The 71,773-nt window shown below is 46.6% G+C and overlaps 3 protein-coding genes across 9 annotated transcripts; all 3 read right to left on the minus strand.

Annotated features, from left to right (window-relative positions):
• Nucleotides 1–5,953: 5,953 nt before the first annotated feature.
• Nucleotides 5,954–8,915, minus strand: LOC127318725 (uncharacterized). The gene is made up of 2 exons (XM_051349204.2): nt 7,862–8,915; nt 5,954–6,432 (listed from the first exon to the last, which is right to left on the minus strand). Exons 1-2 carry the CDS (start codon nt 8,328–8,330, stop codon nt 6,386–6,388), a joined length of 516 nt encoding a protein of 171 aa, XP_051205164.1. The 5' UTR covers nt 8,331–8,915; the 3' UTR covers nt 5,954–6,385.
• A 962-nt stretch (nt 8,916–9,877) lies between these two features.
• On the minus strand, nt 9,878–14,422 carry LOC127318634 (uncharacterized). 2 transcript variants are annotated; one of them, XM_051349118.2, is made up of 7 exons: nt 14,098–14,418; nt 13,874–14,007; nt 13,146–13,356; nt 12,424–12,555; nt 11,182–11,823; nt 10,538–10,714; nt 9,878–10,455 (listed from the first exon to the last, which is right to left on the minus strand). In XM_051349118.2, exons 1-7 carry the CDS (start codon nt 14,233–14,235, stop codon nt 10,282–10,284), a joined length of 1,608 nt encoding a protein of 535 aa, XP_051205078.1. In that variant the 5' UTR covers nt 14,236–14,418; the 3' UTR covers nt 9,878–10,281. The 2 variants fall into 2 exon arrangements, with proteins under 2 accessions (XP_051205078.1, XP_051205079.1); XM_051349119.1 differs by lacking the exon at nt 12,424–12,555 and having other exon boundaries at nt 14,098–14,422.
• A 31,756-nt stretch (nt 14,423–46,178) lies between these two features.
• Nucleotides 46,179–51,549, minus strand: LOC127318726 (beta-glucosidase 31). Of its 6 annotated transcripts, none has more exons than XM_071823024.1 (13): nt 51,226–51,549; nt 51,056–51,119; nt 50,906–50,964; nt 50,753–50,828; nt 50,610–50,681; nt 50,438–50,525; nt 50,094–50,358; nt 49,896–50,011; nt 49,557–49,780; nt 49,318–49,343; nt 47,091–47,217; nt 46,904–47,006; nt 46,179–46,810 (listed from the first exon to the last, which is right to left on the minus strand). In XM_071823024.1, exons 1-13 carry the CDS (start codon nt 51,367–51,369, stop codon nt 46,594–46,596), a joined length of 1,581 nt encoding a protein of 526 aa, XP_071679125.1. In that variant the 5' UTR covers nt 51,370–51,549; the 3' UTR covers nt 46,179–46,593. The 6 variants fall into 6 exon arrangements, with proteins under 6 accessions (XP_071679125.1, XP_051205165.1, XP_071679127.1 ...); XM_051349205.2 differs by having other exon boundaries at nt 50,753–50,824; nt 50,902–50,964; XM_071823026.1 differs by having other exon boundaries at nt 51,219–51,549.
• Between the last annotated feature and the right edge of the window lie 20,224 nt (nt 51,550–71,773).

Raw genomic sequence — 71,773 nt, forward strand, 5'->3', positions numbered from 1 at the left:
AACAAGTAGCAATTTCAGAACATACACATATAACACTTCATAGCTCACATCATAGTACGTAGATTCAAACAACAAGTAGCATTACAGACATGGTTCGAAATGACATAGGGTTCACAACTCGATACTTATGAAGATAGAGTCCACAACAACACGTAGCACATCCTAGTATCGTCCTCAACGTGCCGTCCTCACGGGTTGCTTCCGGACGGCCATCCTTTTCGTCCGCTGTCGTGGCTCTTGTTGCTGCTGCTCCTCCTGCTCCTCCTGCTCCTCCTCCTCTGAAGATAACGGCTCGTCGTTCCTCATCCTCGACAAAGATGATCTCCGCGGTGGCCCCTCGTCCTCGTCAATGACAACCTTCTTTCCTCGGTTGACATAATCTTCCGGAGTGTACCGGTTTGGAGCCTTGCCCCTTGGCTTCAACTGGTAAGCTGACCGTGGGGCTTGCTTCTTGCCGCGACTAATGCTTTGACTCAAAATTTCGCCGTCGTCGGGAATCTTCACAAACATGAGCACATGAGATTACAAAAGTTGAAATTAGTAAGAACATGTTTGACAGCAACAAAATAGTCCATACCTCCCGCTCTTCAGAAGAGGAGGATGTAGGAATTTCGCCTTCGCGGCAACCTAGCAAGTTGGCTAACCGCCGCATCTTTCGTGCAGTGTTCTGCGTCATGGAACTCATGGTTACAAAGCCACCAGAACATAATAGCGTACATTCAAAGTTGGTGATCATACCTTAATGAAATGCCGCTCCCAGTCCTGCGGCAAGCTTCGTCCAACTGCGTACATAAGACATTTGGTTAGTACTTTGTCTAGCACACTACTATAGGAAAATAGTACATAGAACAAATCATCACCTGCCGGTAGAGGTAGGCAAGTGCCGCTGTTCCCCAACTCCACCGGTGCTCCAACACCGTAAGCGCCTTCAGCCAACACCAATGGGCCAGCTTCCCCCCACTGTCAGGAAAGAGAGTCCTCAAAATCATGTACCATAAGTACACGTGGGTGTACGTCCTGATAGTGTTCTCGTTGGCCCCGTCCGGGCATTGTCGAAAGTTAGTCCTGATCCAAGAGAAAGACGCGCCGGCGGGAGCTCTCTCCTTTGGATTTGCTGGCGCCGGAGGAGCCATGCCAATAAGCGCCTGCATCTGCTGGCGCCACCCATCAGAAGCTGTGTTCATACACAGTGGCTCGCCCTGAATAGGAAGTCCAAGTATCATGGAAACATCCTGGAGAGTAGGGGTCATCTCGCCGGCTCTCAGGTGGAAGGTGTGCGTCTCCGGCCTCCACCGGTCGACAAGGGCGGTGAGTGCCGCGGCGTTCATGTTCGGCCCCCCACGGCTTACAAGAGATATGAACGGGAGAAGACCGGTAGGCTGGATGTGCTCCGTATACCTCTCGTCATACGGTATATCCACTGTGCCATGGTAACGAATCTTCAAAGGGTGAAGATCCGTTGTCCTCTCTGTCATATGCAAAGCCCGGTGATCCCTGTCATACTCTTGATCTAGGAGCCACACCATCCTACATGTTTACACAAATACACCATATTATGAGCCATTCCTAACAAATATGAGCAACACATACATGAGAATATATCCAAATAAGCCATCACACATACATCATATACATTCATATCTAGGCATTCCTAACAAATATGAGTTATTGCATCACAAATATGAGCCATTCCTAACAAATATGAGTTATTGCATCACAAATACTAGGCATACATAACACATTTGAATGCATTTGCTAGGCAAATATTAGACATTTGAACACATACATACATAGGGTTTGAACACATATATGTAAAATTTCATATCTAGGGTTCAAACAAATCTTTGGTTCAAACACATAGACTACAATGTAGATTCCACCAACATTAATTTCCATATCAATGGTTCATATCCAAATCCACCAACATAAATTTCCATGTCTAGGGTTCATATCCAAATCTACCAAATCCACCAACACTAGTGGATGAATCGGAGGGAATCGAAGGGGAATACCTTGAGGAATGGATGAGGAAGGAGTTGGCCGGATAGATCTGACGAATCCTTGGTGGATTTGGTGGGGGGGCGAAGGGGAGGCGGGCGGCGGCGGCGGTTTCCTGTGAGCAGAGAAGAAAGAAGAGAGAAGAAGAGGTGTGGTCAGGATGGGGCGGGCGCGGGCGCCACACTTAAGTGGATGTGTGGCGCCCTTCCGAGCGGCGCCACAGGTAGTGTGGCGCCGATGGGAGGGGCGCCACACATACTGCCACGTCGGATCGGCGCACCAGCTCAGCGTCGAGGGCGCCACGTCGGCTGGGAGAGTGGCGCCGGCAGGAGGGGCGCCACACTGGCATGTGTGGCGCCGATGGGAGGGGCGCCACACAAAAGGGTTAGATGGGTGAAATAGTTTCGCCGAAGGGTCAGTCTGTGCTTTTCTTTCACTTTTGGGTTATTTTTGTGCAAATCGCCATAGATTGACACGAATATATGCAGGAGAATCACAATGACGCCAACGCAAACGATGACATCAAAGTTCTGAAGAAAGTCGAAAAGACTACTTGTAGATCCAATCGTTATCATGTCAGCAACAATCATCTCATGTTGTCCACGACTCATCCTTTTTAGGAGCCAGTTTTTTCTTTGGCTCTTACCAAATAATAAGAGAATGACCATAGATAATTCAAAAACATATAATGCTGAGGATTTGAGGAACGTGTTTGATGTCATGAACTTGCAGCGACTGCAATATAAAATGGCCGAATATTGCTTTCTCTGTGTAGTATGCAGATAACTAGTTCAGGGTATCTAGACAGTGCCTACCAACTTTGCAATAAGATGTTTATGGTATTCAATCAGGGGCGGAGCTCTATAAATTGAACCTGATGCAGTGATGCGTGTGCATTAGGGTCAAAGAATTTCTCATCCCTCTAGCTGCGCCCGCCCGTGTCTTCAATGCTGCATTTGTATTGTCCTGTGGGGATAGAGTGCATCGTCTGCTGTCCCATGTGGATCCATATGAAACTATTGTAGCTATTGTCACCTCAAGGAGGAACTTCAAGGTAGACCTGGGGATGTTCTTCAGAGCATCTCCAACCGCGTCCCCAAACTCCTCCAAAGATATTTGGTACGTGCCGGATATTTTTTTTCGTTCCTAGTTGCCTGCTCCAAAGACCCTTTCCGCTCAGCATCCCAATACGGTGTCCGACATCCCGAGCCCGTCCCTGGTCCACAGGGGACGCTCCGGATGCGCCGGACACAGCGAGAAGCGAGACGAGGAGTGGCAGGCCCGACGCGTCAGCGATACACGAACGACGCTCAACTTGTCGCCTACCTAGCGACGGTGCAGTTGCCGGGAAGGGGAACCGTCGCAGTGGCAACCGCGTCGATCGACGCGCGAACCGCCGGAATGGAGCGCGAACTCCGCGTAAGAGCAACCGCAGCTCTCTTCGATATATGCGCCGTCATTCATCCGCGCTCAATAAGACCCCTACGTATGCGCATTTCGATCTACAACCGGCAGGTGCCATTCATCTCTCCTCTCCTCTCTCACCATGAACAACTTTGCCATCAGACACCGACATCGAGGGGAAGCCGCCGGGATGGCGCCATTGGTGGGACAGAGTTGCAACACCTAGCAGCTCTAGTTCCACGCCGACGGACAGCTAGGAGGAGGATTGGGAGGCCGACGATGGCCATGAGGAGGAGGGGAAGGCCATCGACGGTGATGGCCATGAGAAGGAGGAGGAGGAGGAAGAGGCTGAGGAGGCGGCGGCGGCAAAGAAGGGGGCAACGGCCCGGGCGAAGGCGCAGCTGACGAGCACAGCCGACGACGAATACAACAAGGACTACTCGTCGGAGGGGGACACAAGTTCCTCCGACACGTCGAACAACACCGGCTCTTCGGAAGAGGTGACGAGCAAAAAGCGCCTCCGTGAGGACGACGAGGCGGGGCCATCAAAGAAGAAGTAGTTCTAAAAATTAGTTCATATTTTTCGAAGTTTCTATATGTAATTTATTTATGTTGCACTACTTTGAAAATTAGTTCATATTTTCTAAGTCTTTGATCGTAGCTACAAATTTATTCTCTCTATTGAAATAAAAGTGCAAAAAAAAATAATGCATTATTTTAAGTGTTTAGGGGACACGGCTGGGGAACACCCCAACGCGGCACGAAGAAAAAACATCTCCCAAACGGTTGATCTAACACCGTTTGGGGACGCGGCTGGAGATGCTCTCAGGTGCCACAACCGGCTTTGAAGGCCTGAAAGTCTATGGAAAACGAACTGAAGATATGGGTAGCAACGAATGAACTCGGCGACATTTGATCCCGCATCAAGTCGGCGTTTCATTGGTCCAGCAAGATGGCTGGGGGGGGGTCCATTGCTGAAGCTTTCCGTATAGTACAATCTGAAAAATAGAACAGAATACAACGTGTGAGGGGCCCTGAGTGGAGGGAATTAATTGCTTCTTGCCGGTCGATCGGATCAGGGAACTTGCTCTGTTCTTGGGCCGGCTCCGCACTGCGCGTCAACGCCTGTCATGTCGCCAGCCGCCGTCCGTGCATAGCAGCATGGCAACGCCCGCACCCGCACGCGCATGCCGCCTGCGCATAGCAGCACGGCGACGCCCGCGCATGCCGCTCCCGCCCGCAAGCACACACATGTCGCCGCCGGCGCCTGTTCTCCTCGGCGTTGCCTAGCTAGCCACGCTTGCCACCCGCGTCCACACGCGCATGCCGCCGCCTGTGCCTGCCACACGCGCCTGTCCTCCCCGAGGTCCTCCAGCTGCAGGGACGCCACAACGGCGTGCTCTAGTATGCAGCTGGACGACAGTCGTACCGCACAACGTCGCTACCGCCAGCGAGCTCGTTGTGTCGTCCAGATCAGCTGAGTGGCAGACTTGAGGTGTCGACTATCATCCACAGCGCGGCGGCTGAGAACGGCCGATGGCAGGCTCGTGTCGCAGGCAGAAGAAACACCGACGAAGCACAACAGGAGCAAGAGCGTCGACGGCGGTGGAAGCGCCGAAGGCGGCAGCAGAGGGCACCGATGATGCCTGTCATATCTGGCTTGTCAGATCTACGCGGCGCATAGACACGATGGCGACTGCTGGAACGGCACCTGGGGCAGAGGGAACAGGGGCACACGCCGCACAATTCCATTGCGCCGTCGCCGGGGTCGGAGGAAGAGCAGTTGGAGTAGGGTAGAGCGCGCATGGTGCCGTGGGTGGCAACTTGCGTGGTGCCGACGGCGTGGCACATCAGCTGCCAGATCTAGCACATCGTGCTAATCGTCGTCCCGCGGGGCTCTCCTCAGTCTACGCGCCGTCGCTGGTCGCCATCTCTGCGCGTTTTCTCGTCGCCGCCTGCACTGTGGTTGTCCAATCCGCGAGGCTCACCTAGCGTAGCACACTCGAGATGCTCGAGCTCAGCACCTATGCCGTCCACGGTGTTGTCCGAGCTCTGCTGCAGTGCGGCAAACTCACAACTCTGATGGAGCACAGAGCAACCTCGCCGGGATGCCATGTGGAGAAAATGAGAGGGGAGAGAGACCAGAAACCGCCGTCGAAGGAGAGCGGCCGCCGCCATCGCTTGTGTTGCTCTTGCCGCCGCCGTAGGCTGCTTGTTCGCATAAAAAAAATGGCGCTCTAATTCATGGTCCCGCAGTGATGTATTTCTAGTCGTATTTTCCATCGGTCACAAAACGACAACTGCTATTGTGGTCCAATCGTGAAAAGCTAAAGCCAATAGAAGTGTGCCATCTGCCCGGTTCATGTGCCGCTGAGTTCAACTGAGAGTTTTCCTAGCAACGAACATCCACAAAGACATTAGTGCAGCAAGCTGAAGAGGTTCTTCTTTTCCAGAGATTGGCATTTATACATCGGCGGCAAATAATAGCGAAAGCACTTCATAGTGTTGGACTGGCCTTCACAAACAGGCAATGGTTTATATACAGAAGAAATGCAGAAACTCAAAAGAGCCCATTTTTTATATTCATAATTATATACAGAAGAATCACGATACAAACGCCACAACGGCACACCAACGTTATTTATGTAAGTAGTTTCGAAGTTCAGAATCAAGTGGAACTAAGAGTACTCTAGAAATTTGTAGATCCAATTGTTATAAGAAAGCATATGTAATAACTTTTCAGCAACACGCATCTCATGTTGTTCATGACTCTTCTCAGAATAGCACCATAGCCTTGAAACCTCGGGAAGTAAACACCCTATGCATTGCTGCTTTTAACAATACCCATCTTGCTCTTCTCCTCTTCTCTTTTTTGTTATTTTGGGTTTATCTCTTCCTTCATCGATATATATACACAAATGGTGAATACGGTAGACCAGGGGACCAATACTATATACAGCGAAACCAGCAAAGAACGAAGACATCAATTCTGAAGGGAAGAAAGCCATTCATCTACAAAATTATTGCCACCTGCCAGTCAAAAACAAGAAAGAAACTCATCAGTGATATAAACAGTAATCGTGTCTGATATCATGCAAGTATTGAACAAAACAGTAGAGAGGATTAAAAGACATAACTATATATTTGGGAGGCAACATCACTTCTCGCGAACAACTTGATTTACATGAACAAAATTAGTTACAGAACAACTGCATTGCAATAAAAGAACCAGGCAGGAAACCTTTACACAATTCATTTCGAGCAGGCAGCCATGGTTACCCATATTCATGATCACACAAAATGCCACCAAGTCTGTGATACTAGGTTAAAGATTGAGAGAGAATACATAATTGCCAAACAGATAAAGAAAGTAGCATCAAAGGATATTATCAAGTCTGACTATTTACTTGCTCAAGGAAATGACCTGCCAAACCGATAAGCCCTTGAGGTAATCTTGAGTGCTGATTAGGTAGCATCTTTGCAAAAAAGGAACTTTGCCATCTTATAGAATATTAGTCACAGTTGTTTCTTTCCTAACTACTAGTACTATCATTATATGGATACATAACTGAATGAAGAATGAAGTCAGAGCATATAGCAGAAACATTTATTGCCCAAGCATGTGATGTTCATCTTTAGCTCCCACGATAGGTGCAGGAACGGGGTAAATGCTAACGCACTAATTAGCCATAACTAAGACCTATGGTAGGACCACGCCCATACATATAGAAATTAGGTAGACGGTATCCAGAACAACGGCCAAGGAAATCATGAACTGCTACATGTCTCAGAGCAGATAATTCTACGGCGGCATATGTTAAACAAGAACAGACAAAACTGGAGATTCATGCATGAACAAATAAAGGGTTTCAAAGATATTAAACAGAGTCGACAACCGATTAATCACACCAATATGGCAAATAGTTGGTGTGTGCTGCAGAAAGAGAGATACTACAAAAACAATATACCGAGATTAGGTACTTTCAGGCAAATGCCACCATCATTCACATGTAACAGAGAGCACAAGTAGGTCCTACTGTAGGATAACGACTACACAGTGGTTTCATAAAAACAGAGGCTCTGCCCATGGCTCTCGACAGGAGACACCTATGGCAATTATCTAGTTGATGATGTTCCTGCAAACATCCATGGTTACAACTTCACAGCCCTAGTGATTCATTTCCTTCTTTAGTAATGCAAGTGTTCCATCGAATAGTTCAATGTAACCAGATTAAAGTTGTTATATATTGCCATGATCGAATGGAAACAAATTTTTTTTGCTGCAAAGCATAAAAACACAATTCGAGGTCTGGATTCTGGATTTTGGACTTGAGTATATGCTAACAGTTCAATTACACAGGTTAAATGTCTTGCCTAATTTGTGATACTACAAAGTAGTAGAAGCATTTAGAGCAAGAAGAGAAACATATAGTAGCACTACAGGGTAGAGAACGCTCACCTGTCTGATTGCCGCGGGCAAGACCACCGTGACCAGGAAAACGGCCGTCGGACCGCCCAGGCTGCTCGACGCGGCCGCGGCGATAGCAGGGCACGAGGACGGCGAAGCTGCCCTCAGAGTCCCCGTCGCTCTGCATGTCGGGCGCCTGCGGCTCGAGCCAGCCGATGGACCACTCGGAGCCGTCGGAGTCGGAGTCCGACAAGTAGCCGCCGCCGCCGTCGGAGGGCACGATGACCATGTCGTGCTCCCTGTCGATCCCGGACTCCCCGCGGCCGGGCCGGCGTGTCCTGCCCTTCCGCGGGCGCGCGCCCCCGGCGGAGCTCGGGAGCCTGGCGGCGTCGGGCTCCCGGTACCCGGACGGAGAGTCCGGGAACAGCCCGGTGGCCGGGACCGTGCTCCCCGCCGGCAGCTCGCGGGTCCTGCTCCCCGGCCATATCCAGTTGGAGAAGCGGCTCAGCGACATCGCCATTGCCGGAAAAGAATGTAAAGAATTCGTTTTACGATCCGGGTAAAAATTGGGCGGAAGAAGATCCGATAATATATTCTCCGCCGGAAATTAGTAAGGGATAGGGCTTGATCAAGGGGGGCAAAAATTGCTCGGAAAACCGGTTGCTTGTTTCTTCTGTAAAAAGGTGTAGGGAAGGGGAAAGCAACGAAAAATTAGAGTTGCTCACAAGAAACCCAACCACTTGTTGCTGGAACTCCCCACTCCACGCACACTGGAACACGAAATTGGTGAGCCAATCAATTGGCCATGAGAGGACCTAGAACAGAACCGGCAAGAAACACCCCCAAATTTCTTGTTTCTGCAAAAAAGGAAGCTCGAGGAGGACGGGTACGATTTGTGAAGGATTATAAACAAGGAGAAGAAGGTACAGAGACGATTATCAAGTCTATAGAACTAAGTAGATTTGTTAGTGCGAGAATCTGGAGAGAAGTCCGGGCTCCGGATCCGGATCTTGGGTGGGTGGGGAGGAGGAAAAGGATCGGAAGAAATAGAGTCGGGATCCAGTCCAGGGCCGGGACGGGACGAGGGAAGCGTGAGGCTAGGAGAAGAAACCACCGGCCGTGTTGCGGTTATGGACGGCCGAGATGGTGCGCGGTGGCCCAATCGGCTGGGAGGAACGGATCCTTGCACGACTGGATCATCGGCCGCTGTCCGACGTGGCACGTGTCGGGTCCTTGCAACCCAAGTTTTCGTTTTCGGGTGTCGTCGCTGTCCATGTTGCTCGTGGTCCATTGGATGTGTACATTGTGTGCAAATTTTACGTGGTCGGTTTATGTGGAGTTTTTTTTTTATATGGTGTTTTTATTTTTAGTGGAGTTTGTATATGAAATGTTGAGCTTATCTATCTGACTGATTGCACAGCTCTGGTAGGCCGTTGTCGTTTCACAAATATAGCTACTTGTCCTCAGAATTTTGTGCACGTGCATACAATATATACTACTCCCTCCGTTCACAAATATAAGATGTTTTAGCTTTTATATATTTTATTTATTTAGTGTGTACCTAGTCTATTTTTAATGTGCAGATTCACTCACTATGGTGTGTATCTTGTTCACTTTGAAGTTTCTAAAATATTTTTTATTTCTGAACGGAGGGAGGGAGTACTGTATAACAGCTTGTAAAAGCATGTATGTAAGTGTAAGTATTGTAGGAGTACCGCATATTGTTGTTTACAAAGGTTTTCGAAGAGATACTGTTGCTTCACTAAGAATAATATTTTTCAAGAATGTTTATGCAAGAATCTTATGGAATAGAGAGCAACCAGTCTGTAAGAGCAATGAGTACCACATATTGTTGTTTACAAAGGTTTTCTAAGAGACACTGTTGCTTCATTGTAACTATCTACTTTTCCAAAATTGACATATTAAAGCATGATGAAACATGATTTTCTCCAGATAATTAAAAAGCATGTGTAACAACCTTTTCCAAGAATGCTTGAGTAAGAATCTTATGGAAGAAGAAAGAGCAACCAGCAGTACATGGTAGAATAAGCATACAAGGACCGGGTGTAAAAATCTTGTCAGCAAGGTGACCATAGAAACACTGGTTCTTATATAACAATAACGGGCAAATGCTGGTTTAGATAGCCTTTCCACGCACTAATGGCGTGCACACGGATGACATGACTGGGTCTATAATGTATCGTCTCCATTACACAACGAAGTGTAACAGTTAACCTTACAAGCATATAAGCACAGTACTAAAATAGCTTTGGGCACGCTGCCTGTACCATTTATTCACAGTTCTCACTTTTTTTTCCACTTCTCAGTGTCACCAGAAAATAATGCCGGAAGCAAGTTCACTATCAACTCGGGCAACATATCCCTTCGAATGAGGCTACCCCAATAATATCCGGCAGCACACTGATACCAAGAACCAAGCGTTCAAGACGACCGAATTTCCAGATCTCCAACTAGCGATAGCGCTGGTACATCCTCCGCAGATCTCGGCAATGTATGCACGTCCACGGAAACAGTGGAGGATCAAGGCAGTAGCTGTGCACCCACTGTGCCCGGCAGACCTGGCAGCTCTGTAGAAGGTCTTCGGGCTCACGGCTGTGGCACTGGAAGCAGGCCCCTTCGGTAGACTGCACATCGGGTTTGACAGGTGAGCAGTGGAAAACACAAGTACGTCAAGCAGTAGCGATGCATAGTGGAATAAGAGCTCACCGATGGTCCAGGAAGGTCGTAGCCTTCATCTGCAAATATGAAAATGCCAGTTGAAGCTCCGCAAGGAACGGTCTGCGAGTATATCTTCTGATCTGACGTGCCAGCCTCGTCCACCTTGCTGATCCAGGAGAAAATGGCTTTGCAAAGAGGGCATGTTGAGACCTTTCCCCTAGAGGACTGAAACAGAAGATGCAAGTGTGTAAGCAGCAGTTTCTGCAACAACTAATTTCCGATTGAAATTAGTGAACGGACAAAGAAAATAGCCAGCTACAAGCATAGGTCTTTGCTGACATTGACCAATTGGTTTTGCTCAAGAAATGCTGAGAGTTTAATATCCAGAACTACAGATGTCCGCTCAAACATACAAAAAAAATGAACATCTAAATCCCACTACTCAATGATATGGTAACCGTATGTTCAATTTCTGATCTAATAAATTGGTAGTAACATTTATTTGAATCAGGATGAAGTGCTATACTGCTGTCCTGAATACACAGTGCCATACAAAGCACTAAGAACATACCTAGTGGGTTGTACAGTAGAGCAACAGATATATCTCGAAATATTTGTGTGCAACAGATCACAATACAGGCACATTTAAAAAAAATGAATTGAACTAAACAATTTATGTTGAAGCGACATACCAGACAATCTGCCCATCCTTGGATGCATGAAAAACAGAACCGATGTCCACATGGTAAGATGCCCCTTGTGGAAGAAAAATCGGTCCAGCAAATGACACATGAAAGTTCTGCCTGTCTTTGCGCCCTGGATGGTTCTTCCATAGCAAGCTTCTCACCATCTCCCTTCTCATCATCAGCTGCGATGTCAAGGTTACTTTGCTCCTGAGTACAGAATGATGGTTCATCTACAGACAAATCACCAGGTTGCAAGCCTCCTGCTCTCTCACCCAATCCAATATTTCCTTGTTCTTCACTCTTTGCTGAATCGTAATCATGCATACTAGTTTCAGAATACCCATAAATACTTTCCAAGGTAGATTGCCGATATGATGATGAAGCATTCGTGCTCCTTATTTTTCTCCGAGCTTCTGTACTCAGAGTATCTAACGTTTGTGGTTTCTCAAAGCTGTCTGTCAAACTATCATCATCAGATAGTTCCATCAGATAGCGTGCATGCTTGCTTCGTGATTCCTTTCCCAAAGGATCGTTTGTTTTGCCCATCCGGCTAGCAGCCTCATTATGTAGGAGACGTGACACATTTCCCTTCTGCTTTGATGTGCTCCGAGATGAAGAATACCTTGATGCAGGAAGCCCTTCGCTTATCTGTATTTTCATAAGATATATGTGTAAGTCGACAGCTGAGACTGAAACGGTCACCACAAGGGACAGCAAAACAAATTGGAATAGAAGGTCATCCACTAGTTTCTAATATCTACTCAGGGGCGGAGCAACATTCAAGGAGCGGTGTAAATTGACACCGGGTAGCTCCAAAAAATACTTAAGGAGATGGTGCTTGTGCTAAGCTAGTGACACCATCGGTTTAACATATACTCCAGATGCACATGTAGTACATGACCCTGGCAGCTCATTTCCCTAGCTCTGCCCCTGTATCTACTCATCAAAGATCACGCCAGGACTTTCTCGTCTTGGGAGTGTAAATGTAACTCATACAAATTCGAGGTCATCTGGATAACAATAACGCTTTACTCAGGTGCTTTTCCAGTGTCAAGAATTGACAGGTCCTTATGTAGACAGGACTGGGATTCAGGTCTTAGCTTTATAACAAAATATTGATAGGTTCATAAACAGAATGAAGACCTAACTTTAGGACAGCGCAAAATGAAATCAAAAGTTCATCAGGCTAAAACGAGACAAATTAATTTATTTCACAACAGTTCTAATAGAGTATGAGTTGCATACTACCATAAAACCTGGAGCTTTGTCTCGGTGATGTAGAATATCTTTATCAGTCGACTTGTCACGTTTTAAACGTTTTTTTCCTCCTTTAACATCTCGTGAACGGATGTTCTTAGAATTCCCGGGAACGACAAAATTCTGAATAAGGCAACCAAGCTCCATCAGGAAATTTACAGTATAAACATGTAATGTCAGTGCGGGAGCTCTCAGCACTGGGTACGTCCTTTTTAAACATGTAATGTCAGTGTTGACAAAGTATCCCATTTTTCTACTTTAGGAACTCAATAAACAGCTTAGATGAAACGATACAGAAACCACTAAGTACTAGAACTTGCGTATTTCACATGCAGATACAAGGTCAGGTTCTAATTATATTTACGAAAATTTCACATCACATTCAGGCCCTAACTTACTTGCAGGGTGGACTTTTACGAAAACGTTAGAAGCAATCACTTAATTACTAATTCATTTCGTTATTTCTAGTTATAGAAAGTAAGTACAATATCTTAGTGTATTGAACATGCCTGCCAAATGATCTGTCATCACAAGGACAACCTTTACCTAGCAACCAGGTCAAGTTTCAGCAATACTTAGAGAATATGGATACTAAACAGTGATGTATTTGTTATCTGAGCTGTGTAAAAAAGAATCAAATGGGTGAAATGTAAAACCTAAATACTAAATGGAGAATCGAGGGATTGAACTCGCAAACCGAATCAGGCTCTTACTTCTTTTAATAGGGATGAATCCAACCATCCCTGAAGCTCAAAATCAGAATCTGAATCATCAATCTTGACCACATCCCTGGCATCGGAAGTACTGCAGAAATCAGTAGGTAACTCTTTCAAACATCGATCCTCCATGGATGCATTTATCTTGGACCGCTTGCCTGACACTGGCAGAGCAGGAAGCTCTGGGACTGACCCTGCTTCTTCACCACTGAAAATCAAGCACAACAAGATTTTCTGAGAATGACATAGTAAATAGTTCAATGTTAAGAAATAGCTTGATGCTACTCCCTCCGTTCCTTTTTAATTGACTCGAATTTAGTACAAACTTGTACTAAATTCGAGTCAATTAAAAAGGAACGGAGGGAGTACTTTACAAGGCTTCAGTTAACGAATGCATTAAGAATTGTAAGTATCTATGTCAAAGACACTGCTGTAGATGACCATTACGCTGTTACTTGGTTAAATCATACTTATGTGAACTTGGAAACAAAGCCAGCAGGAATAGGAATGTCTAGAGCAATGTGCATCATTTTGTCACAGCAAAGTTGCTGCTACAAACTTACACATGGAAATCAGAAAAAAGCTCCCTCTGGATATAATTCTTTAGTCCCATTTTTCATATTTCCCTGTAAAATTTCTTAACTGGTTCATTCGTTCACACAACAGATGTAATTACCGGCTACATGTACAATTGCATCACAACAACAGTCGAAGAAATTGGTTACCTTTCAAACATGTAGGGACCCTCAGGGAGGCGCCTCCCCTCCTTGAGGCAGTCCTGGAACCACCGGTGGCTCACGACGATTGTCTGAAGCCTCTTCGCGATGTCATACTTCTTCCCCTCAAGCCTCCAACAAACCTAACCCAGGAAGGATCCGTCAGATTTAAACAACGCAAATCAACGGGGTAGAATGGAAATTGGGAACAAACACGCTGCGGACAGCATTACCAGGTGGGTGATTGATCTGCTCATGGCGCCGACGTAGCTCGCGCCGGTCTCCGAGATGAGCTTGACGAGCCTGTGCCGCTCGTCGCCGTGGTAGCCGCTGACCGTCGCGACCACCTTGTCCATCCCCTCCACCGGCATGGATCTGCCGCGGGATTGGGAGGAACGAAGCTCCGAAGACGACGTGGGCGCAGCGAAGAGATCGGCGGCGAGATTCGGCGGCGGGGCGGGGGAAGCGAGGAGAGGACGAGAAGATTCCGGAGGCGTCCGAAATTTTGGGGGAATTTTGGGTTTCCCTCCTTTTCTCCCGGGGTTCTACAATTTTGAACTTTCGGGATCCGCGTTGGCTCGATAATTTTTTCCCCACGACTAGGTAATAATAAATCAAATTCTCCTAAGCACCATTTTTTATTATTTCTACAAAGCATGGGCTTAATTAGGCATCTCTACAATAAAAATAAGTGGCTCTTGGGTGTATGCTCCCTTTTTTAAACGCCTCTTTAACACATTTTAAAATATTAAAAAAATTCAAACGAAAAATTGGTGTGCATCTCCACATGTTGCATGCGCATAAAGTCTTTACATGAAAAAATTATCTTGCCGTTTGGGCTGTCCAAAAAGAGAAAAACTAGAGATAAAATTAAGTCTTTTCTGAGTCATGTTTTGTCTTACATTGAATAGGATTTTTTTTCGTGAAATTATACGAACGCACATACTTTGTCGAGATGTATATGCAAAATAAAATTGTTGTAATTTCATGACAATTGAAAGTATATTTTTTGGATGGTGGAGCATATACACTCCGGAACCGAATCAAATTTGCGAGGCATTCGTTCTTTAAAAGCTTATTTGCTTTTTAATTATCTCTCTAAACATCTTCCATTGTACATTGTCTTAGGGGAGCCTGTTTTTTGGACGTGCATGTGCGTTGAGATCTTCGGTATCGGGTGGCATTCCTTGTCGTATGCCCATTTTATAAAGCATGGTCTGCAGCGCTAGGCCCCACAACTTCACATTATTCATTGCGCTGGCTCGCAAACTACCTTTGCCCTGACTAGTTAATGCAACAGCTACACAGTTAGGTGACCTGGTACATGATGTCTTGGACGTCGGGTTCTTTTTCTGTTGCTCACCCATCCCTAGATCTCGCAATTTCATCATCTTCATGGATTCTTCGTCCTCTTTTCAAACTCTAAACGGTACATGTAAGTTCATTCCTCCATAATATGCCCTAACTGTGGCCATGATTTTGTGACATCCATTGCTCGTCGGGCAGATACTGAGTTGTTGACTGTAGAAGTGTGTCACTGACTCACTACACTGACCTCCCTCGAATGTCCTACCCCCCTAACCCCCCCTGTGCCCGTGAATCATTGATGACCCACAAGTATAGGGGATCGCAACAGTCTGCGAGGGAAGTAAAACCCAAATTTATTGATTTGACACAAGGGGAGATACCTAAACAACGGAGTTGTCAATTCAGCTGCACTGGAAAAGCACTAGTAACAGGGGTGATGTGAAAGCAGCAGTAATATGAGAGCAATAGCAATAGTAACACAGCAGCGGTAGCAGTAACACAAAGGAGATGGCACATGAAAATATTCCAGTGCGTAGTTGATTGTAGAGCAATGATGATGACAGAAGGATCGGGGTTCCCAGCTATCTGCACTAGTGGTAACTCTCCAATTAACATGTGTTGGGTGAACCAATTACAGCTGGACAATTGATAATTGTGAGGGCATGACAATGCATGCTATGATAAGATAACGGTTATTGTAATATTTAATTGGGAATTACAACATAATACATAGACCGTAATCCAACTGCGTCTATGACTAATAATCACCTTCAGATTATCATATGAACCCCTTCCAGTATTAAGTTGCAAGCAACAGATTATCGCATTAAGCAATATGTGTAAGGTATAGAATTATCCTTAGACAAAACATTGTTGTTTTCTCCCTAGTAACAACAGCACATCTACAATCTTAGAAGTTATTCACACTCTTCCGGAAAACTAGAGGCATGAACCCACTATCGAGCATAAATAGTCCCTCTTGGAGATACATGCAACTACTTTATCAGGGTAACTATAAGTACCAGAGAGCATGCAAGATTCTTAAATAACAGTAGTATGATAATATGATGAACAATATGATCACAATTCCACAATTTATCGTATCCCAACAAACAGAACACCGATTGACATGGGTATGTCTAGCAGGCATGCCGAATAAAGTACCCTAGTTATATAAAGAGGGCATGAAGCCCACGGACCCAAAGTTTTGGAGGCCCAGAAGCCCAGAGATCTTCGGATAAGCAAAGTAGAGTTGTAGTAGGAATCTTATATCAACATAGGAAAGTCCCAATGCGCCTCGGATAGTTTGTAACTTGTACGACACGAAAATCCTCGGCTCCACCTCCTATATAAAGGGGAGCCGAGGGAGAAACGAGGGATCGAAATCTTGGCCACCAAAACCACCGTAATCTTGAGTCGAGCACCTTTGTCGGCTGAACCTTCGAAATCTACTTGCCCTCTACTTCTTACGAAACCCTAAGTCTACAATCTGTAGGCATTGACGAGTTAATCCCTCGTCACCGATTGCACCATATGGATCTCAATCATGTAAGGTAGATCATGAGATCATTGTATTGAAGTACATGGGAGAGAGTACCAACTAGCTACAACCGAGAGCTCGTAGTCCAAGGGGGGACTACTCACGAACCATCATGGAGTCGAAGTGGAGGTGGTGGAGTCGATGGAGATGGCTCCGGGGGTCAATCCCCATCCCGGCAGGGTGCCGGAACAGGAACTTCTGGCCCCCGAAACTTGTCTGGACGATGGCGATGGTGACGGAGCTTTTCATGGACAGAGGCTGGTTTATTTAGGGTTTTTGTGGTGACCCTGCATACCACTGCATGTTGTAGTATGCCAGTCGTTGATATAACATTCACGAAGTACCAATCCGCAAATATTACATCCCTCAGAGTAGTACAACAGAACATAGCAGGTCCATAACTCATTCATTTATTATTACAAGCAACATGTACATATCATCTCGGAGTTCCTCTTGGGTCCTAAGAGGAATCCTCCTGGGTTCGAGGCGAACCCGACTCAACTTACAATATAAGAGTCTTACTAGGTTATACATTTATTCTCCTCGAGCAGTTAAGTACTAAGAGTTCGTACTGCTTGGATACTACTACTACTCGATAGGTCTATGCTTGCTCTCCTCCGGAACCCTCTGATACGTCTCCGACGTATCGATAATTTCTTATGTTCCATGCCACATTATTGATGTTATCTACATGTTTTATGCACACTTTATGTCATATTCGTGCATTTTCTGGAACTAACCTATTAACAAGATGCCGAAGTGCCGATTCTGTTTCTGCTGTTTTTGGTTTCAGAAATCCTAGTAACGAAATATTCTCGGAATTGGACGAAATCAACGCCCAGGGTCCTATTTCGCCACGAAGCTTCCAGAAGACCGAAGAGGAGACGAAGTGGGGCCACGAGGTGGCCACACCCTAGGGCGGCGCGGCCCCCCCCTTGGCCGCGCGGCCCTGTGGTGTGGGCCCCTCGTGCCGCCTCTTGACCTGCCCTTCCGCCTACTTAAAGCCTCCGTCGCGAAACCCCCAGTACCGAGAGCCACGATACGGAAAACCTTACTGAGACGCCGCCGCCGCCAATCCCATCTCGGAGGATTCAGGAGATCGCCTCCGGCACCCTGCCGGAGAGGGGATTCATCTCCCGGAGGACTCTACGCCGCCATGGTCGCCTCCGGAGTGATGTGTGAGTAGTCTACCCCTGGACTATGGGTCCATAGCAGTAGCTAGATGGTTGTCTTCTCCCCATTGTGCTTCATTGTCGGGTCTTGTGAGCTGCCTAACATGATCAAGATCATCTATCTGTAATTCTATATGTTGCGTTTGTTGGGATCCGATGAATAGAGAATACTTGTTATGTTGATTATCAAAGTTATGTCTATGTGTTGTTGTTATCACCAGAATTTGACCGAGTCAGAGGTGGGCCGCGATCAAGATGGACTTAAAGAAATATACATGGAAGAATTACGTGAATCGGCCTGTTATGCTGAGTTTGGGCTAGTTTGCCCTTGTATCTGTAATATATTAGGATACGTGTCGATTAGTTAGAGTTTTGCCCGTGCACGGTTAGGTGCACGCCTAAATTAGAAAGTCCCCTGGACTATAAATATGTATCTAGGGTTTATGGAATAAACAACAACCAACATTCAACCAAACAAATCAATCTCGGCGCATCGCCAACTCCTTCGTCTCGAGGGTTTCTACCGGTAAGCGACATGCTGCCTAGATCGCATCTTGCGATCTAGGCAGCACAAGCTCCACGTTGTTCATGCGTTGCTCGTACTGAAGCCTTGTTGAGGGCGAGCAACGTAGTTAACATAGATGTGTTAGGGTTAGCATAGTTCTTCGCGTAACATGCTATCGTAGTGCAACCCTTGCATGTCTAGCCGCCCTCACACCTATATTCGGTGTGGGGCGGCACCGCTTGATCATTATTTAGTAGATCTGATCCGTTACGATTGCTCCTTGTTCTACAAGGATTAGTTTAATATCTGCAATAGTTAGGCCTTACAAAGGGGGGGGGAGGATCCAGCGGCACGTAGGGTGTCGTTCGCTAGTCCTAAACAGGATGTTCCGGGGATCAACTTCGTGTTGGTTTTTAGGCCTTGTTTAGGATCGGCTTACGATCACCGTGCGTGGCCGCGAGGCCCAACCTGGAGTAGGATGATCCGATTATGCGGTGAAAACCCTAAATCGTCGTAGATCTCATTAGCTTTATCTTGATCAAGCAGGACCACCATATATTCGTGCACCCCGTACGAATCATGGGTGGATCGGCTCCTTGAGCCGATTCACAGGATAACCTGAGAGCCGATCGAGGCTCGTATTTAATGTTTACGTGTATGCCATGCAGGAAACTAAGCGAGGCATCTCCATCACCTTCCTGACCAGGTATAGGTCAGGTGGCACGCCCTTGCAATCAGCATTGGACGTGTGACCAGAAGGCTTTGCGGGCCGTCGCTCGGAGGGACCTCAGCCAGCCGCAGCTCTAGGTTGTTCCCGACTCTACCGTGTTGACCGTCGCTGCCCGCCGGTGGGTTTTGACAGTCAACACATTCTGGCACGCCCGGTGGGACGAGCTTCTACATCAACCACATCGCCATCTACATCTGAGATGGCGGACGGCACGCCAGTCACCTACGAGGAGCTGCCCGACGAGCTCAAGAAGAGGTATGACGAGATCAAAGTCACCCTCGAAGCCGACCTCATCGGCTCTTTTCAGAGAACCCGTTCACATGGCATCAGATGGAAGGGGTTCTCACCGCAAGGTGCACTCGATGGGAAAGACCTCTCTGCCCCGTCGGAGGAACGCACCAGGTCCCTGCGGCAGGAGATCAACTACTTGGTGGCTCACTCGCTACACCGTCACTCTGAGAACCTGGTCAACACGTTGGAGCGTGTCGCTCTTCGCGTGATCCAGGAGATCATGAGGCACCAGTACTCGCTGTCAGGACCAGCTCTCGGGACGCATCAAGGAGAGTTGCCACTCCAGTCCCGTCCACCGCTGCCATATGCGATGGCAGCACCAGAAGTGCCGGCTACACCGGCATTCGTCGTCTACAAGATTGGTGGTGACCCTAGTGACTACCAGTTCTTGCCTGAGGCGCCTAAGGAGATCCCTCACGGGTACACGTGCACGTATGTGCCAGATTGTGGCAACTGGGCACTCACAAACCAGGCCACAACATCAGGGACTTCGGGAAAACAGGAGGGACGTCGGCGACGAGCTTGAGAAGCGCACGTGGCTAACTAAGTACGCCACCCCGACGAACCTCCGAGCTCAGCTCCTGCAGTTGGCTCGGAAGCTGGAAAAGCAAACGTGGCTGGCTAAGTACGCCACCCCGGCGAATCTTCAGAGTTCAACTCCTGCAGCCAGACACAGCGGATCAGATCGGTACCATGCGAGAGACCAGTTCGGCATGGTGCCGAAAAGGAGGGCAATCGGCTATTCCAAGCCGTACCCCGACGACTACGAGATGATCCCGCTACCACCCAAATATCGGCTCCCTGATTTCTCCAAATTCAGTGGATCAGATGGTTCCAGCTCCATCGAGCACGTGGGCCGATATTTGGCGCAACTAGGACCGGCTTCAGTGTCGGATCAACTACGCGTGAGGCTCTTCTCACAGTCCCTCACGGGATCGGCTTTCGGATGGTACACCTCTTTGCCACCAGACTCCATCCGGACTTGAAAGCAGTTGGAAGAGCAGTTCCATATGCAGTACCATTCAGAGGCTTCCGAGTCTGGCATTGCCGATCTAGCACAACTACGTCGAAGCGCGGAGAAAGCGTGACAGAATACATCCGCGCTTCAGGAATCTTAGGAACCGATGTTATTCGGTTCGTATAACTGAAAAAGAAGCAATCGAGTTGGCGTAGCAGGCCTTGCAACACAGCTCAAGGACATGGCCTCCCAAGCAGATTATCCCTCATCGGCGCACATGGTTCAGAAACTATCGGCATATGAACAGCGCCACTCGGACCTGTACCAAGACAAGTTCAAGCGTGCGATAGTCCCGGTCGATGCGAGAGGAAGACGAAGTTCCTGCGGGAGACCAAGAGGTAGCAGTGGCTGAATGGACTCGGGGAGGAACCCCCGTGTCCTGCAAATGGGTAAAGCCACCAGGCCCACCCAGGGGATTTGATTTTGACGTGACCAAGACTGAGCAAATCTTCGACCTCCTGCTCAAGGAGAAACAGTTGACGATTCCTGAAGGTCTCAAATTCCCCAGGGTGCAAGAGCTGAACGGAAAGCCATACTGCAAATGGCACAACTCGCTCTCCCATGCCACCAACGACTGCAGGGTATGGCGTCAGCACATCCAAGCGGCGATAGAAAAAGGGCGTCTAATTTTCAACCAATACGCCATGAAGGTCGACACCCAGCCCTTCCCCGCCGTTAACATGGTGGAGTGCACCTACTCTGAAGGTTGCCAGCCAGGATCCTCGTTCAGCATCAACATGGTAGGACCTGGGAACTACTTTGGCAAAGATGGAGACGAGGGCAGCTGCTCTCGTAGCAAGGACACAGAGGAGGCCGCTCCACGCGATCGGCTCCGTCATGATGGCAAGCGCTACGTCACAGAGGGAGAAGTGAAGAACATGAGATATCAGCGACCCCTCTCTGATCACTTCCTCAACAAGTATGTGAGTCAGTATGACCAACGCCGACGATCCACCGATGATGATGAGAGAGATCGTCTGGCTAGAGAAGCCAGAAGACATCGTCGGCATGATCGCGATGAGGAGGAGCACGAGCGCCGTGCCACAGAAAAATCAAGGGAGCAAGACGACAACGATAGGCACTGGGACTGCCCTTTCTTCAGACACTGCTGGGATTCAGGAATGAGCCGATTGCCCACAATCGGCAATTGCCCAGAATGCAACCAGAAGAAGAAGGAGGCAGCCAACGTGTCTGTGTTCAAGCGCCTAGGGCCTCTCCCGCCACAAAGCAAACGCGCTGAGTCACCTCGTTGGGCAGATCTCGAGGATTCAGAAGACGAGGGAGAAGAAGAAGACAGGTACCACCGGCCAAGGTGGTGCCCTGACGGACTCAGCCGTTCCCAAAAGCGCAGGGTTCAGCGGTTGCGCGGCCTGGAGGAAGCCGAAAGGTTGTACTTGCATACGTTAAGGAAGGCACGACCTGATCTGGCTGCGAAAGTTCAGCGAACCCTGGACGAAGAGGGTCGTCCACGGAAAATGGAGTGGCGCCCCAAACAAAGGAAAGCCGATGATGAAACATCGGCTGGCACAAACATGGTATTCATCCTCCCTTCGGAGTTCAGTGCGCCAGGGTTTGACGAAGCATCTGTGGCACAACTTGACTGCGGCCCATGGCCGGTTATCTTTGAGAAGCCACGAGAAAGAAGCTACCGGCATCTGAAGGCCCTGTACCTGCGAGGATATATCGATGGGAGGCCTGTAAACAAGATGCTGGTAGATACCGGAGCGGCAGTCAACATCATGCCGTACTCTATGCTACGTCGGCTGGGACGCTCTAGCTCAGATCTAATCAAGACCAACGTGACATTGAGCGATTTCAACGGCCAAGCGTCTAACGCACAAGGTGTTCTGAACGTGGATCTGACCGTAGGAAGGAAAACTATCCCTACAACGTTCTTCATCGTCGATAGCACGAGCACTTATGCTGTTCTGCTAGGAAGAGATTGGATCCACGCCAACTGCTGCATTCCCTCCACGATGCACCAATGCATAATACAGTGGGATGGAGATGAGGTAGAAGTCGTCCAGGCCGATGATTCAGCCGAAATTTCAACGGCTGGCATGAACGCATGGGAAGCAGCAGGCCAAGAACCCCTCTCAGGTATCAATTTGGACGACTGCGAGCGCATCGACGTGACGAAGGGAAGGGTTAAGCTGGTTTTATCCACTGGCCTGACCATGTAGCTGAGGCAAAGCAATGAGCAAACGGGGCGAGGATGATCCTTGTGATCGGCCCCAAAAAAAATTATGAAGGAGCATTACAGAACCTTCAGTCAACACTTCAATAGATATGGAGGCCGATTCCAGCGATCGGCCAAAATTATCCTCACCACATGTTCTGCTTGTGTTCGTCCTTGATCCTATCAGGAGCCGACGTGCGAATTACAGAGCCGATATCTGCCATTCCCTAACAGATTCGGCTCGGGGGGCACCTAAACACGATGAACATGGGAACAGGTGCAGGAGGACATGTGTGCAGCGAAATATTGGGGCCGATAGGAGAAAATCGGCCAGTAAAAAAAAATTTTGGACAGCCTATGCGAGGTTTACCGAGTCTCCACCAAATCCAGGCCAACTGTGGTGCCTTCTGCTTCCTCGCGGGAGTAAAACAATGGGAATTTCTTCAGCTGCTTCGGGCCGATCCGGGTTCCTGAACCTTCTTGGCGAGGATTTCCAATCTTTGGTGCTAGTTCAGCCGTATTGACAGAAGGGGTTGTCGGCTTTCTAAGGAGGAAAGGTGATCGGCTTTGGTGCGTCCTCTCTGACATTCTCGCCCCAAGTAAGGCTCGGGGGGCAGCAGGCCTGGTGGATATTCTGTTTAGGAGCCGATTGGGGTACCATCGGCTGGTCTTTCGTCGCCACCTTCTTCACAAATGATGAGTATTAAAGAAGACCATTAGGTTTGGTTGGAAGAATTCAAAGGCTTCCCTGAAGATTCTACATTATCCACCAGATTTCAAAATCATCAGTTGAAGGACGGAAGGGTAAATTTTAAAGGACCGATGCGTTGCTATCGGCTCATTACGCATTGGCAAAAAGGGGACAAATCGGCAAAGGTCAGTATGAGAGGGAATCGGCTAAATTGAGCTCAAAGGAAATCGGCAAGATCAAATTGGGGAAAGTTCTTCATTGATAGGCGAGATTTCTTACATAAAGAGCTGATTGCTCTCAAAAGGAAGTACTAGGGGATACATTGCCCCATCTACTACTACTGGCCCTATTCTAGAGGTCCTATCTACGGGCCGTCACTGCCCTCGTCATCGCCGTCGTCGCCGCTGTCGGCGCTGCTTCCGGCGGGCTCGTCGTCGCTCCAATGGCCGCCGACCGGGCCCTCATTGTCCTCGTCCTCTTCATCAGCGTCATCGTCGCTGTCGAAGTCGCTGAGGTTGCCCGACCAGGGGCAGAACCGCTTGGCCGGCGGCTCGTCAGAGGAGGTGTCATCCTCCTCCTCTTCCGGCTCCTCCTCCTCCTCGGAAGAGGTGAAGTCGCAGGAGAAGCGATCGTCATCGCTCTCCTCCTCCTCCTCCGTTTCCCCGTTGGCGAGGAAGCGGAGGTCGCTTTCCCCGTCGGTCAAGGACTTATCGTCCTCAGACCAGACGGAGAAGTCGTGGCTGGACTCCTCCCCAGCTTCAATGGTGCGGCGGGTGTTCGCCGCGTGGACTTCCTCCTGGGTCGGCTCCGGCGTCGGCTCACGGGAAGGGAAGGACTGGCTGGAAAGATCCGATGGAGCAGAGGAGGAAGAAGACATGGTGGCGCAGGAGGGCTTTTGGAGTGCTAATGCGAAGGAGATGCAGAGGAGAACTGTTCATAGCGGTTAAATAAAAGGGGATATAGTGGAAATTCAATGCCACAGCAGTTTCCGAGGAAGTGGTGCCTAAAGAGAAAAAAAAACTGCCAGGTCACGCGGAGAAGTTGAGAAGGCAAGGCATCATGATGAAGGATACTGCAACGGTTCTGCCACGACATGACCCGACGAAGGAAAGCAGAGTGATTTTGGAATTACCAATTCCAAAACCAGGGGGGCATGTGTTATCACCAGAATTTGACCGAGTCAGAGGTGGGCCGCGATCAAGATGGACTTAAAGAAATATACATGGAAGAATTACGTGAATCGGCCTGTTATGCTGAGTTTGGGCTAGTTTGCCCTTGTATCTGTAATATATTAGGATACGTGTCGATTAGTTAGAGTTTTGCCCGTGCACGGTTAGGTGCACGCCTAAATTAGAAAGTCCCCTGGACTATAAATATGTATCTAGGGTTTATGGAATAAACAACAACCAACGTTCAACCAAACAAATCAATCTCGGCGCATCGCCAACTCCTTCGTCTCGAGGGTTTCTACCGGTAAGCGACATGCTGCCTAGATCGCATCTTGCGATCTAGGCAAAGACAAGCTCCACGTTGTTCATGCGTTGCTCGTACTCCAGCCTTGTTGATGGCGAGCAACGTAGTTATCATAGATGTGTTAGGGTTAGCATAGTTCTTCGCGTAACATGCTATCGTAGTGCAACCCTTGCATGTCTAGCCGCCCTCACACCTATCTTAGGTGTGGGGGCGGCACCCCGCTTGATCATTATTTAGTAGATCTGATCCGTTACGATTGCTCCTTGTTCTACAAGGATTAGTTTAATATCTGCAATAGTTAGGCCTTACAAAGGGGGGGAGGATCCAGCGGCACGTAGGGTGTCGTTCGCTAGTCCTAAACAGGATGTTCCGGGGATCAACTTCGTGTTGGTTTTTAGGCCTTGTTTAGGATCGGCTTACGATCACCGTGCGTGGCCGCGAGGCCCAACCTGGAGTAGGATGATCCGATTATGCGGTGAAAACCCTAAATCGTCGTAGATCTCATTAGCTTTATCTTGATCAAGCAGGACCACCATATATTCGTGCACCCCGTACGAATCATGGGTGGATCGGCTCCTTGAGCCGATTCACAGGATAACCTGAGAGCCGATCGAGGCTCGTATTTAATGTTTACGTGTATGCCATGCAGGAAACTAAGCGAGGCATCTCCATCACCTTCCTGACCAGGTATAGGTCAGGTGGCACGCCCTTGCAATCAGCATCGGACGTGTGACCAGAAGGCTTTGCGGGCCGTCGCTCGGAGGGACCTCAGCCAGCCGCAGCTCTAGGTTGTTCCCGGCTCTACCGTGTTGACCGTCGCTGCCCGCCGGTGGGTTTTGACAGTCAACAGTTGTTTATGATCTTGCATGCTCTCCGTTACTAGTAGATGCTCTGGCCAAGTAGATGCTTGTAACTCCAAGAGGGAGTATTTATGCTCGATAGTGGGTTCATGTCTCCGTGAATCTGGGGGAGTGACAGAAACCACTAAGATTATGGATGTGCTGTTGCCACTAGGGATAAAACATTGGTGCTATGTTCAAGGATGTAGTTACTGATTACATTATGCGCAATACTTAATGCAATTGTCTGTTGTTAGCAACTTAATACTGGAGGGGGTTCGGATGATAACCTGAAGGTGGACTTTTTAGGCATAGATGCATGCTGGATGGCGGTCTATGTACTTTGTCGTAATGCCCAATTAAATCTCACTATACTCATCATAATATGTATGTGCATGGTCATGCCCTCTTTATTTGTCAATTGCCCAACTGTAATTTGTTCACCCAACATGCTATTTATCTTATGGGGGAGACACCTCTAGTGAACTGTGGACCCCGATCCAATTCTCTATACTGAAATACAATCTACTGCAATACTTGTTCTACTGTTTTCTGCAAACAATCATCTTCCACACAATACGGTTAATCCTTTGTTACAGCAAGCCGGTGAGATTGACAACCTCACTGTTTCGTTGGGGCAAAGTACTTTGGTTGTGTTGTGCAGGTTCCACGTTGGCGCCGGAATCTCTGGTGTTGCGCCGCACTACATCCCGCCGCCATCAACCTTCAACGTGCTTCTTGACTCCTACTGGTTCGATTAAACCTTGGTTTCTTACTGAGGGAAACTTGCCGCTGTGCGCATCACACCTTCCTCTTGGGGTTCCCAACGGACGTGTCAACCACACGCATCAAGCAAATTTCTGGCGCCGTTGCCGGGGAGATCAAGACACGCTGCAAGGGGAGTCTCCACTTCCCAATCTCTTTACTTTGTTTTTATCTTGCTTAGTTTTATTTACTATTTTGTTTGCTGCATTATATCAAAACACACAAAAAATTAGTTGCTAGTTTTACTTTATTTACTGTCTTGCACTCTATATCAAAAACACAAAAAATTAGTTACTTGTTTTACTTTATAATATCATGCATGTTTTTATTTCACTAGTTAAGCATAATGGAAAACAACAAAAATATGAGAGATCTTTATGAACTTTATCTTGAATTAGGACATGATGTGTTTGAAGAGAGAATTAAAAAACCCATGGAACTTTATATGCATGCTAATGGGAATGTTATTACTATGGATGCTTTGAACACCATTGTTGCTAATGCTATGGAAAATTCTAAGCTTGGGGAAGCTTGCTCTGATGAGCATGATCTTTTTAGTCCCCCAAGCATTGAGGAGAAAATTTTCTTTCATGATTACAATATGCCTCCTATATATGATGATAGCCACTTTGTTGAATTTGCTCCCACTACAACTAATAAAATTGATTATGCTTACGTGGAGAGTAATAATTTTATGCATGAGACTTATGATAAGAATGCTTTATGTGATAGTTACATTGTTGAGTTTGCTCATGATGCTACTGAAAATTATTATGAGAGAGGAAAATATGGTTGTACAAATTTTCATGTTACTAAAACACCTCTCTATGTGCTGAAATTTTTGAAGCTACACTTGTTTTATCTTCCTATGCTTGTTACTTTGCTCTTCATGAACTTGTTTATTTACAAGATTCCTATGCATAGGAAGCATTTTAGACTTAAATGTGTTTTGAATTTGCCTCTTGATGCTCTCTTTTGTTTCAAATACTATTTCTTGCGAGTGCATCATTAAAACTGCTGAACCCATCTTAATGGCTATAAAGAAAGAACTTCTTGGGAGATAACCCAAGTGTTATTTTGCTACAGTACTTTGTTTTATTTTGTGTTTTGGAAGTTGTTTACTACTGTAGCAACCTCTCCTTATCTTAGTTTAGTGTTTTATTGTGCCAAGTAAAGTTGTTGATAGTAAAGTTCATACTAGATTTGGATTACTGCGCAGAAACAGATTTCTTTGCTGTCACGAATCTGGGCTGTTTTCTCTGTAGGTAACTCAGAAAATTATGCCAATTTACGTGAGTGATCCTCAGATATGTACGCAACTTTCATTCAATTTGAGCATTTTCATTTGAGCAAGTCTGGTGCCTCGATAAAATTCGTCAATACGAACTGTTCTGTTTTGACGGGGAAGACTTAGGTAGGATCAGATCTTAGATAGGATCTATGAGATTATTTTTTTGCAAAGACAAAACATGTTCAAAAATTCTGAAAAAAATTGAGAACACACATCTATGTTATATATGCAATGCCAAAAATTTGCAACTTCAAATTCGATATACACTCAGAGAGACAAAAAAAGATAAATCTGGGTGTGAATAGTGTGAAATACTATTCAACCAGATCTGACACTATTCACAACAGAATTTGTCTTTTTTGTTTCTCCAAGTGTAGATTAGATTTTGAGCTGAAATTTCTTGGAGTTGTAGATACAACCTATATGCATGTTGCTAATTATTTTCAGATTTTTTCGCATAGCCAAAGTATGATTTCTCTAAGTTGATCCTACGATCCTACCTAATGGGGAGATCCTATATAAGTCTCTCCCCTGTTTTGACAGATTCTGCCTTTTATTTCGCATTGCCTCTTTTGCTATGTTGGATGAATTTCTTTGATCCATGAATGTCCAGTAGCTTTATGCAATGTCCAGAAGTGTTAAGAATGATTGTGTCACCTCTGAACATGTGAATTTTTGATTGTGCACTAACCCTCTAATGAGTTTGCTTGAAGTTTGGTGTGAAGGAAGTTTTCAAGGGTCAAGAGAGGAGTATGATATACTATGATCAAGAGGAGTGAAAGATCTAAGCTTGGGGATGCCCCGGTGGTTCACCCCTGCATATTTTAAGAAGACTCAAGCGTCTAAGCTTGGGGATGCCCAAGGCATCCCCTTCTTCATCGACAACATCATCAGGTTCCTCGCCTGAAACTATATTTTTATTCAGTCACATCTTATGTGCTTTGCTTGGAGCGTCGATTTGTTTTTATTTTTGTTTTTGTTTGAATAAAATGGATCCTAGCATTCATTGTGTGGGAGAGAGACATGCTCCGCTGTTGCATATGGACAAATATGTCCTTAGGCTTTACTCATAGTATTCATGGCGAAGGTTGAATCTTCTTCGTTAAATTGTTATATGGTTGGAATCGGGAAATGCTACATGTAGTAATTCTAAAATGTCTTGAATAATTTGATACTTGGAAATTGTTGTGCTCATGTTTAAGCTCTTGCATCATATACTTTGCACCCAATAATGAAGAAATACATAGAGCTTGCTAAAATTTGGTTTGCATAATTGGTCTCTCTAAAGTCTAGATAATTTCTAGTATTGAGTTTTGAACAACAAGGAAGATGGTGTAGAGTCTTATAATGTTTACAATATGTCTTTTATGTGAGTTTTGCTGCACCGGTTCATCCTTGTGTTTGTTTCAAATAACCTTGCTAGCCTAAACCTTGTATCGAGAGGGAATACTTCTCATGCATCCAAAATCCTTGAGCCAACCACTATGCCATTTGTGTCTACCATACCTACCTACTACATGGTATTTCTCCGCCATTCCAAAGTAAATTGCTTGAGTGCTACCTTTAAAATTCCATCATTCACCTTTGCAATATATAGCTCATGGGACAAATAGCTTAAAAACTATTGTGGTATTGAATATGTACTTATGCAGTTTATCTCTTATTAAGTTGCTTGTTGTGCGATAACCATGTTCACTGGGGACGCCATCAACAACTCTTTGTTGAATTTCATGTGAGTTGCTATGCATGTTCGTCTTGTCTGAAGTAAGAGAGATCTACCACCTTATGGTTAAGCATGCATATTGTTAGAGAAGAACATTGGGCCGCTAACTAAAGCCATGATCCATGGTGGAAGTTTCAGTTTTGGACATATATCCTCAATCTCATATGAGAAAATTATTAATTGTTGTTACATGCTTATGCATAAAAGAGGAGTCCATTATCTATTGTCTATGTTGTCCCGGTATGGATGTCTAAGTTGAGAATAATCAATAGCGAGAAATCCAATGCGAGCTTTCTCCTTAGACCTTTGTACAGGCGGCATAGAGGTACCCCTTTGTGACACTTGGTTAAAACATGTGCATTGTGATGATCCGGTAGTCCAAGCTAATTAGGACAAGGTGCGGGCACTATTAGTATACTATGCATGAGGCTTGCAACTTGTAAGATATAATTTACATGATACATATGCTTTATTACTACCGTTGACAAAATTGTTTCATGTTTTCAAAATCAAAGCTCTAGCACAAATATAGCAATCGATGCTTTTCCTCTATGGAGGACCATTCTTTTACTTTCATTGTTGAGTCAGTTCACCTATTTCTCTCCACCTCAAGAAGCAAACACTTGTGTGAACTGTGCATTGATTCCTACATATTTGCATATTGCACTTGTTATATTACTCTATGTTGATAATATCCATGAGATATACATGTTACAAGTTGAAAGCAACCGCTGAAACTTAATCTTCCTTTGTGTTGCTTCAATACCTTTACTTTGAATTATTGCTTTATGAGTTAACTCTTATGCAAGACTTATTGATGCTTGTCTTGAAGTACTATTCATGAAAAGTCTTTGCTTTATGATTCACTTGTTTACTCATGTCATATACATTGTTTTGATCGCTGCATTCACTACATATGCTTTACAAATAGTATGATCAAGGTTATGATGGCATGTCACTCCAGAAATTATCTGTGTTATCGTTTTACCTGCTCGGGACGAGCAGAACTAAGCTTGGGGATGCTGATACGTCTCCGACGTATCGATAATTTCTTATGTTCCATGCCACATTATTGATGTTATCTACATGTTTTATGCACACTTTATGTCATATTCGTGCATTTTCTGGAACTAACCTATTAACAAGATGCCGAAGTGCCGATTCTTTGTTTTACTGTTTTTGGTTTCAGAAATCCTAGTAACGAAATATTCTCGGAATTGGACGAAATCAACGCCCAGGGTCCTATTTCGCCATGAAGCTTCCAGAAGACCGAAGAGGAGACGAAGTGGGGCCACGAGGTGGCCACACCCTAGGGCGGCGCGGCCCCCCCCTTGGCCGCGCGGCCCTGTGGTGTGGGCCCCTCGTGCCGCCTCTTGACCTGCCCTTCCGCCTACTTAAAGCTTCCGTCGCGAAACCCCGCATGCGAGAGCCACGATACGGAAAACCTTGCGAGACGCCGCCGCCGCCAATCCCATCTCGGGGGGATTCAGAGATCGCCTCCTGCACCCTGCCGGAGAGGGGATTCATCTCCCGGAGGACTCTACGCCGCCATGGTCGCCTCCGGAGTGATGTGTGAGTAGTCTACCCCTGGACTATGGGTCCATAGCAGTAGCTAGATGGTTGTCGTCTCCCCATTGTGCTTCATTGTCGGATCTTGTGAGCTGCCTAACATGATCAAGATCATCTATCTGTAATTCTATATGTTGCGTTTGTTGGGATCCGATGAATAGAGAATACTTGTTATGTTGATTATCAAAGTTATGTCTATGTGTTGTTTATGATCTTGCATGCTCTCCATTACTAGTAGATGCTCTGGCCAAGTAGATGCTTGTAACTCCAAGAGGGAGTATTTATGCTCGATAGTGGGTTCATGTCTCCGTGAATCTGGGGGAGTGACAGAAACCACTAAGATTATGGATGTGCTGTTGCCACTAGGGATAAAACATTGGTGCTATGTTCAAGGATGTAGTTACTGATTACATTACGCGCAATACTTAATGCAATTGTCTGTTGTTAGCAACTTAATACTGGAAGGGGTTCGGATGATAACCTGAAGGTGGACTTTTTAGGCATAGATGCATGCTGGATGGCGGTCTATGTACTTTGTCGTAATGCCCAATTAAATCTCACTATACTCATCATAATATGTATGTGCATGGTCATGCCCTCTTTATTTGTCAATTGCCCAACTGTAATTTGTTCACCCAACATGCTATTTATCTTATGGGAGAGACACCTCTAGTGAACTGTGGACCCCGGTCCAATTCTCTATACTGAAATACAATCTACTGCAATACTTGTTCTACTGTTTTCTGCAAACAATCATCTTCCACACAATACGGTTAATCCTTTGTTACAGCAAGCCGGTGAGATTGACAACCTCACTGTTTCGTTGGGGCAAAGTACTTTGGTTGTGTTGTGCAGGTTCCACGTTGGCGCCGGAATCTCTGGTGTTGCGCTGCACTACATCCCGCCGCCATCAACCTTCAACGTGCTTCTTGACTCCTACTGGTTCGATTAAACCTTGGTTTCTTACTGAGGGAAACTTGCCGCTGTGCGCATCACACCTTCCTCTTGGGGTTCCCAACGGACGTGTCAACCACACGCATCACCCTCCCTGGTTCCGTAGACGATGAGGTAGTCTACTCCTTCGATACCTCCGGAGAGGTCTGGTTCTTCATAGCAGATGTCCTCTGCTCCTTCTGGGTCGTCGTTGCCCTCCTCAAGTCGATTCAGACAATCTAAGCAGGGGATTTAAGAGTGGTATAAGTATGAGCGTACTCAACAAGTTCATTATAGAAAAGAGGTGTTTAATGCACTATCTACAATATCAGACCAGAAAGTCTAATACCAATGCAAGTTTTGATAAACATTTCTTCAAGAGGTTGCTTTTATTCAGAAGAACTATGTCCGTCAGCCTTCACCGGTTTACTAGAACTTCATGGAGTTCCTTTCCGGCAGCGTTCGCAGTTCCAAATCCCGGAACAGGGAGTGACATGTCACGATTCATTACACTCTGCAGAGGTGTGTTGCTTTACCCATAAGAGATCTCAACCTTGGTGCCAATCGGGCAGCTTTCCCGTCCACACTTCCTTCGGTGTGAGGCCCGGTATAAGGTCTAGCCAATCATGTTCCTCCACTACCTCGAACACCCACCCTTTGTTGCAATCTCCGACCCTGGGTCCTCGCCGGTGCTCTTATACCAATTAAGGATGGCCCCCGACCACGACGTCAATTCAGGGCTCTACCATAAATTCCTTCGCCGGCAGTTGCAACCCATCATAGACCACATTACCGTGGGGACTTCAACGGGATTCCCCACCCTGCAGCTTGTCTCTCGAGATCAAGTGCCTACAGTAATGCGCATCCGTTGATGAACGAGAGGTGGAAACAGTTTTGACTACTCTGTCCCACTCCAGATCTTATGGTTAACACGGTTATTACGGCACAAGAATCACTGGACGACATTTGTTGTTTAATCCTACATGGATATAAACCCTTGCAATGGAACCTCCACCATATCAACACAATCCATGGTTCCATTGCCCACCACATAGTCATATTCATAGTTATGAAAATAGTGGTTTTGCTTTTTATGCAATAGTGATAAACATAGTACTTTGCAAGTAATTTGGTAAAAATACTCGAATGACATGAGCAAGTGATGAACTTGCCTGAACACTGCAAAGTGTTGCAGTTGGATGGTGTGGACTGACCCTTGTCCTCTGTTGCTAAAAAATAGCATCATTGTCCGATAAGGGCAATGGTTAAATAAGCAATTATGCATGATTCAGCTTTTAGGGTTTGTTTCCCCCCTTCCGGTGTCTTATCATTTTATGTGAGAGGTTAATACTAAGAACAATTTAGGGATACTTTGTTTAGGGTAAAATACAACCTTGAAATGTTGTCAAGGTGTTTTTAAAGTCCAAAAGAATTTATGGACTTATTTTCATTTATGAAAAATATAGTGTGTGATTTATTATATTAATCATCAAATTAAGACTTAATCTTATTTGTCTCCAAAAATTCCTTTTCATATTTTATTATGATAGAGAATTTTATACTGAGCAGTTTTCATATTTTTATTTATTTTTTCAGAGCTATATTCTATTTTATAAAATTCTTAGAAATACTCACTTAAATGGGTATTTTGGAAATGTCCAAAATACCCCTCGAGCCCACCTGTCAGGCGGCCGAGCTGGTTAGGTTGGACCAGCCCACTGGCCTCGGTCCAACCGACCCAGTCGCAACGTCTCCTCGCCGCTGCCTAACCCTAATCCCCTTCGGGCTCCCGCGACCAAAATCGCCTCCGCCGTCGCCGCTTTAATCCGGCCGTCTCCGGCCATCGCCGGCGACGAGATGGTGCGGATCTGGACCGCCTTTCGACGGTGGACATGGTGGCCCGCGTCGATCTGACGCTCGCGTCCTCGTTCGCTCGCCATCGACCCTCCAGTGCGCCAGGCTTTCGGCGTTCGCCGCCGCCGTGCGTTGAAGATGCCGTGGACCTTCCTCCTGGCGCTCCCCTGGGCGCGTGGTGCTGCGCTGGGGTGCTGTGGTGGTCGTCGTGGCTTGGATTGGCCAGGCCTGGTGCCGCCGTGTGCCCTGGCGTGCGCCGCCATGGCCGCCATGGCCGTGTCGACCATCTCCTCCCCGGTATGTGCTCCTCCTTCTCCTCTACTACTTGTTCTACCTCTTCTCCTTCCTCTGGATGCCCTGGCATCCAACTTATTGTGCTGCTGCTGCTACATCTATGTGCTCTGCTGCTGTGCTTGCTGTGGATGCGCGTATGCTGCTGTGCTCTCTGCTGTTGCCATGGATTCTAGCTGCTGTTGATGTGTGACTAGCTTGGCCTTGCTACTGCCATGATTCTATGCAATTATCCTAAGCTATGTGTTGGCTTATGCTTGCATTTCCTATTTGAAACTCTCCCTGTGCCTCTGTGCTTGTTACTACTCTTGCTAGATCATCAAGTGTATTCAATTACTTGCCCTGGCTTGATTACTGTGTGTAATCCTTGCAATTAGCAAGAGCCAGTGCTCCTGGTGTGCTATCTCTTGTGCTTATATTCATGGACATGCTCAATTGAGCATAGCTGTTGACTAGACAGCTCCATCCCTTGATGGAGTGCTTCTGGATACAATTGTAATGCTTCTATTTAATTATCTGTGATGCAATTGTTCAGGTTATGTGGCTATTTAATTCATGTTGTTACTGTGTTGGTGCTAGGCTGAGCTGTAACATGCTCTGTCATGCTTTTAGCAAGCTCCTAATGATCAGATGATCATCAGTTGATTGTACAGCTGCTGTTTGGTGTCTGTGCCTCACTGCTGCTCAATCTGTGATGTGTGTGTGTCACACAGGCTTGTGCTGGTGTGTGCTGGTGCTTGCTCAAGCATCTGCTGATGCTTGCAGTGATCCTCTGGATCATTTGCAAGTGTCTCACCACTGGTTGCTTGTGTATTTCAATTCTCTGTCTAGTTTGGCTTGGTCAAATGGATAAATGGATGAACTGTAATTCAGTGATGATTCTTTTCTTTGATTTTCTTGAGCTAGAGGGATGCCAACAATTTGTTGGGGACCCTAGCTCACTCTGAACCCTCTGGGTGATGATGGGTGGCTTCGTTGGCTGGTTTTGTGGTTGAGGTGGCCTCAACAACACTCTTTGCTATTCAGGAAGCTCCCATGTTCTTGCCTTTGCCTCCTTTGCCGCGTGGGCGGTGCTTCCGGGCTCGCTTGTATCCTGCTTCCGGGTCATTTTTTAGATCGTTGACCCACTTTCAGTTGCGGTTGGTGTGGGTGGACTTCCCCGTAGCCGGATCCAGATGGGCCAGGCAGGGCATGTCTCTGTACTCTTCATAAGTTTGGGGGGCGCGGGATCCGGAAGCGGTGACTTCATCACTGCGCTGCTGGCCCCTGCCGGCTCCGCCTCCGCGACCGCGGCCTCTTCCACCTCCTTGACCTCCGCGTTGAAAAGCTATGGCGACCATTTCAGATCCGCCACTCTTCTGGTCATCATGGGGATTTTTCCGCTTATTGCCGTTGTTGTTACCGTTATCGCGATTCTTCTTCTGCTGATGCAGGGGAATTACTGTAGCTGCGAGATCTCCGCCTGCGTCGTCATCGGCGGCGGTGTGATCGCTGGCAACGGTGATCATGTCGTCCAAAGTAAATTTATTTGCATTGACCAAGCAAGTGAGCTTGTGCCGCAGCAGTCCTCCTCTCTGCAATCCACCTATAAAGGCGTGCATGGCCGTGCGATTATCAACATTTTTGCACTCGTTCCTGGTTGCCAACCATCATGTGAGGAAGTTTCTTGATGTTTCTCCCTTCTTCTGGATACATGCCTGTAAGTCGCTTGTCGTGGCAGGTCTCTTGTAGGTGCCCCTGAAGTGCTTTTCGAAGGCTGTCTTCAGGTCAAACCAGCAAAAGATGGAGTTCTTCTCGAGGTCGCTGAGCCAGATCCGGGCTGGACCTACAAGGTACAGCTGAAGCATGCGGCAGGCGATGTTAGGGGTTCCTCCGGCGAAGGTTACTGCATTATAGTAATCCTCGATCCAGGTATCCGGCCTTTCCGTGCCATCATAATTCTTCAGGTTTCCGGGTAGCTTGAGGTTCATACTTGGCTTTGGTTCCTCTCGAATCATCCTGCCAAAGCACTTTGGGCCAATGTAGTCAGTTTTGTATTAAGTGAGACGTTCCCGCGCATCACGCGAGCCATTGCGGGGGGATTTTGAGCGTGAGCGAGATCTCCGGCCACCGCCCCGCCTCCACCTCCTCCTCCACCACTAGGTGGTGGTGAGGGAGACCTGCGAGGAGGCCGATGCGACCTTTTGCTTCCGCCTTCTGATTCTCCCCGCCCTTCGTGATGCTGACTCCGGCTTCGATGGCTGCCGTCGCCTTGGTGCTGGCTTCCTTCGCCGTTCTGGCTTCTGCGAGGCTCCGGGTCGCATTCTTCGTTCCGAATCCTCCTGGGCCCAGGCTCTCGATCATTGATCTGGCTCCGACGAGGTTCTGGCGTTCGCTCCCTGTTCCTGCTCCTTGGGGGTGGCACGTTGTCGCGGATATTGATTCCACCAGGCCCATGGGGTCTGGTGTTTCCGGCTGGACTACGACGGCGAGGAGGTGGAGGACGCGGGTATCCGTTAGGCGGAGGTGAGGGATTTCGGTACTTGTCCTTACCAGTGTACATTGCATCCTTTCCCTTTTTCGGATCCGACGGAGGCGTCTTTGATGGTACAGGGATTGGATTTGGGTGTTCTCTGGTTTTCCTTCTGCGTTCCGAGGATCCGGTTCGCGATTCATCATCGCGATGGCGATTATCGTAGGCGTCCTTTTGCGCGGTAGAGATGCAATGATCCGGGTTGGATTCCAACATGCGCGAAGTATCTGCCTTGCTCTGTTGTTTCATCGCTGAAGCAACGAGCGTATGGACATAGTCGATGTCGATCTCCTCGTCTTTTTTCTTCAAGATCTCCGCAGCCTTCTTCATATTATCCTTTGGAGTGGCGAATGGATGTTGCTCGGTCGGAGTTACGAAGGTGATCTTACGGGGAACTATGGTTTCTCGCCGGATCTTATCGACCTCCTGTTGAGCCTCAGTGCCTTGTCCTCCCAATGCTTCCGGAGTTGCTTGACTTTCGCCAGTGATTCGTCCACCTCACGTTCGCGCTGGAGAAAATTGTCCACGAAGTTCGCGGCCTCCTTCCTCTCGTCAATCATTGCGGCTACGGTGGTGGCAAACTTTTTGGCTGTGGCCAGCATCTCCTGCCTTTTGGCTTCTAGGGCTTCCGCATTTGCTGCGTCTTCGGGAGTAATGGGTTTGTTGAGGATATCCGAGTGTGCAATTGCATCCATGCCTGCTTGTTCAACCAGCTCCTCTGGGGACAAGACTTCCTTATGCGGTCGTTCCCGCGAGAGCGGAGATCCTGCATGTGATGGCTGTGGGTCGGAGTGGGTATTTTCATCCTCTGATTCCCGTTGATCCAGCGCCGCCAAGGTTGCAAGAACCTGCTTAGGCTGGGCGGATACGACTTCAGGTTCCTCACCGCCTCCGAGCTCCTTTAACTTGCGATCGAACTCTTCAGTATCCATGGAGGAGGCATCCCCGGAAATTGGGCTTAGGTTGCCCAGGATCGATTCTTCACCCGGAGCGCTGCTTTCTCCAACAGTCTCCTGCTGATCCGGAGCAGCGTTGTTTTCCGGTGCCTTAACCTGCATAGGGCCGGCGCCGACTTCTTGAGGGGCGGCTCCTGCGGTATGGGTTAGGAAGTGCATGAAGTGACACCTTTGCTTCTCTAACACCTGGGAGACCCAGGCGGATCTGCATTGGTCTTCCACCTTTGTTTCCTGCTCAGGGGCGGATTGGGTGGGTTTTGTTTTTTCCAGATCTAAGGTGGAATCTTCCTTAGGAAGTTCCTTAATCTCAGATCGGATCTTCGCAACTGCGTCCTGCTCAGCGGCGGTCGCGTCAGCGTTACTTACCAGAGCGTTACCGTCGGAATCGACGGTTTCGCCGATGAAGATGTGTATGCCGCCAACTGGGACGATGGAGAGCTTGACGGGGTTATTCTTAGCCGGAATCCAGCACTCATCCGGAGGGACGATCGGAAGGTTTTCGGCATAGAGGACGCGCCCCACGACGATGGTGTCGTCGTAGCTTCCCATGGCGGAACCCTCCCGGTTCCGGCCTCCAGACGCCGCTGGCCCCACGGTGGGTGCCAACTGTCGTTGCCTATTCGACGGTGCCTCGGAGGAGGGATCCTCACGAGGGGGAGAAGAAGTAGGGGCCATAGGGCGGAGTGCACACGGGACGGTGGTACATGATTTACCCAGCTTCGGAACACCTACACGATGACAGAGCCTACTGCTGCTTGTCTGGAATTATCTGGGCGCTTTCGCGTTGTTACAATGAGTTGTGGTTGTGCCTCTAGGGCTCCCGGGATCCGGCTTATAAAGGCGCACGGATCTAGGGTTTACACGGAGAGTCCTAGTCGGAATACAAGTTGCCTAACTACCATCAATATCTTGCCATGTACGTCAAGGATCCGCCTTCCATCAGGACCGTGCTGGATCCGGATACTTCATGGGCCTTCACGGATCCGGCCTCCTTCGTAGGTCGGTTGGGATCCGGCTTCCTGTTCCTGGGCTGGACTTCATCCTTCAAGATCCACAGCAACTGGGCCGCCCGATGGGCCACATGCCACATCACCGTCTGTGGGCCACCCGGGCTTGCCGGATCTAGGCCATGCCGTTGATATACCCATAAAGTATACCCACAACAGATAAGGCTCCTGGTCCTGATGGTTTTAATGGATAGTTCATGATTTTTTTTGGCATATCATGAAGAATCAATTTTATGATCTCTGTTTCAGTTTTTACTCTGGCAACTCGGATATTCACAGTCTGAATACTGCTTTCATAACCCTCGTTCCCAAAATTAATTCTCCTGAGACCCCATCTGATTTCAGACCAATATCTTTGGTCAGTATGGCATTGAAAATAATCACAAAATTGCTGGCCAACAGATTACAAAAGGAGATTATTCCACTTATCCACCAAAATCAATATGGATTTATTAAAACTAGAACCATACATGACTGCCTTGCTTGGGCATTTGAATATCTTCACATTTGTCACAAATCCAAGAAAGAAATTGTGATTATCAAATTGGACTTCGAAAAAGCATTTGATATGATAGAATATAGTGCCATTATTGATATGATGAAGCATATGGGTTTTGGAGACATCTGGATTTCATGGATCAATAAAATATTAACTAGTTCTTCGACTAGTGTCATACTCAATGGTGTGCCAGGGAAAAAATATTATTTGCAAGAGAGGAGTAAGGCAAGGAGATCCATTATCCCCACTTTTATTTGTTGCAGCTGCCGAATTGTTACAGGTTGTGGTAAATAATGCATGGCAGGAAGGACATATTCAACTACCTGTGGATAATAGTTATGGACAAAAATATCCCATATTGCAATTTGTTGATGATACACTTCTTATACTACCAGCTGATATAGACCAAATTGGTTATCTCAAGACATTACTGCAAGATTTCAGTATATCCACTGACCTCAAAATAAACTACCACAAATCTTCCTTGGTTCCTATCAATACCTCTATACAGAAAAGCCAGGAGCTTTCCAATAGTTTTGGCTGCAAGTTAGAGGCCTTGCCCTTTACATACCTTGGATTGCCCATGAGTACTACAAGATCCAGAGTGGATGATCTTACACCCATGATATGCAAAATTGATAGGAGGCTTTCTAGGCTAGCAAATCTAATGTCCTATAGTGCAAGACTGGTAGCAGTAAAATCTATTATTTCTGCTATGCCAAATCACATAATGGGAGCAATGAAACTGCATGCCATACATATTGACCATGTTGAAAAAGCAAGCAGAAATTTCCTATGGCATGGGAAAGATATTCATAAAAGTGGGCCATGTCTGGTCAAATGGGAAAAAGTATGTCTACCTAAGAAGTCTGGAGGTCTTGGTGTGCTTTTCCTTAAACAGCAAAATAGAGCTTTGATGATCAAAAACCTATATAAATTTTATAACTGCAGAGACATACCTTGAGTACAGCTAGTATGGAGAGCACACTATGACTCTGGAACATTACCAGATCAAGCAAACTTGAAGGGATCACATTGGTGGCGCAGCTGCATTGCACTACTGGAAGAATTCAAGCAAATCACCACAGTGGCACCAGGTAATGGGCACAACATTCTTCTCTGGTCAGATAAATGGAGTGATAAATGGAATGCCTCAAACCCGCACAGCAAATTTCCCTAACTCTTTTAGTTTGCTAAAAACAAGAAAATTACATTAAAGTATGCAGTGCAACAGATGCAGGAGGATCGATACAGCATGTTCCATACACCCCTATCTACCATTGCAGATGAGCAGTGTATCAGACTATAGAACACTCTAAACTGCTTCACTGTCCCAGATAATGAAACAATGGAGAAGGATAAATGGTATCTGGATGGAAATAATGTGAAATACTCGACCAAAAAGGTATATCTTGTCATCACTATGCCAAGCATAGAACCTACACCATTCATGTGGATATGGAATTCTTCTTGCTTGCCAAAGCATAAATTTTTCTTTTGGCTGCTAATACAAGACAGGTTGAATACTAAAGAGCTTATGAAATGCAAAAATTTATTTGTTGACAACCAAAGATGTATACTTTGTGATGACAATACTGAAGAATGTATGACACACTTATTCTTTGAGTGTGACTTCAGCAGAAATTTGTGGTGGAAAATTGGGATTGAATGGAACACTGATCTTGATATTATGGAAATGCTCATTGACGCAAATGACAGAATCAGCAATATTTTCTTCAAAGAAGCCATGATGGTGGGATGCTGGAGTATATGGAACCAGAGGAATAAGATCATCTTTGAAAATAGCCAGAAAGACATTGAGCTTTGTTATGCATTCTTTAAAGGGAAAATCTACACAAAGGCCCTGCACGCGTGGTCTATTGTGCGACGGTTGCTTTGCGATCGGTGAAACTGCATCGCGCTCCTTAGGGGGGCCGAGCCCATCACACCTTATCTCCTTGACCGCATCTCTCAGCCACGCAACTCTTTCCATCTCTCTCTCTTGGGCCACACAGGTAGTACCACCGCATCGGAGAGGCGGCGGCCGCCGGAGCGTCGCATCGGCGCGCCTCGCCGGAGAGGTGTCGGAGTACCGCGTCCGCGCCGTAGAGTCGCCCGAGCACCGCTTCGGAGAGTTGTCGGACCACCGCGCCGAATATGTGCCGGAGCACCGCACCGGGAGCGCCGGGAAGGTGGAGGAATGCCGCTTCGGAAGGCACAAGAGGAGGAGGGCACCGTCGACGTGCAGGCAGCGAGGAAGAACGTGCCAAAGAGAACGTGGAGCTACGCACGCGAGGAGGAGATGGTTCATCTTCGTTCTCCATTTTCCCGGAGAATAGAGCTCGCACTGCTGCTTAGTTGTTGTCATTGGTGTAGATGACTGTGAAGGACTCGATTCGATTACATCACTGTGAAGGATTCGATTCCATGCATGTCAAAATATTTGGGGATGTGGGCAGAAATTGGCAGGCAAGAGTAATTAACCTGGAAAATATGCACTAATTAATCTGGTAATTATGAAGATACTAATTAACCCGGAAAATATGCAGTACTAATTAAACTTTTTACTACTCCAAATTAATCTGGCAATTAGGACCGAATTAATCGGGCAATTATAAATATTGCAACTACCTAATTAATCCGGTAATTACTCCTAATTAATATGTTATTATCCCTAATTAATCTGATAATTCAGTCCTATTCTATTACCAGATTAATTAGGACTGAATATTAGTACTACTATTACATCTAGGAGCAAGAGCTATATACACTAGTAGTCCCACAACTTGCATGAGATGTGCAAATTAGTCCCACAACTTGTAAAATGGAGTACCATAGTCCCTTAACTTGTTCTGCCGTGCAAAACCTGGTCCAAGCAATTTAGGAGGTGACATGTGGCGATATCTTCTATGCAAAAATGTCCCTTCATATTTTTGTAATGAAAAGTATCTATAGTTCTACCTTACAATGCGGAGCCCACGTGTCAGAGGAGATAGTAAAAATTAATACAGCGATGTGGTGATTCGAACCGTGAAACTAAGTTTTGTTGGACACATGAATCAATCCAATGCGGCACACAACCATTGCTGTTGTCACCTTCACAGCGACCTATATATTCATTTTACCTAGCAAATTTGATCGTACAATTGCCTTGTCCATGTAGGTCTAACTTATCAGAGGTGAAGAAAGAATTAACGAAAATTGTAAGGATCGAACAAGCAAGCTCAGGGTTCAGGCGGCTGCTGTACAAACGATCTTGCAACGACCACAACAACCAACACCACTTCGTATCAATTAATCACACTTCGCGTTAATTATATATTATTGGTGATGATTGTATTAGAGCATCTCTAGGAGACCCCTCAAACAGCAAACCCTAAACGCGTATTTACAGGATGGAGAAAAAGTGATATGCGAGCTGAAAAAAGCCTCCGCAAAGCAGATACGGCAATGCTACTGTCAAAAATTTAAAAAAATCGCGGGAGACATTGAGCATTGCAATTCATATTTCCAAACTAACAAAATGCATTGTGACGACATGTTACATAGCAATGCTGGGCTCCAGGATGCTCACCGGAGCCTTATGTCGTGGCGGCGACGTTGCGAATGCGGCGACGGGACCTTCACTCGTCGTCGCTGACGAGGCCCTCGTACGGATGCTCCTTTGCAATCTGCCGCCACTACGCTGCCTTCTCGGCTTCGTGGCGGCTCGCTTCCTCGACGAGACCGATGACGGCAGGGATTTTTGCGTCGGCGACCAAATCTCCACGAGAAAGGGCCGGCTTGTCCTCCAGCGCGGTGAGGAGGTCGGGGTGGTCCACATCGTTGACGTAGTCGCCATCAAAATGCGGCACCGGTCCGTCGTTGACCTCCATGTGCAGCACTAGTGGATTGATCACATAAAAATCATGGCGTAGATTTCCGAATATGTGTATATAAAGACTTTGGCTACTTAACTTAACGGTCTCCAAGTAGTACCTGGCACTACATGAAAATGATTTCTAATCCTATTCAAACTCAGATTAGCAGCCTTAGGCAGGGGCACGTTTTATATACCGTTAGTGTTAAATTATCAACAGAAATGACCCTGTGCCGTATTGGCTAGCTTCATGCAACCAATAAGTAGAAGAAGGTTCACGGTTCAAATCACCACAATGGCAAATTAAATTTTATTATCTCATCTGACAAGTGGGCTCCACAATGTAATGTAGGACGTCTGACACATTTCAAGGGGCTTTTTTGCATAAAAGACATCGCCACATGTCACCTCCAAAATCAGTTGGACCAGTTTTGCACCGCAAAACAAGTTGTGGGACTGCGGTACCCTATTTTACAAGTTGTGGGACTAATTTGCACATCTCACGCAAGTTGTGGGACTACTAGTGTATATAGCTCTAGGAGCAACATGGCAGCGTGGTTGTAACCAAGACCTAATTAATTTAGCAACTGTTTTGTGATATGAATGGATATATAGGTTGCATTCTGCTTATCCTTACGGCAGCAGCTTCTTCTTTTCTTGCGATGATTCATAGGCTTCATAGCTGCAGCTAGCGGCAGGAAATAATGTGTTGCGTCTAGTGAGTGAGAAAGAAAAGGAAACGTAATGAAAAGTTCTTTTAAACATAACGGGAGCTGCACTTTAGCCCAACAAGGCCCATCATTATGCTTGCTCGCACGGGCCAAGAAAGAGTTGAAAGCTTCTGGGCAGGTTCGCGCCTATGATTAGGAGCCGCCGCACGAGATTGAGATTATGCGGCGCCGCCGTCTAGTCAAGTCCTTCTTTAAATTATCTATGACTCAAGTAAGGCATAGGGTTAAGCCCGGCTTTAAAGAAGGCATGCAGGACTGGATTGACACTTTGTAATTTTCCTTTAGTATTTGATACCATAACTTTGTAAATATGTTTTCATTTATATATAAAAAATGAAAAAGGCGCAGTGGGGGCCTTCCCCACTGTCTTTGTCTTCAAAAAAAAGCTGCATCCACATTAATCATCAGCTTACCTTCCATCGGCGGAGACCAAGACACTGCTGCAGATGTCTCACGCCTGGGGACTGTGTTAGCTTGGATCAAATGTGTTTGAATCATGTGGATGTAGGCAATCACCTTCCTCGCAACACTTGACAGATCAATATGGCCGCCTTCCTCCCGCAGCTTGTTCTTTGCATCCCACAAGTGCCAGAACGTATCAGCAAGTCGTAGTAGCTTCGTCGCCACTACACCTAGCTAGGAATTCAAAGAGCCACTTCTTAGGAGTAGAAAAGCAATTACGTCCAAGCTAAATTCCAAAACGTTCCTTCACGCCATCCCAAACTGCTCGTGCAAAAGGGCAGAACAGCAAGACATGCTCCACAGTTTCATCAACCGAGCAGTGAATGCATGATGGCGAATAGGGCACCCTCCGCCTGAGAAGTTGCTGGCCGCTCGGAAGACAGTTGTGCGCGAAGCGCCAAAGGGTGATGTGCATCTTTCCATGAGCTTTAATCGCCCACAACGCCTTCCAGCTTTTCTCCACGGCGCCATTATCGGAGGACATGCCTCGACCTTTGCCGATGCGCTCCGTCTGAGCTGACTCGTGTTGGGCGAAGTTGTACGCAGAGCGAAAAATATAGCCTCCATGTTTGGTGTGTGGCCAGGAGATGAAGTCCTCATCGTCGTGACGACTAATAGGAAGTTGAAGGATCTGCTCAGCTACATCCTCCGCAAACAGAGCTCGAACACGTCCTTCATCCCAGAACCTCCCATGAGCAGAGAATAAGGAAGCCACCTTCAAACTATCACAGATAGGAGTCAAAGTGTGGAGCGTACATGGTACGGTACCCGGAATCCAGTAATCAGTCTTGATGTTGATGGACTGCCCATTACCGATCCTCCAAAGAGCACCTCTTTTGACCAAGTCCCTTCCGTGCAGAATACTTCGCCAAGTATAGGATGTCGATCGAGGGCGAGAAGCAGACCAAAAATCACAGTTTGGAAAATACCTTCCCTTCAAAACCCTCGCACATAGAGATGAGGGATCCGTGATCATACGCCAACACTGCCTACCCAGCATTGCCTGATTGAATAATTCTAGATCATGAAAACCCAAACCACCCATAGATTTAAGTGAAGAGAGCCAGCTCCAAGAACGCCAGTGCATTTTCCTTTTACCATCTTTGAAACCCCACCATTAATTAGCTATTGCTTTTCGCATCATCTCACATATGGCTACCGGCAATTCAAAACAACTCATCACATATGTCGGGATCGCTTGGATGACTGCTTTAAGCATTATCTCATTACCCTTCCTCGAAAGGGGTCGATCCGACAACCCATTAATCCTTTTCCACATCCGTTCAAAGAGGTATCTGAACGTGACAATAGGAGAACGACCAATTTGGGTAGGCATACCGAGGTAGGAGTCTTGAAGACATTCATTATGAACACCCAACTTTTGTTTGACCTCATTCTTGATCCCCACTTGGCAGTCATTTCCAAAGAATATGGTGGACTTGTCCAAATTATTTTTTTGACCCGATCCATCACAATATGTCTCCAAAGTCTGGTGCAACGCATCAACACTTCTCTTGCCACTTCAAGCAAAGAAGATACTGTTGTCTGCAAACAGTAGATGTGATATAGAAGGACCAAGTCAACCATTTTAATGCCTTGTAGTTCACCTTGGACCTCCTGTTTTTGCAGTAAACACGAGAGATGATGTGTTTAATGTTTGCGTCAGGGGGAAGGTAGTTGGTCTGGCAGTTGTGTTTAACTTGCTTTTTTTAGAAATAAGTGGGATTGGGTCGCTTCCCAAGAAGAAGAAAAGATAGTTGTCCGACTGACCTTGCGCAATGCTAAAACGAGGTCGATTGCAGTCATGTCTTTCATGTAATTATTTACAACCAAGAAGTTATCCATGGCAGTTTTTCAAACAAAAAGCATAGAAAAAAAAGGAGTTGTTTGAATGTTGTCGCGTCGACACATGCGACGGTCAACTGAAGTCAAAATAACACATTGTCGATTTCAAAGTCCAAATAATACATTTTGTCGATTTCATTTGTAATGGGGCAAAATCTTTACCCCAATTAATTTCCGGTCCTGTTTGATCTAACCAAAGGCGGGGCATATTTGTTATTGAAGGCACGTTCGTTCAGAAAACATCCATACAAGGAGAATGAGGGAAGCCAAATATTCATAATTATGCATACGATGTTAAATAACTTCATAGTTATGTGTTGCATATACTCTTACACATTACACATGTGCCTTATTGAAATATACTACCCACCAAAATAGTTACACACCTGCAGGATGACCATCTAACAAATATTACACGCATCACGTTTGTATATACTCTCTCTGTTCGCAACTAAGTGACCTATATAGATGTATCTGAATGCGTTTCAGTGTGTAAATATATTTGTATCTAAACAAAATCAAGTCACTTATTTCCAAAACGGAGTTGTGCATAACATAAAAATGAATGGATATCATGTGGAAGGCCAGGCTGACCTTGATCAAGCATTATTTATGAGAAGGAAAAAAAATCCTGTCCGGCCGAGCATCATTTGTGCTCCGCGCCGCGCCGACATATGTTGGGTCAATCACGACGAGGCTCTGGAGCCATCCGGCGCCACCGTCCTGAGCTCGCTGCCATGGAGGAAGCCCGCGTACCACCTTGCCGAGTTCCGGGCATACCTCGTCCTCTCCTCGGTGCTGTAGTCGACGCCGATGAGGCCGAACTGGAACTGGTAGGCGAATATGTACTCGAACACGTCCATGAATGACCACACGAAGTAGCCGCGCACATCCGATCCGTTCCTGCAACATACGCACTCGATCAGAGACAGGATCACAGGAATTAACATGGTGACACGCGCCGCACTATACATTTCTGGTCATCTCGTGCAGAACCTGATAGACTGCAGCGCCGCCTCGATGTAAACCTGCAGGAAACGGGACCTGAACTCGTCGTCGTACAGGAGTCCGCCCGACGGGTCCGGCTCGTGCCCAGCTCCTGCCCGGATGCAAAATCGTGTGAACTTATTCGGAAATCAAGTAAGACTCGTCGGGGAAGAAGGGTTGAGGGTTTGGGTGTTACCGTTCTCGTAGATAACGACCGGAGGGTTCGCGTACTTCGTCTGCAGGTGCTCCAGCAGCTTCCTCAGAGCCCATGGCGCGTCGTGGTTGCCCAGCCCGAGTCCACGCTGCTTAAACTCCTGGAAGGGCTGTTTGTTTATGCAGGGAAACACTATTGTTCGACAGAAAACTCAAAACTCCACTATAGATCATGCATCGATGCTATGTAAGTGCTACCATATAGTCCCTCCGTTTCTCTTTTTACAAGGTGTATTATTACTATTCAAAGTCAAACTTTTCTATTTTGGACCCAGCTTATAAGAAAACAATCGACACCTATAATACCAACATCGATATTGTTAGATCGACCATGAAATATATTTCCTCAAGGGTTAGAAAACGACTCAACTTTCACAGATCAAGGTTCTTCTGTCAAAGCGATGAAAAAGAATCAGCCTACTAAGTGGAGCATTATATACATAAACTTAAAGACCAAGGTGTTGAGGTACTCTAACTTAAAAATAAATGTTTACTCAGAAAACAATTGTTTTAGCTTTTGAATGAAGATGGGGTGTGGCATAAATTGCTACACGATAAGTATTTAACGAACAAAACCATTTCTGAAGTGCAGACAAAAACCAACTGGCTCTTCACTCTATTTTGGAAAGGCCTATTTGTGAGTTAAAAGACGAGTTCTTTAGCCTAGGGTTCTTTTAATAGTGGAGATGGACGGATGACTCTGCATGTATCCTGACGATTTCCATTAATTATGAGGTGGCTGATCGTCCTGGCACTTCGACTCTAAATGGCTTTTTTTTTTCTCTGTCTAGTCTACCTATTGGGTGGAGATCATGCACAGGAACAGCCACGGCCCCGGGGTATTGCCTCGACCTCGACTGATGCGGCGACAGGGTTCCCGTGGAAAAAGATCTGGACTTTGTCGGTGCCAAACAAAATCGATTTAGCATTTCATCTGGATACTTGCCCATAACACGACACATTTTTGTGTCAATCTGCGTAGGAAGGGAATGGACATATGTCCCTTATGCCCGATGTGCCATGCGCACCAGCACCATGAGGATGGTGGTCACTCCTTGTTCAAGTGCAAACGAGTGAAGGAGATTTGGAGGTTGTGTGAGCTAGAAGAAGAACGACTTGGGCTTGTGAAAACAACAGCTCTAGAAATGGTTGGAGTACTGCTTTGCCTGAAAGCTGAGAAGAGTGCCACTATCGCCACCCTGTTCTGGATCTGGTGGTGTGAGAGAAACAATGTCAGAGATGGGAAACGGGGACGGACCAGCGATGACTTAGCTTTGTCTACTCTTTAATGCAATGAGTCATTATATAACATAGTACATCGAAACAATCACAGAAGGAAAAATATTTAAGGAGCTTAGATGGGAAAAATTGAGTTATTTGCTCCCCCAAAACATACCCTCCCTCCCCAAAGATCCTAGGCTAGCTCTGCCAGTGCATGCTGTGTTATCTTAGACTCCGGTAAATATTGCTACCAGACAGATTTTGGTTGATAATAAGTGGATAGCGTGGTTACACTTATGCCAATGGTTAATGACGATTGACCTTACCGATACCAATGAAGATAATTTTTTATGTGGTTTTAAAATAGGAAAAAAAACTTATCAGACATAAATTGGCATGATTGTAACAAATGTTGCTTTTGTGATTTTTCTAACACTATTGAGCATTTATTTATTTCATGTGTGTTTGCTCGTATTGTATGATATAGTGTGTATATGACTTACACCATTCCTCCACGGACCAATATCACTACCTTGTTTAGAAATTGGCTAAATGAGATTGATAAGAAAACTAAGATAGGTTACACATTAGAGTTGCAGGCTTATGTTGGAAGTGCAGGAATAACATAGTGTTTAATAATGCGTGTATGTTTAATAATTTTGCAAGTTATTCATATGGCCGGTCCTTCCTTCTCCCGCAGAATCAGCGGGAACTTGTGGCTAATGGATGCTGAGGGTTGCTTCGGATGTCTACAGCTAGTCTGGCTGGCGGAACACTAGGAGAATGCATAATGGATATATTTTCTTGCTTATTGTATTCCGCTAGTTGATTCATTTATCGATTTTGTGTGATCCTTGAGCTGTAATAATTTGGATGATGAACTCATTAATAAAGTTGGTTGTGTATCGATTGATATAGGGACTGAGACTAGGTAATCCCCATTTAAGGAAAAACTAAATTGAGTATAGGACTTCCTATCTAAAGCTTACCTGGTGTCTTGAGCTCTCGAACGGCTCTGCAGAAATGTACAGAGAAAATGTCAGCGAATCAGCTGTCTGGCTGGTCTTTCGAATTGCAAATGTAGAGCCACAGCTGATGCTCAATTTATAAGGCAGCTTGCGTAACATAGCTAGCTTGTAGACAAAGATCCCTAAATGTAATCTCCCTGTAACATATATCTGTATTTAAATGGCGACTTCTTTGTTCAAAAAAAAAGGCGACTTCTTACGAGTGACATATTTGGTCGCCTCGTCGGCTGAATAATCTCTCAATTCGTGTTTCAGCTGGCTCGGGTCGTCTGCAACATAGATGGCGCCGTATTGGTTGACCCCGACGAAATCAAACGAACCGCACACCCTCGCTGACTCCTCGGCTGTCAACGCCGGCAGCTTGGACCCGGCGTTCCTCTTCATCACCGGTGGATAGTCTCCGTATACCAAAGGATGCAAGAACCTATTGTTTGGCACTGCCATGACTTCAGAAATATGCAAGACATCAAAGGATGCAAGAACCTATTGTTTGGCACTGAGCTGGGCTTAATTCATATGTATGTGGATCAGAGATTTACCATCCGAGTGTGAAGTCATTCACTCTTTCGGCTGCTGCCACATCATCTGGTTTCGTTGTGGCCGGCTCATACCACCAGGCGAGCAATGTGATCCCAATCCGTCCACCTTGCACAGCCTACACAGCATGAATTCATTCGCTGGAGATTAGATCACATGAATGGAGTTCAGTAGCATAGAACATGAGCTGAGTGATGAACCTGGTATTTGCGTCTGTAGAGGGACACCATGGAGGCGTGCGCGAGCAACAGGTGGTGAGCGACGATGTACGGCTCCGTCGTGGAGTTTCCCTCGGCGCAGGTGATTCCGGGGAACCCGAACGGGGATGAGCACCGCCGTGGCGGGAGGTAGCCAACGTCGTAGCCACCGAGCGGCTCGATGTTGGGCTCGTTCACGGTGGTCCAGTGCTTCACCCTGTCGCCGAAGCTCCTGAAGCACACGTCCGCGAACGCTGTGAAGTCCTCTCTGCCACTCACACGGCCACAATTCATTCAGAACTAACCTAATTTAGCATTGCAAGGCTAACTAAGTTACTAGTACGTACATGATTCTAGGACTGAGCAAGCCATTGTATTCATCTTGAAGAGCCTGAGGAAGGTCGAAGTGGTAGATGGTCGTGTGAGGCTGTATTCCTGCGATGCGATCAATCAAACATTGAAGTTTATTATTACAGATGGACTGTCGAAACTGACGAAACAAAGCAAATTAGGGAGTACCATATTTGAGGAGTTCATCTATAAGGTTGTTGTAGTACTCCAACCCCTTCGGGTTTACAGCTCCTCGCCCATCTGCAATTACACATGTACACAACCAAGAACTCCTCCTAAGTAAATAGACATGATTGGTTCATGAGAGGTACCTGGAATAAGGCGTGACCAGGAGATTGAGAACCTGTAGGCGTCCAGGCCCATCTCATGCATGAGCCTCACATCTTCCTGCAATTGATCGACGATCATCAGCACAGGTTCAGAAAATAGGCCTCTCCCTGCTGACCTGGGATTGGAAAACATGCCTTGTACTTGTGATATTGATCTGCAGCCACGTCTGCCGTCGCATGGTCGAATGCATAGCCTTCGGTAGCACACATACAGTACCTGTTAGAAACAAACAGAGTCGCAGAAACGAAGGCGAACTACTGTAGGTAGGCGATAGCGATACAAACCCTGGTGCGTGTATGTGTCCCAGATGCTCGGCTTCTTCCCGTCCTCTGCCCACGCGCCTTCGACCTGGCCAAGAAAACAATCCCTGAGTTGCAGAGCTAGGGAATTGCTGCAACAGAGACGAACTAACTGCTACTGGCCTCATCGATCTTCATCGGTGTTTACCCCGAACCTGGTAAGCCGACGAGCCAGCGCCGAAGACGAACCCCTCCGGGAAGTCATCCCGGGTAATGGCCGCTGCGGCGGAGACGAGCTCGAACAAGAGGACGGCTAGAAGAAAGCGCAGGCGTGAACTGCTACCACGGCTCTGTTCCATGGCCCGGCCGTGTATGTAAACCGCCGCCCTACTGGTACTGCAATGCGGATGAGCGGCGCAGTGGTCAGGTGGAGGCTATGGAACGGGGGAACGACATCGGGGACCTTGGAGCGGTGAGAGCGAACGGCACGGCTTGGCTCTGCTTGGACGGGCGTAATCCAGGCAGGATGCGCGATTTCCGTCTCCGTCATGTTCCTTTTTGAAGATGCCTCGCTGTTTCTGGACACGTCCCAGGCTCACTGACGGTCCATATGCTGCCATTTTTTTTTTGGACACGTCGCAGCCCGTGTATATTGGGTGCGTTTGGTTTCTCATGTAACTTACTTTTTTTTTTAAAAAAATCATATATTAACCCAGCTAGCCGTCTTATTAAAACCTTCCAGTCTCCTTAGATACCCTGAAAGAAAAAGAGTGCGTCTGGTACTTGCTCCTTCACCAACACAAATGATTACATCGTGAAGAGGTTTCCATCGTTTGCTAACTCAGCCCCTATACAATCTGGTGGTTCATCAATCCAAACGACATATTGATATGCACTGTTCCTTTCTTGGAGGCGTCGCTTTTGGAGAGTCTGTACTTCATATGTTGTAACGGTGGTGGTTGTATTGTTGTTGCTAGGTCTAGAATGCTGTAGCGGGACTTTTATTTCTTAGTTTTCTTTACTTTTTTTGGCTGTGTGCATCTGTACTGCCATTAGGGTGGGGCGTTGTTGCAGAGGCTGGGTGTATTGGTATCTTTTGATATTAATATATTCCTTTTATCTAAAAATAAGAAGCTAACCTCTGAGCAACCTCGTTATTCTCTCTCGGACAAAAACTAAAACACACCTTAGCAAAACCCCTAGCTAGAAAAGCACACTCCTCAAAGATCGATGCTGCCGCCCCCGCTGAATTACCATTGTCTATCATAGTATCAATCACCTCTAAGCAATCACTCTCCACCTCAATCTTGGTACACCCAAACTGGCCCGCCAAGATCAAACCATCCCGGACCGCTCTTGCCTCCGCTGTTGACGTGGGCATTACCCTTCGGGTAACCGACATTGCCCTATCCTGTACAATTTAGTTGGAGGCCCATGAAGGCACCTGAAGGCAAGGCGGGCCACTTGGATGACGCACCAGAAGATTCCTTGGCGGGCAAGACAAGGAAGGAGCCGAACAAGGAAAGTTTGGATTTAGAACTACTGTAAATCTAGTCGTACTCGGTTAGACCTCTTGAGACCCGGCCTCCTATATAAAGGCCAGGAGAGGGGCTGCCGAGGGACACGATCAATCATAGCAATCTTAGCCACCAAAAGTCTAGAGCTAGGTCGCCGTAGCACTTAGCCTCTCGACGAGATCTTAGCCGAACTCTTTGGCACCGCATTGTAACCCAATATCTTCATAATCAAGATCAGACAGGCAGAAAGTAAGGGTTTTTACCTCATCGAGGGCCCCGAACCTGGGTAAATCGCTCTCCCCGCTTGTTTGTGAACCGATGTCTTGTGTCAGCTTACAGGATTCCATCAACCCTAAGCCCCAATCGGAGGGCATTGCCGAGGAGTACCCTCGACAATTGGCGCCGTCTGTGGGAAGCCTGTCGGCACAAGACCGGTCATCGGCAGAACTAGTCATGTCATCAGCAGCTTCATCGACACCGTCATCGCGAAGTCTGGGATGCCCGATTCGCTTCGGCTCCTACGAATTCACCCCGCACAGCGACTCGTCTCGCTCGACCTTTTCCGATCTACAGGGAAACATGGAGATGACCTTCGGCAGCGTCCACTACAACGTCAACTCGAAAGGAGTCCTTCGGCTGCTGGAACCACTCACCTCTAGATCAACAGGTCCAAGCACGTCGTCATCAGTCGACCTTTCGGCTGGTCTGACAGGCTCAGCGAACTCGCCTGCGCCATCGACTCCTCGTTCGACGTCTTCCATGTCGGTTGGATCCGACAATCCCACGTCTTCAGAGATGACTTCGTACTACTGCTTGAACCGTGACACCAGGCACGGGCTAGGATCAAGCGACACACTGTTTATCTGCAAAGCCCAGTACTCATCGGGAGAGGACAGTGTCGACAGCATCATCCGAAGTGCCACCCGAAGAGCAGCGCACCACCAGGTTTATGTTGCCAACAACGCGAGGAACAGGGGGGACGGAGATCGCACCCCCCCCGCTCCAGCAGACGAGCAAGTTTTGAGAACAGTGCCAGTAACAACAACAGCGATTACACCATCGCAGAGGAGGAGTGGGCAGCAGCCAGGACAGCCGTGCTTAACAACACGCCGCTCCCTGCAGGAACCACGGTTGGAACCCTCAACGCTTACCGTTCCATATTGGAGAAAAACCGGGAGCGACTATCCAAAGAGCAAGCTACCCTCGAGAGACGCCTATCCGCGGCAGACCGATCCAGTGAACGACGGAGAGGCTCGCAAGGAAGCGCCTCTCGAAGCACTCAAGGGGCAGGCAAGCACCGATCAAGATTATACACGCTCTCGGAAGACGACGCCAGAGAAATAACGTCGAATCTGACCAAGTCCTTTATGACCACGGACACCGCGGGCATGCCACGACCAAAAACCGTCGCGGGAGCGACCGCCAACCTCGCTGCATACCTCATCAATCAGCGCCCTGAAGGTTCCATGGCTCAAGCCCATCGAGGTGCCCTAGAAAGTCTCGCAATATTGGGAGACAATCTGGTCCCGCGGAAGGAAAAGACCATGTTGCAGGCTAGTGGCTCAAAGCATCATGCGAGAGACGCTCGAGATGAAATCACCCAGAGCAGAATCGACAAAGCAAGGCGACGGCGCGCCGCTAGGGAGGAATATGACAGTGATTCTTCGGATGAGAGTCAGGAGAACGACTGCGAGCTAAGGGGAGCCGATTGTTTAAGTTACAAAATCCGTGAGGTGATGCCAACCAGAAAGTTCAAACCCACCCCTACTGACGCTGCCAAATACGATGGGCAGCAGGAGCCAAGGTCCTGGATAGACGACTATTTGTAGACTGTGATTCTGCACAAAGGGAATCAGATAGCAGCAATGCAATGCTTGCAGCTTTACCTAAAGGATTCAGCGCGAGCCTGGTTAAGAGGTCTGCCGAAGGGTTCCATCAAATCATGGGACGACCTAGTAGATGCTTTCGTTGCCAATTTCCAAGCAACATACAAAAGGCCCGTCGGAATCGAAGAGTTACAGCACTGCCAGCAAAAGCAGAAGGAATCAATGCGCGCATACATCGGGAGATTCACCAAGCTCCTAAACGCTGCCGAAGATGTATCTGTTGACAGAGCAATCGACGCCTTCAACGATGGCATCTGACGTGAAAGCTACATAGAGGAACTCGGGCGCAAAAAGCCAAAAACCATAACCAAGTTAATGGAAATCGCCAACAGCTGGGCTGATGGCGAGGACAACATACGAAAGCCGCGACAACGCAGTGACGACGAAGACGACGACCAGCCGAAGCACGACTCGGGTGGACGAAGGGATCGCCACAAGAAGAGGAAGAGCCGCAGCTATGACGACAGTAACCTGGTAGCCGCAGGAAACTCTGATCGGCAGGACGATCGGTATGACGACAGACGAGATGATCGGCAGGACGGTAATCGGAAAAACTCTGGGAACCGTGGAAATTACAAACCACGACCACAGAGGACTCCCGAACTACCCTACGCTGAGCAGATCAACGCTCCCTGTTACTTGCACTCGTACGTTGATTCTAAGGACAACAAAACAAAGTCAAGCCACTTGCTCAGAGACTGTAGGCAGTTCATTGACATGCAAAAACTCATCCAGCAGCAGCAACAGCCGCCACCACCACCACCACCTCCACCGCAGCATCAGGTCCAGCAAGCTCAGCCTCACCAACTCAACGAGGCGTTTCCACCACCACGTGGGCAGATGAGCATGATCCACAGGACAGGCGTTTCAAGAAGAGAAATGAAGAAGCTCACTCGAGAAATCAATCTGGCAGAAAGTATCATGGCGAACATCCCTGAATACGTCGAGTGGTCGTCTCAGAACATTACGTTCAGCCGAGCAGATCACCCGATGACCATACCAAAACCAGGACACGCTGCCTTAGTAGTCGAGGCGCAGGTCAGGGGGATCAAGATGAGCAAAGTCTTCATGGATGGTGGAAGTGGACTAAACCTAATATTCGTCGACACAATCAAAAGTATGGGGATCACCATGAGAATGCTTGAAGAAACGGACACCTGTTTTCATGGGATTCTCCCCACTTCACCGGCGTACTCTCTTGGCAAAGTTTACCTGAACGTCGTCTTTGGCAAACCCGACAACTTCAGGAAGGAAAAGATCGAGTTCGAAGTCGTGAACTGGGAATCACAGTATCACGCTATACTCGGAAGACCAGCTTATGCCAAGTTCATGGCTGTACCGCACTACGCATACCTCAAGCTGAAAATGCCTGGGAGCAACGGACAAACATCACAGTCTATGGAAGTTTCTCACGCTCGGACAATTGTGATCGCGACTTTCAGAGGATTGCTGCAAAGTTCGGGATGAAGCAGGAAATTACTGATCTTCCTTCCAAGTCATCGTCACGCGATAATAAGGAAGAAGAACGCGTTAGAGGAGCGAAGAAGAAGCCAGCCGACCTTGCTCTAGAAGCTTCGACAGCACAAACTTCCGCAGCTAAAACTTCGATAGCAAAAGCTTCGGCAGCTGATGGCACAGAAGACATAGGAGACGGCAAGACACTGACAATCACTGACCAGACCCCTGGTGAAATCAACGATGCTTCGGTAACCACTAACGTGGTGAACAAGCCAGAAGATGAGAAGAACCCCTTCCTTGCTTAAGCAACTTACTAGTGTTTAGTTTTCCCTTCCTTTTCAAGCAGGGCTCTCCCTTTTTCGCCCCTTAGTACCGTGTTTCTATTATTAATGAGAACTTAAGTTTTGATTCCTTGAAAAGCATTGCAGTAATTCGGAGCACCTAAACCGCATCATCGTAAACCTTGCATACGCCCCCTGGCGAACGACGATGCAACATAGTACGCGGCAAAGGATCGTGCTCCGAAAAAGCCTCTACGAGTGCTACAGGATGCCAAATAAACAAGGACACTAACCCTTCCCTCTGCTATAGATGCCTCTATGAGCGCCATAAATAGCAAGAGTTCGGAAATACATATAAACACAACCCACATTCAGTATTTTACTTATGGAAATATCAAAGAACAACGGGCTCATTGGCAGAGTTATTGCACCCGATATATTGGGGAGCTGCTGTCAAAACACACATCGGTTGAAAGCAAAGTTGCACATAAAACGGGTTTAGCAAGACCTGCAACATGAGCTGATCACTCAAATAATTTGCTGACCAACGAATACACATACGTTTAAACGGGTAATTAAGATTTGCTCCTTCAATACTTGCCAACGGCATTGACACGGTAAAAGTACATATACATGTATCTACCGAACAAAAGGTCTTGACTACGCAATCCAAACACTTGGATGAAGTAGCCAAAATACCTATTTACAAAACAAACTTAACCCTGAATTACCCTTGCGGAGTCTCTCTTTCTTCAGGTACCTTTGAATCCTTTTCAAGCTTGTCAACAATTATATTGGCGGGCAACAATACCTTCGGGTACATCGTCTCCAAATCACCAACAGCATTGGCGATAGTCAGCAGATTCGCTGAAGGATAACGTGCAAGGACGAGGGCAAGTGTAAATTTGGCCCCTGCAAAAACCTAAGCTCGCACCAAGTCTCGAATCTTCTTGGTATTCCGAAATTCAGACATCAGAGTCAGCAGCGTAGGAGGGACCGCGTTCAAGGGGAATATCGTCCTCCAAATTATCCTCAGGGCTTTGTAGCACTTGTCGAAGAAATGGTGGACCTGCTGGACCCGATCTTGAAATTGTGCGATAGCCGAAGCCTTCGAGTGTTCCCTCCAGAAAATCTCTTCGGCTGATGACAGCTGGGTCAATGCGTTTACACGCTCGTGAACCCTCTTGTTCTCTTCAGCACGGTTCAGAGCTATGACTAGCAACGGAATCAACGGAAGATCAGGCAATACGTTTTTGACAAAGAGTAATGAGCACAAGGACCAGGGAACTTACAGTTTAAACTTTCAGTGGCCTTATGCAGTTCAGTAAGAGCATAGCGCTCTACGTCGGCTGCAATCTCGCCCTTCTTCTTGATAATAGCAGCCAAGGCATAGGTGCTGCGCAGATCCTTTTCCAACTGCGCGATCCGATCCTTCATACGTTGGATTCGATCATGTTCAGAGAGAGCACCCGAAGAATCGTCAACAAATGCAGGCACTGGGAACACCTGCAAGAAAAAGCGTCAAAAGCATGACGGATCGCTTCGCATCAATATCAAGAAGGTACTCCCATCGGTAGAAGCGCAAGTGAAAATATCATAACAAGGGTGTACTAGCAACATTGCTAGCACGGAGTTTATTACAAACATAAGTTTTGTGACAGAACATTGTTTCACATCAGCTCAAAGAGAAGTTTGTTACAAAAATCAAAGGGCTTGGGTCTGAGTCGATAAAATGGGGCCAGCCGATGTCTTCCTTGATGAAACCAGCTCAAGGAGCTGGCGTGCACACTTAAGGGCTGATGTTTTGAAGACGCTTAAGTCAATGAACTGCCCATCTTGCTCTTTCGGCAGGTCCTTAGACATCTCTTCGATATCGGCCTTGAAGCCATGACCGATCATAAGTTGAAAGGCTAGGAGGGCACCATAGGTACGCGAAGTGCGTTTGAATACCTCGATAACCTCCTTGGTGTCGACTGCGAAGGCGTCGATCAGCTGCCCCAGAGTCTTGTCTTGACTGATCATGGGGAAGATCATCGAGTGCATCCGCGCCATGGCACCTTTCCCCTTTTCAAGGAGCTCCCGTGTAAGCTGGTGGGAGGCGAGAGTCATCGACACACCGTTTGCCGGAGAGTTGTTTGGAATCTTGTCCAAAGCATTGGCAGGGATGTCGGCGGCCTCTGCAAGAGAATGAAATAGAAAGAATTACTGACAAAGAATCAAATTCATAAGTGCAACAATCGACAGAGAAGCATAAAAGAGATTACCAAGCAAAGCCAAGGAAGACTGGCGAAGGAGTTCATCTTTTTCAGCTGCCCGAGCCTCGGTGGCCAGCCTAAACGCTTCCTCTTCTTTCAGCTTCTCCTTCAGCTTGCCAAGTTCCTCCTTCAGGGAGTCGACCTCTTGGCGAGCTGCGGCGGCTATTTTGACTGCGCTGTCCAACTTTGAGGAAGAAGATTTAACTTCCTTCTCCAGCCGAACCTTGTCTGCCTCCAGGGAAGTAAATTGGGAGGCGAAGGCCTCCAAAGAAGATATAACGCCCCGCAGGTCCTTAAGGAAAGGGAAACAATAGATGTTTGACAAAGAATCATTAAACAAGGCACGTTCCAGGAAATTCGCGTTGTAATAAAAAAAGACTTACAGGTTTTTCTGAAGGAGGGGTCATGACGACAGCAGTTGAAGGAACATCTTTCCCCCTAGAGAGGGAGGAAGCAGTCGATACCTGGACCGCGGGGGCTGCCTTAGGAGCCGAACCTTCGAAAGCCGCGACGTCCAGCGGAACAACGCCAGATCTAGCTTTCTTAGACGGAGGTTCAATGAAACCTTCGTCACTGCGAAAGGAAATGGCTGACAAGAATTATGAAAGAAATGAGAGTGATAAAAGACAAAATTTGAATTCAGGGAAGAAGGCGCTTACATATCGAAGAGATCATCTTCATCGGCAAAGCCGCCGGTTGATCTCTTCACGGTTGAAGCTCTGGTCTCCTCCACAGCTGCATTAACAAAGGCATCACGATCAGCGTCATCATCACACACTGATCCCTCTGTGTCGCAAGCATCATTGGCTGAGGAAGGAAGATCGGTGTGGACAGCTTCAGAATCTATCGGATCATCGTGTTCGCTCTCTGGTCCTGTATACTCGGTAGTATGAAAATCAACATGGACTGAGGAGCCTCTTCCCTCAGAAGTATCGTTTGGTGAATCATGCAGGTTTCCGGAAACTATGGGGATCTGTCGAAGAAAAAAACAAATAAGAACAATAGTAATTATGTCGACTAAGTGGAACAGAATAATAAGAGTATGAGAAGGAAAATTACCTCTGACGGTGGATGATCAGCATCAAGAGGAGAATAAGAAGATATCAATGGGATCGAGTCTTCCTGACTAAAGAGAGTAAGGCGACGAACTTCATCAAGCAGCTCCTTTTCCGATAATTCAGCAATATTTGTAGGATAACGTTGCATAGAAAACAAAAAATTTCCTACGGCGAACACGCAATCCAAGCCAAGATGCAATCTAGAAGACGGTAGCAACGAGGGGGTATCGAGTCTCACCCTTGAAGAGATTCCAAAGCCTACAAGATGAGGCTCTTGTTGCTGCGGTAGACGATCACTTGCCGCTTGCAAAAGCGCGTAGAAGATCTTGATCACGATCGGTTCCGGCGCCACGAACGGGCAGCACCTCCGTACTCGGTCACACGTTCGGTTGTTGATGAAGACGACGTCCACCTCCCCGTTCCAGCGGGCAGCGGAAGTAGTAGCTCCTCTTGAATCCGACAGCACGACGGCGTGGTGTCGGTGGCGGTGAAGAAGTCCGGCGGAGCTTCGCTAAGCTACGCGGGAGATATGGAGGAGAGGGGGGCGGCTAGGGTTTGGGAGGGGGTGGCCGGCCACTTCAATGGGGCGGCCAGCTTGTGGTCTTTGGGGTGACCGGCCCCCTCCCTTGGCCCCTCATTATATAGGTGGATCCCCAAGTGTTGGTGTCCAAGTCTTCGAATAAGACCCGAACCAAAACCTTCCATAAGAGGGGAAACCTAGCCCAACTAGGACTCCCACCAAAAGGTGGGATTTCCACCTCCCATGTGGGGGGTGGCCGGCCCCCTATGGAGGAGTCCACTTGGGACTCCTCCCCATCTAGGGTTGGCCGGCCATGGAGGTGGAGTCCCATGTGGACTCCACCTTCCTTGGTGGTTTCTTCCGGACTTTTCTAGAACCTTCTAGAACCTTCCATAGAACCTTCCGCGACATTTTAATTCACATAAAATGACATCCTATATATGAATCTTATTTTCCGGACCATTCCGGAACTCCTCGTGATGTCCGGGATCTCATCCGGGACTCCGAACAAATATTCGAACTCCATTCTATATTCAAGTACTACCATTTCAACATCCAACTTTAAGTGTGTCACCCTACGGTTCGTGAACTATGCGGACATGGTTGAGTACTCACTCCGACCAATAACCAATAGCGGGATCTGGAGATCCATAATGGCTCCCACATATTCAACGATGACTTTAGTGATCGAATGAACCATTCACATACATTACCAATTCCCTTTGTCTCGCGATATTTTACTTGTCCGAGGTTTGATCTTCGGTATCACTCTATACCTTGTTCAACCTCGTCTCCTGACAAGTACTCTTTACTCGTACCGTGGTATGTGGTCTCTTATGAACTCATTCATATGCTTGCAAGACATTAGACGACATTCCACCGAGAGGGCCCAGAGTATATCTATCCGTCATCCGGATGGACAAATTCCACTGTTGATCCATATGCCTCAACTCATACTTTCCGGATACTTAATCCCACCTTTATAGCCACCCATTTACGCAGTGGTGTTTGGTGTAATCAAAGTACCTTTCCGGTATAAGTGATTTACATGATCTCATGGTCATAAGGACTAGGTAACTATGTATCGAAAGCTTATAGCAAATAACTTAATGACGAGATCTTATGCTATGCTTAATTGGGTGTGTCCATTACATCATTCATACAATGACATAACCTTGTTATTAATAACATCCAATGTTCATGATTATGAAACTAATCATCCATTAATCAACAAGCTAGTTTAAGAGGCATACTAGGGACTTCTTGTTTGTCTACATATCACACATGTACTAATGTTTCGGTTAATACAATTCTAGCATGATATATAAACATTTATCATAAACATAAAGATATAAATAATAACCACTTTATTATTGCCTCTAGGGCATATCTCCTTCAGTCTCCCACTTGCACTAGAGTCAATAATCTAGATTACATTGTAATATACCTAACACCCATGGCATTCTGGTGTTGGTCATGCTTTGCCCTAGGGAGAGCTTTAGTCAACGGATCTGCTATATTCAGATCAGTGTGTACTTTGCAAATCTTTACTTCTCCATCTTCGATGTACTCGCGAATCGAGTGGTAACGCAGCTTGATATGCTTCAGCCTCTTGTGTGACCTTGGCTCTTGTGCATTGGCGATGGCACCCATGTTATCACAGTAAATGATTAATGGGTCCAATGCACTAGGAACCACACCGAGCTCTACAATGAACCTCTTCATCCATACCGCTTCTGATGAAGCCTCTGAAGCCGCTATGTACTCTGATTCTGTTGAAGACTTCGCCACCGTGCACTGCTTTGAGCTTGCCCAGCTTACTGCAGCACCATTCAATATAAACACGTACCCAGATTGTGACTTAGAGTCATCAGGATCAGTGTTCCAACTTGCATCGGTGTAACCGTTTACAACGAGCTCTTGGTCACCTCCATAAGAAAGAAACATATCCTTAGTTCTTTTCAAGTACTTCAGGATATTCTTGACCGCTGTCCAGTGTTCCATTCCTGGATCACTTTGATATCTGCTAGTCAAACTAACAGCATGTGCTATATCTGGTCTAGTACATAGCATGGCATACATGATAGATCCTACTGCCGAGGCATAGGGGATATTACTCATCCTTTCTCTTTCTTCTGCCGTAGCCGGTCCTTGAGTCTTACTCAATACCTTGCCTGGTAACATAGGTAAGAACCCTTTCTTACTTTCGTCCATTCTAAACTTCTTTAGAATCTTGTCCAGATATGTACTCTGTGATAGCCCTATTAGGCGTCTTGATCTATCTCTATAAATCTTGATGCCTAATATATACGATGCTTCACCAAGGTCTTTCATTGAAAAACTATTATTCAAATAACCCTTAACACTGCTTAATAGTTCTATATCATTCCCGATCAATAATATGTCATCTACATATAATATCAGGAATGCTACAGAGCTCCCACTCACTTTCTTGTAAATACAGGCCTCTCCATGACCTTTGTATAAACCCGAAGTCTTTGATCACCTTATCAAAGCGTCGGTTCCAACTTCTTGATGCTTGCTTCAGTCCATAGATTGAACGCTGAAGTTTGCATACTTTGTCAGCATTTTTAGGATCGACAAAACCTTTGGGTTGTACCATATACAACTCTTCCTCAATGTCTCCATTAAGGAACGCCGTTTTGACATCCATCTGCCAAATCTCATAATCGAAAAATGCAGCTATTGCTAACAAAATCCTCACAGATTTTAGCTTCGCTACGGGTGAGAAAGTCTCATCGTAGTCAACTCCTTGAATTTGTCGGAAACCCTTTGCGACAAGTCGAGCTTTATAGACAGTAATATTACCATCAGCATCTGTTTTTCTCTTGAAGATCCATTTATTCTCGACAGCCTTACGGCTATCAGGTAAGTCTACCAAAGTCCATACTTTGTTATCATACATGGATCCCATTTCGGATTTCATGGCTTCTTGCCATTTGTTGGAATCTGGGCTCATCATCGCTTCTTCATACGTCGCAGGGTCCTCATCATTGTTATCCACAATCATGACATTTAGACAAGGATCATACCAATCAGGAGTGACACGTTCCCTTGTCGATCTGCGAGGTTCAGTAGTTTCCTCGTTCGAAGTTTCATGATCATTATCATTAGCTTCCTCTGTTGCCGGTGTAGGCGGTACAGGTACAATTTCCGGTACTGCGCTACTCTGATCAACGAGTATAGATTCATCAATCTCATCGAGTTCTACTTTTCTTCCAGTCACTTCTTTAGTGAGAAATTCTTTCTCAAGAAAGGTTCCGTTCTTAGCAACAAAGATTTTGCCTTCGGATCTGTGATAGAAAGTGTACCCTATAGTTTCCTTAGGGTATCCTATGAAGACGCATTTCTCCGCTTTGGGTTCTAGCTTGTCCGGTTGTAACTTCTTTACATAGGCTTCGCAACCCCAAACTTTCAGGAACGACAGCTTAGGTTTCTTATTAAACCATAATTCATACGGTGTCGTTTCTACGGATTTTGATGGTGCTCTATTTAAAGTGAATGCGGCTGTCTCTAATGCATAACTCCAAAATGATAACGGCAAATCAGTAAGAGACATCATACTACGAACCATATCTAAGAGAGTTCGATTACGACGTTCGGACACACCATTTCGTTGAGGTGTTCCCGGCGGTGTCAATTGTGAAAGTATTCCGCATTTCTTTAAATGCATGCCAAACTCATAACTCAGATATTCACCTCCACGATCAGATCGTAGAAATTTGATCTTCTTGTTACGTTGATTTTCTACTTCACTTTGAAATTCCTTAAACTTCTCGAAAGTTTCGGATTTATGTTTCATGAAATAGATATACCCATATCTACTCAGATCATCTGTGAAGGTTAGAACATAACGATAACCACCGCGCGATGCTACACTCATTGGTCCACATACATCGGTATGTATGATTTCCAATAAGTCTGTAGCTCGCTCCATCATACCAGAAAATGGAGTCTTTGTCATTTTTCCCATTAGACATGCTTCGCATCTATCAAGTGACTCAAAGTCAAGTGATTCAAGTAATCCATCAGTATGGAGTTTCTTCATGCGTTTCACTCCAATATGACCAAGGCAGCGAGTGCCACATATAAGTAGAATTATCATTTAATTTAATTCGCTTAGCATCAATGTTATGTATATGCGTATCACTACTATCGAGATCTAACAGAAATAAGCCATTCTTTTGTGGTGCTCGACCATAAAAGATATTATTCATAAAAATAGAACAACCATTATTCTCAGACTTGAATGAATAACCGTCTTGCATTAAACAAGATCCAGATATAATGTTCATGCTCAACGCGGGTACAAAATAACAATTATTTAGGCTTAAAACTAATCCCGAAGGTAGATGTAGAGGAAGTGTGCCGACAGCGATCACATCGACTTTGGATCCATTTCCAACGCGCATCGTCACTTCATCTTTCAGTAGTCTTCGTTTATTCTTTAGTTCCTGTTTCGAGTTACGAGATATGAGCAACCGAACCAGTATCAAATACCCAGGTACTAGAACGAGAACCGATTGAGATAAACATCTATAACATGTATATCGGATATACCTTCTTTCTTCTTCTTGACAAGGCCGCTCTTCAGATCAGCCAGATACTTGGAGCAATTACGCTTCCGGTGTCCCTTCTCCTTGCGATAATAGCACTCAGCATCCGGCTTAGGGCCGTTCTTAGGTTTCATAGGAGGCGTGGCAGCTTTCTTGCCACCCTTCTTGAATTTTCCCTTAGACTTGCCCTGTTTCTTGAAACTGGTGGTCTTGTTGACCATCAACACTTGGTGCTCTTTCTTGATCTCAATCTCAGCAGCTTTTAGCATGCCAAAGAGTTCGTAACTCCTTGTTCATGTTACGCATATTGTAGTTCATCACAAAGTTCTTGTAACTTGGTGGCGGTGATTGAAGGACACGATTAATCCCCGGTCTGTTAGGAATCACTATTCCCAAGTCATCGAGTTTCTTCGCATGCCCGGTCATGGCGAGCATGTGCTCACTAACGGAGCTGCCTTCTTCCATCATACAGCTGAAGAAATGTTTCGATGCTTCATAGCATTCCACGGCCGCATGAGTCTCGAATATAGCTTTCAGCTCATTCATCAACTCATGAGGATCGTGGTGCTCAAAACGTTTTTGAAGATCGGATTCCAGACTGCACATGATGGCACACTGAACTTGAGAGTACCGAGTTTTCCGAGTCGCGTAAACAGCTTTTACTTCATCGGATTCATCTTCTGCAGGAGGGTCACCTAGCGGTGCATCAAGCACAAATTGCAAATTTCCGCCAGAGAGGAAGATCCTCACATGACGGAACCAGTCGGTGAAGTTGCTACCGTTGCTCTTAAGTTTCTCTTTCTCTAGGAACTGATTAAAATTGATTGGGGACGCCATCTCTACAACATATATTTGCAATAGTTTAGACTAAGTTTATGACAAATTGAGTTCAAATTTTAATTCAACATAATTAAAAATCTAGGTGAACTCCCACTCAAAACAATATCCCTCGCATTGTCTTAGTGATCACACGAACCAAATCCACCGCACCTAAGCCCGATCATCACGAGAAAAGGTGTGACTTCAATGGCGAACACTCAAAGTGTTCATCATATCAACCATATGATTCATGCTCTACCTTTCGGTATCACGTGTTCCGAGACCACGTCTGTACATGCTAGGCTCGTCAAGGCCACCTTAGTATCCGCTTGTGCAAAACTGTCTTGCACCCGTTGTATGCACTTGTTGATTCTATCACACCCGATCATCACGAGATGCTTCGAAACGACAAGTCTTGGCAACGGTGCTACTAAGGATGAACACTTTATTATCTTGAGATTTTAGTGAGGGATCATCTTATAATGCTACCGTCGCGATCTAAGCAAAGTAAGATGCATAAAAAGGATTAACATCACATGCAGTTCATATGTGATATGATATGGCCCTTTTGTCTTTGCGCCTTTGATCTTCATCTCCAAAGCACGGACATGATCTCCATCATCTTCGGGCATGATCTCCATCATCGTCGGCGTAGCGTCAAGGTCAATGGCGCCGTCTTCATGATTGTCCTCCATGTAGCAACTATTACAACTACTTTGAAATACTACTCAACATGAAATTTAAAGACAACCATAAGGCTCCTGCCGGTTGCCACAATACAATAATGATCATCTCATACATATTCATCATCACATTATGGCCATATCACATCACCAAACCCTGCAAAAACAAGTTAGACGTCTCTAATTTGGTTTGCATATTTTACGTGGTTTAGGGTTTTCGAGAGAGATCTAATCTACCTACGAACATGAACCACAACGTTGATACTAATGTTTTCAATAGAAGAGTAAATTGAATCTTTACTATAGTAGGAGAGACAGACACCCGCAAAGCCTCTTATGCAATACAAGTTGCATGTCGAACGAGGAACAAGTCTCATGAACGCGGTCATGTAAAGTTAGTCCGAGCCGCTTCATCCCACTATGCCATAAAGATGCAAAGTACTCAAACTAAAGATAACAAGAGCATCAACGCCCACAAACCATTGTGTTCTACTCGTGCAACCATCTATGCATAGACACGGCTCTGATACCACTGTAGGATAACGTTGCATAGAAAACAAAAATTTTCCTACGGCGAACACGCAATCCAAGCCAAGATGCAATCTAGAAGACGGTAGCAACGAGGGGGTATCGAGTCTCACCCTTGAAGAGATTCCAAAGCCTACAAGATGAGGCTCTTGTTGCTGCGGTAGACGATCACTTGCCGCTTGCAAAAGCGCATAAAAGATCTTGATCACGATCGGTTCCGGCGCCACGAACGGGCAGCACCTCCGTACTTGGTCACACGTTCGGTTGTTGATGAAGACGACGTCCACCTCCCCGTTCCAGCGGGCAGCGGAAGTAGTAGCTCCTCTTGAATCCGACAGCACGACGGCGTGGTGTCGGTGGCGGTGAAGAAGTCCGGCGGAGCTTCGCTAAGCTACGCGGGAGATATGGAGGAGAGGGGGGCGGCTAGGGTTTGGGAGGGGGTGGCCGGCCACTTCAATGGGGCGGCCAGCTTGTGGTCTTTGGGGTGGCCGGCCCCCTCCCTTGGCCCCTCATTATATAGGTGGATCCCCAAGTGTTGGTGTCCAAGTCTTCGAATAAGACCCGAACCAAAACCTTCCATAAGAGGGGAAACCTAGCCCAACTAGGACTCCCACCAAAAGGTGGGATTTCCACCTCCCATGTGGGGGGTGGCCGGCCCCCTATGGAGGAGTCCACTTGGGACTCCTCCCCATCTAGGGTTGGCCGGCCATGGAGGTGGAGTCCCATGTGGACTCCACCTTCCTTGGTGGTTTCTTCCGGACTTTTCTAGAACCTTCTAGAACCTTCCATAGAACCTTCCGCGACATTTTAATTCACATAAAATGACATCCTATATATGAATCTTATTCTCCGGACCATTCCGGAACTCCTCGTGATGTCCGGGATCTCATCCGGGACTCCGAACAAATATTCGAACTCCATTCTATATTCAAGTACTACCATTTCAACATCCAACTTTAAGTGTGTCACCCTACGGTTCGTGAACTATGCGGACATGGTTGAGTACTCACTCCGACCAATAACCAATAGCGGGATCTGGAGATCCATAATGGCTCCCACATATTCAACGATGACTTTAGTGATCGAATGAACCATTCACATACATTACCAATTCCCTTTGTCTCGCGATATTTTACTTGTCCGAGGTTTGATCTTCGGTATCACTCTATACCTTGTTCAACCTCGTCTCCTGACAAGTACTCTTTACTCGTACCGTGGTATGTGGTCTCTTATGAACTCATTCATATGCTTGCAAGACATTAGACGACATTCCACCGAGAGGGCCCAGAGTATATCTATCCGTCATCCGGATGGACAAATCCCACTGTTGATCCATATGCCTCAACTCATACTTTCCAGATACTTAATCCCACCTTTATAGCCACCCATTTACGCAGTGGTGTTTGGTGTAATCAAAGTACCTTTCCGGTATAAGTGATTTACATGATCTCATGGTCATAAGGACTAGGTAACTATGTATCGAAAGCTTATAGCAAATAACTTAATGACGAGATCTTATGCTACGCTTAATTGGGTGTGTCCATTACATCATTTATACAATGACATAACCTTGTTATTAATAACATCCAATGTTCATGATTATGAAACTAATCATCCATTAATCAACAAGCTAGTTTAAGAGGCATACTAGGGACTTCTTGTTTGTCTACATATCACACATGTACTAATGTTTCGGTTAATACAATTCTAGCATGATATATAAACATTTATCATAAACATAAAGATATAAATAATAACCACTTTATTATTGCCTCTAGGGCATATCTCCTTCAATATTTATCCTGGTTTCATCCTTTGGACCCGAATACAACCACATCGGACGAACTCTGGCCATGACTGGTTGGACTCGACGTTTCAAGAACACCGCTGCCACCTCTGTGCCGATCATAGTTTGACCAGCGGCTTCTTTGATCCGAAGGAATTTGGCAAATAACTCGTCGGCTGTTGTCCTTTCGTTGGGAGAGAGAATGTTCTTCCAAGAATGCTTAGGCCTGGCTTCAAGGACATCGGCAAAGCAAGGAAGCTGGGACTCGGTTGTTGAGGAATCATTGACATAAAACCATTTCAGTCTCCATCCTTTCACTGATTCTCTCATTGGGAAACTGAAATAGTTAACCTCTGAACGAACCTCTGAACGGACAACAAACCCCACTCCTCCGATGACAAAAGATCCATTACTACTGCTGTATCTCTTTACGAAGATCTTTTTCCACAACCCAAAGTGAGGTTCAATGCCCAAGAACGCCTCGCAGAGGGTGATGAACACAGCAACGTGAAGGATTGAGTTAGGAGTAAGTTGCCACAGTTGGATTTCGTAAGTCCGCAGAATACGATGAAGGAATTCGTGGGCAGGAAGCGAGAGACCCCGATACAAGAACGACATGATCATCACGGTAAAACCAGCAGGGGGATTGGGCCGAGAAATCGCACCTGGAAGAATCACATTCCCCTCATCGGAGGAGATTAACCCAAGGCTTCGGGCCCTCTTCTCATCACGCTTCGTGATGGAGGACGCTAGCCAATCTCCAGGTTTGGCTATTGAGCTTGGCGGCGCTGGCGGCGCCGGAGCTGGGGGAGGAGCATCTGGAGCGCTCCTCTTTGGAAGGTTCGAGGAGGCTTTGGCGGCGGCGCCACCGCTCGTGGAGCTGGCGGCGGCAGCGAGGTTCTTCTTCTTCACCATTGCGAGATCTGGGGAAGATCTGAAAAGCGGTGGTGGCGGCGTAGCGGTTGCGAAAGAGAGAGGAAGAAGAAGGACCAGAAGATGCTATGGCAAATATGGGAGGAAACTAAAAAGATTTTGTCCTCTGAAAGTTTTAAGAAAGGGAGAACTTGAGGATTGCGTGGGCACGCGTCGTTGCTGCCAGTTCATTAAGGGGGCCTTTTTCCATTGATGATTGCGGAAATTGAGGAGGTGCCTTGGTAACTGTACGAGAAGGACGGATATTGCTTAAAAATAGGGCCAGGCAGAGAAAGAATGGGCCCAGCGGGTCGCGTCTTGTCAAGTCAAAATCAAGATGTCAGTAAACGTCATCAATGACGTCGTGAGGAATGCTCGAAGCATTCGAAGGAATAAAAAAGGTATCGGATGGTGAACTTGAGTCTATGCACGGATTGCGAGCATCCGCACTTAGACTCGGGGGCTACTCCCATCGGGAGCGCTGGGGGCACACCCGATAGAATGAGGATTCAAGGAAAAAAGACTGAAGAAAAAGATGATTGCTCAGCTCGAGTCTGCACCCGGTTGCAAGCACCCGTGCCCAAACTCGGGGGCTACTCCCATCGGTAGTGCTGGACGCGCACCCGACAGAACTTTTTTGCACTCCAGGATCATGCCCGGGGACTTGATTCTGTGTAGGGTAACGTTGTTTTGCCATCGACAGTTAAACCAGCAAAAGTTGGGCACGTTACTCATTATCCCTCGCGTGCAGAAAATATATCGGATGACCTATGAAGACTTGCAGAAAAACTTCGGCAGAGCAAAACGTTCGAGTGGTACAACTTGATTCTACGCACGGATTGCAAGCATCCGTACCTAGAAGATGATGCTGATTTAAGATGAACGAGAATAATCAAGAAGAAGAACATTAAGAGGAGGCATGCTTCAGTCTCTACCCGAACTATTTTCGGCTAGACACTCGGGGGCTACTGACGTGGGCATTACCCTTCGGGTAACCGACATTGCCCTATCTTGTACAACCTAGTTGGAGGCCCATGAAGGCACCTGAAGGCAAGGCGGGCCACTTGGATGGCGCACCAGAAGATTCCTTGGCGGGCAAGACAAGGAAGGAGCCGAACAAAGAAAGTTTGGATTTAGAACTACTGTAAATCTGGTCATACTCGGTTAGACCTCTTGAGACCTGACCTCCTATATAAAGGCCAGGAGAGGGGCTGCCGAGGGACACGATCAATCATAGCAATCTTAGCCACCAAAAGTCTAGAGCTAGGTCGCCGTAGCACTTAGCCTCTCGACGAGATCTTAGCCGAACTCTTTGGCACCCCATTGTAACCCAATATCTTCATAATCAAGATCAGACAGTCAGGACGTAAGTGTTTTACCTCATCGAGAGCCCCGAACCTGGGTAAATCGCTCCCCCCGCTTGTCTGTGAACCGATGTCTCGTGTCAGCTTACAGGATTCCATCAACCCTAAGCCCCAATCGGAGGGCATTGCCGAGGAGTACCCTCGACATCTTGATGACCCACAAGTATAGGGGGTGTATCGTAGTATTTTCGATAAGTAAGAATGTCGATCCCAACGAGGAGCAGAAGGTGTTGGCAAGCAGTTTCGATGAAGGATTCACTGTAAATGCTCACAGACAAGTATTCAGGGGGTTTTGATGTAGCAGATGAATAAAGTACGAGTAAGTAAAGTGCGAGAGAAATAACTGCAGCGAGTGGCCCAATCCTTTTTAGCACAAAGGACAAGACGGTTTGTTTACTTATAATGACCAAACGTTCTTGAGGACACACGGGAATTTAGTCTAGTGCTTTCGCTTCATATAGCTGATTAATCTTCATTGTTTTGATAAATGTTGTGTGGGTGAACGTATGCTAATGCACCGCCCTTTCTAGGACTAATACATACTTGTGATTATACCCCTTGCAAGCATCCGCAACTATAAGAAAGTAATTAAGATAAATCTAACCACATCCTTAAACTCTGAGATCCTGCTATCCCTCCTGCAACGATATAGCAACGGGGGTTCAGGTTTATGTCACTCCGGCAACCCCGCAACTAGCAAACGAGTACAAGATGTATTCCCCTAGGCCCATAAAGGTGAAGTATCATGTAGTCGACGTTCACATGACACCACTAGAAGAATAACACCACAACTTAAATATCATAACATTGAATATTACTCAACCATAGTTCACTACTAACATTTAGACTTCACCCATGTCCTCAAGATCTAAACGAACTACTCACGAGACATCATATGGAACATGATCAGAGGTGATATGATGATGAATAACAATCTGAATATAAACCTTGGTTCAATGGTTTCACTCAATAGCATCAATAACAAGTAGAAATCAATACCGGGAGAGTTTTCCCTATCAAACAATCAAGATCCAACCCTAATTGTTACAACGGTGACGAGGTGCAGCGGTGGGTGATGATGATGGAGATGATGGTGATGTCTATGGAGATGATGTCCAG

Source organism: Lolium perenne, chromosome 7 (genome assembly GCF_019359855.2).
Source record: "Lolium perenne isolate Kyuss_39 chromosome 7, Kyuss_2.0, whole genome shotgun sequence".
Taxonomy (NCBI): Eukaryota; Viridiplantae; Streptophyta; class Magnoliopsida; order Poales; family Poaceae; genus Lolium; species Lolium perenne.

Coding starts and splice junctions, on each gene's coding strand:
- LOC127318725 (XM_051349204.2), bottom strand. CDS start 8,330: ATGGCGATGTCGCTGAGCCGCTTCTCCAACTGGATATGGCCGGGGAGC. Junction 6,433..7,861: donor TGCCCGCGGCAATCAGACAG/GTGAGCGTTCTC, acceptor TTTGACTGGCAG/GTGGCAATAATTTTGTAGAT.
- LOC127318634 (XM_051349118.2), bottom strand. CDS start 14,235: ATGCCGGTGGAGGGGATGGACAAGGTGGTCGCGACGGTCAGCGGCTAC. Junction 12,556..13,145: donor ATTCATCCCTATTAAAAGAA/GTAAGAGCCTGA, acceptor TGCCTTATTCAG/AATTTTGTCGTTCCCGGGAA. Junction 11,824..12,423: donor ACAAAGCTCCAGGTTTTATG/GTAGTATGCAAC, acceptor ATGAAAATACAG/ATAAGCGAAGGGCTTCCTGC.
- LOC127318726 (XM_071823024.1), bottom strand. CDS start 51,369: ATGGAACAGAGCCGTGGTAGCAGTTCACGCCTGCGCTTTCTTCTAGCC. Junction 50,526..50,609: donor AGATGAACTCCTCAAATATG/GTACTCCCTAAT, acceptor ATCGCATCGCAG/GAATACAGCCTCACACGACC. Junction 50,359..50,437: donor TTGCTCAGTCCTAGAATCAT/GTACGTACTAGT, acceptor TGTGAGTGGCAG/AGAGGACTTCACAGCGTTCG.